At 33.2% G+C, this 72,089-nt stretch overlaps 1 pseudogene; it reads right to left on the minus strand.

Annotated features, from left to right (window-relative positions):
- Positions 1-43,094: 43,094 nt before the first annotated feature.
- On the minus strand, positions 43,095-46,116 carry LOC132273121 (1-aminocyclopropane-1-carboxylate oxidase homolog 1-like; annotated as a pseudogene).
- Between the last annotated feature and the right edge of the window lie 25,973 nt (positions 46,117-72,089).

A 72,089-nucleotide genomic window follows, 5' to 3' on the forward strand; every position in this document is an offset into this window, starting at 1 on the left:
AGACCTCAAACGTCCAATACCTGAAAAATGATAAGTGGGTCAGGCCCACTAGCAAGTTCTATACTACTACTACCCAAGCAGAGACCTGATACGCATGTAAATCCTAACCAATCCAATAATAACTAAATAGTCCGTAGCTACAGATATATATAATCACACTACAGGACTCTCACTGGATTACAGGCCCATCTTAACCTGACTAGTAGGCACCATGCAAAACGCACCTGAGGTGGGCATGACTACCTAAACCTAGTAGGGTACACATCCAACCATCATATCCAGCTATGCTTCCCAATGCATATATGCTCCCTAGCCAACGACTCTGAGACTCAAGCTCATATCGTGGCACCATAAAAATATATTTAAAATCCGTTCCAAACCAAAAGTGTCACTCAATTATTTAGTGATTTGACACAAAATACAGGTAGGACTTAACTTTTGTAGTTAATCCATCTCTTAATCCAGAGTAGGTAGGACTTAGCGTTTTTGAGCTAATCCCCTTGGTATGACACCGTCCCATACCGGTGCATACAAACCATCCATCCAGTGTTGATTATTTAGATAACAGTATAGTATATCAATATCAACATATCCATTACAAGTATAGCAAGAATGTGTAAATAACATGCTTATACGATACTACCAGTACTTGATTCTCTAACAAATATAAATTGTTGAGAATAAATGTAACCATCCTGTAACCCACAATAAGCATAATAATAATTATAACAGAATTAACATGCTTAAATATAACCACTCCATAACATCCCTTAAGTTGATATATATAATTTTTTGAAAAATATCAGCTAGTTTCTTATTAAGCATTAACTAAATTTATAATAGTTAACAAGCATAATCTTAAACCACTGTCATATGATTTAAAAAAATTTCTAATTCGATCGCTAATTTTAAAACAAGAAACTTGAATTATCCGCATCGCAGTAAAATTGATCTCTTTCTTAAGAGTTTCCGGCGGTTCCCTATTTTAGCTTCTTATGGAAAATTATGAACTACCAGGTCTTTTAAAAATTTAATACAGGTTTAGACCTTACTAAATACCTTTAGAAACACTCTATTTTCAGCCTAGAATGTAAAGAATTCAATCCCAATAGCCCAGGTCTCGCAGAAAATTAAAACTGGAAGCAAAATCAAAGGAGCCGGCTCCACACAAGGTGGAGCCGCCTCCACAACAAGGTAGAGCCGGCTCCACCTTGTGTGGAGCTGCCTCTAGACTTTAAAGAACCGGCTCTACCTAAGGTAGAGCTTGTTCCTCTTTTTGGTGAGCCTGCTCTTCTTGAAATAGAGCAGGCTCCTTCCCCTGTGTGTCTTTTTTTTTTCAATTCCGGCGGTGTCCGACAACTGTGTTCCTCCAACCAAGTTTATTACTGATTAAAAATAAGTTCTATAGAGTTCCAAAGTTGATTAAATTCATTACTTATTAATCAAAATCATATGGAACAAGAATTACGCAAAACAGTTTCTAAGTGGATTAAAAACCCATACAAGAACACATACTGTTTCAAGTATCTAACCCTGCGACCCAGATTAATTTTAAGATTTCCCAATATGTTTTAGAACTAATAAAATTCTTAATCCATCAATTGACATCATTTAAATCATGAATTAGGTAAAACAAAACTGTAAAATAAACAAAACTGTAAAACGAACAATTTAACAGTTCATGAACATATGTTTATTAAACAATGCAAGCATGCGAACTAGATTTATTTTAGACCTTTATCTATACCTGAAATTGAGTTAGAGATGCAAAGAACACATGCCAAAGAGATAGAGTTAGTATTAGAACTTGCCTGTGAGATTCGGTTCAAAAATCTCAACATCTTCTCCTAAGCTTTTCCGGTGATCCCTTGGTTTTTCCTCTCTGTTCTCTCCTAGACTCCTCTATACTGCTCTCTGTATATCGTAAATAGGGTTCTAAAACCCTAAACCGAACGTAATACATAGTTTTATAGGCTTACTCCAAAACCCTAATTTCAATCAAATCCTAAACTGAAAACTTGGCCCATGTTTAATTACGTCGGCTACTTACGTGACCTCTTAAAACCTAATTTAATAAAAATATTATTAACGTAATTCAAATAATATAACCATGAAATAAATAAAAATAATAATTAACCAAATAACAATTACAAAACCATTTAATTACACACAAAAATGAAATTCACAATTAAATAAGATAACTAAATAAAAACTTACAATTAAATAAAATAATCAAATAAAACCACCACATAACACAAGTAATTTAAATAATGCACAATTAATAAATTAAAACGCAATTCAACAATTAAATAAATTCCAGGACTATCCTTTTAAAATTAGGGGTATTACACATACTTCCACAAATCTCTCTCCTCTAAGAATAAAAAGAAGAAAATTGTTTCCCTCACTACAGACACTGGTCAAGTCATCACTGATATGGAATATATCAAGTTTGAAGTGGTGAACCATTTCCAGAAATTACTTGGCTACTCCCCTCCCTTAACACATACTATCTCTGACCTTCAGCACCTCATTACCAAAAAGATCCTTGACTTTCCATCAAGCATGGATATCCAAACTTGTATGTTTAAACTTAACAAAGAAAAAACTCCTGGTCCAGATGGTTACAGTGCTTTTTTCTTTCACAAGGCTTAGGGTATTGTAGGAAGGTATGTAACCAATGCAATATCTGAATTCTTTAGAAATGGGAAGATGTTTTCTGAGGCCAATAATACCTACATTATACTAGTTCTCAAATGTCCCAACCCTTCCACCATGCATGACTACAGATCTATTTCCTGATGTAACACTGTCTACAAGTGTATAGCCAAATTGCTTGCTACTAAGCTGCAGTCTACACTCCCACACTTCATGGACATGTCACAAGCATGCACAGAACATGACCAATTAATGACCAATTAAAACCCTAGAGACTATCTAAGGATGCACAGAACACAGGCCAACGGGAGAGAGAAAAGAAATAACTTGCCTCTGTGGTTTTGAATAAAAAACCTTGTTGCCGTCTTCCTAAAGTTTTCCGGCGACCATGACTGCCGTCAAGAACTCCTCTGCTCTGGTTCTCCTCCACAAATAGACCCTCTACATTCCTCCTTGGTCTAACCTAATCCACAGCCAAAACCTTCACCAAGGTTGCTCTGTTTTCTTCACAACCTCTCTCTGTTTTCTCTCAATATCTCTGAACGTGAATAGGGTCTGTGTTTTGTTTTTCAACCCTAAACAACCTTAATACCATATATTTATAGGTGTATAGAAAAACCTAATTCTAATTAACTGAGGAGATGTCACCGTGAAATAACAATTAAACCAACTATATGTATAAGTCGGCGCTTAATAAAAAGATAAAACCCTAGAATTATATTCCTCCATATATAATGAATAAAAAAAATATATAATTCAATTGTTAATAATTATTATTAATTCATATATATATATATACATATATATATATATATACCCTTATATACTTGTATACACATCCATGGGTATTAACCGTACCCATTTACTCCATACCATCCAATCCTATCCTTAATAAATTAAACACCTTAATTGAAACAATTCATTTAACCATTTAATTTAAGTCACCTATTTTATAATTTCAATTAAACAGACAATGCCAGTTAAACAAACAAATTAATTTACACAACAACGTAATTCAAATTTCACACAAAAACAGGAAACCATCAAAACACGTAGCCACGTAAGCACCTAAAAATAATAAAAGAAATAATGAAATCAATAAAATCAATAGTAAAATTCCAATTATATCCCTTTTAAAACTAGGGGTATTACAATGCCTTTGCCAGAACCAACCTCATCGCGGGTCAACTGTAAACGTTGCATTTTCCTAGGACTAGCTCTAAATAAAAATGATCAGCGACCATGGATTCCGATTCCGGCAAAATTTTTTATGTTTCTCTCTAATGCCATCTCTACACTCCTTTTTCTCTAGTAGTTTACTGCTTCACAGACATCCTCATTAGCAACCGTGGCGTCCATAGCAACCGGCTAGACTAATCTTTGTTTCTCTCCGACACCATCTCTGCACTCTTCTTTCTAGCAGTCTTCTCCTTCATCGATATCCTCATCGGCGACAATGGTGTTCATGGATTCCGTCGAGATCTTCTTTTTATCTAGTGTAATCCTTGTATTACTCTTTCTCCAGCAGCCATTTCCATAAAACAGTTACCCATCAGCGACCATGGGTTCCATGGATTCCAGCGAGTTCGTCTATGTCTTTCTCTAATGCCATTTCTGCACTTTTCCTTCTCTAGCAACCAACTATGTTTCTCCCATTACATCTACTCCAAAGGCACGATTTTTTGAGGAACGGCAAGTTCGGAGGTCTGGGTTCGGTATTCTGCTGTGAGAAATTATTGTAGAGAGAATTTCAGTTGACATGGTGTATGTGCAAAAATTCGTTCGACTTTGACAAGTTAACGAAATCTCTACAATTACTACACCCAAAATAATAATATAAAAAAGCAATGAACTAGAGAAATTGTATAGAGATGAGGGGATATTTTGATGATATGACCGAACCTAGGATTACCTAGATTGCCTAGGTATCCCGCGTCATAGAGTGTGGGAATCAGGTCGGAACGTAGTTCTGGCGATGAGAATTGGATCTCTCTTTGGGGGCTTTGCCCTTTTTTCTGTGTGTTCTCTATTGAAGGTCCTAAGCCCTTTTTAGATAGGAAAAACCCTAATCGATTCCTTTTAGGACCGCATTACTTGTCCCTTAAGATTTTGAATCATATCATACTATCCTTATAATAAGGATTTACATTATTTGGTTTCCATATATTACGATCCTTCTTCTAATAGGACTGTTACTAAAATGGGTTTAGTAATATATTCTTAATTAGGCTCGGGGTCTCATCATCTCAGGCCTTTTTAATGAGTTCAGCCCATTATGCTTAGTTAACCCGGCCCAAACTTCTTGTAAAGGCCTAATTTGAAGGTTGATAGTCTCAGTATTTGTGGTGGTCCCCTTATGTGCTGATGTGTCTTGTCTTAATTGGAAGGGGAGATTTTTGCCCCCACACTTTGCCCCCAATTCCCTTTAGTTTGACGTGGTAGCCATAATTAGAGGGAATTAATTGTAGCTAATGAATTGTAATGGTAACTGTAGTAAACCAAAAGTTATATTAGTTGAAAATTGGGATAGTATGCCTTGACGGCGGTGACTTATATTTGTCTTCTTGGAAATTACGAAAACCCAAAATTAAGGTTTCTGAGGAGGTTGTAGTTGAGGTGCCCCCATACTCAAAGGTGGCGTCTTATGTTAAGCCTTTTTCTGTTTAAGCTATTGGTGCTTTTATTTTCTCAGGTTGACGGTGATCACTCTTGGCGATTAGCTTAGGTGACTAACCTTAATGAATAATGATGGTGACCAACCTTAGTGATCATCTTTAGTGATCATCCTCGAGATCAACCTAGTGTTTTTCTTGAGCAATTAGCTTCAACTTTCATTATTAGCATTGGTGATCAACTTCGGATGATCAACCTTTTGCACTGTTTGCTACTATTTATTAATAATCGACTTTTCATGTGCATAGACTCTTTATACTAATGATCGAATTCTCATGCCTTCTACTACTTCAATGGTTTTTTTTTTTTTTTTTTTTCTTTGTGTAAAATCTTGGCCTTTGAAGTTTTTCCCGAGGCGATGTATTTTGCTTTGGCACTCTTCTGTGTCTTAGGCCATTTATAAAATTTATACTTTAGCTCTAGTGAGTCTGAGGTATTTTTTTGTGTAACTTTCGTTCTTCGGCATTCTCCTATGCCTTAGCGGATTTTGCATGAAAATTTAACCTTTGAATTCTTTGATTCCGAGGTAATTTATTTTTATCCTCGGCACTGCTCTGTGATTTAGAGGATTTTATATGAAAATTTTAACCATCGACTTCTTTGAGTTCGAGGTAATTTTCATGTCATTTTGTTCCGCGGCACTTTTGTGCCTTAGAAAAATTTTGAGGTCCTCGGACTCTTGAGGTCTAAAGGCGAATATTTATTCCTCGACAGTTCTTTGTGCCTTAGAAGAATTTTTTAATACCTTCAAACTCTTGAGGTCCGAAGATTATTGTTCCTCGGCAAATGTTTATGCCTTAGAAGAACTTTGAGGTCCTCAGACTTTTGAGATCCGAAGACGAATTTTATTCCTCGGCAGCTTTTTGTGCCTTAGAGGAATTTTTTGATACCTTCAAACCTTTCAGATCCGAGGATTTAAAAATGAGAGGAGGACACAAAAAAGAGTAACCGTGACTGGGTAATCCCCCATTCGTTTGTTTGGAAACCTATATTTTAGGGATATTCTTTTCGTGGCGTCTACCTGTGGTGATATATGGTTATATTAACCATATTTTATTCTTATTTGCATTCGATGTGGGATAAAATAGAATAGAGTTAACGTACTAGGCCAAGTATTTTGGACTTTTTGTTTGTAAAAAATGGGGGAAGGATAATTACAAAGAGTGTCATTTGGACACAGGGCTTGGAGATGGCTCGTAGGCCGCCTCTGTTACTAATGGGCCCTCTTTGCAATATGCTTGTATGTTTGAGTGTTTCCTTATCTAAAGGAGTTGATAAAGTTGTACTTTATAGATGTGGGATAACATATATATTTTTGTTTGTGTCAACCAAAGAAAGAAAAAGAGAGAATATATATTTTTCTCTTAATATCTCAGGCTACTTATCTTGCCCCCATTATGGAAGGTATTACCCCCGTTAAGGAAAGAAAAATATGTCTCATTTTTGTTTTGCCTTTATTTTGGCTTTGCTATATGTCACTTGAAAAGGTGGGGCAATATGCCTTGATGGCAACGATGTAGGCAATTTTCATAAAATTTTATTCCTTAACACTATTTTTTGCCTTGGAGGATTTTACATGAAAATTTAACCTTCGACTTCTTTGAGTTCGAGGTAATTTTCATGTAATTTTATTGATCGGCACTCTTTGTGCCTTAGAGGATTTTACATGAAAATTTAACCTTCGACTTCTTTGAGTTCAAGGTAGTTTTCATGTAATTTTATTCATGCCTTAGAGGATTTTACACAAAAATTTAACCTTCAACTTCTTTAAGTTCAGGGTAATTTTCATGTAATTTTATTCATCGGCACTCTTTTGTGCCTTAGAGGATTTTACATAAAATTTAACCTTCGACTTCTTTAAGTTCAAGGTAATTTTCATGTAAATTTATTCAGTGTCACTTTTTTGCACCCTAGAGAATTTTACATGAAAATTTATCCTTTGACTTCTTTGAGTTCGAGGTAATTTTCATGTAATTTTATTCATCGGCACTCTTTTGTGCCTTAGAGGATTTTTCATGAAAATTTAACATTCGACTTATTTGAGTTTGAGGTAATTTTCTTGTAATTTTGTTCCTTGGCACTATTTTTTGCCTTAGAGGATTTTTATGAAAATTTAATCGTTGGCTTCTTTGAGTCCTAGATAATTTTCATATAATTTTATTCTTCGACACTTTTTGGTGCCTTGAGGAGTTTTGTGAAAATTTAACCTTCGACTTTCTTGAATCCGAGGTAATTTTCATGTAATTTTATTCCTCGGCACTTTTTTGTGTCTTGAAGATTTTTATGAAAATTTAACCTTCGGCTTCTTTGAGTTCGAGGTAATTTTCATATAATTTTATTCTTCGGCACTCTTTGGTACCTAAGGATTTTTATGAAAATTTAACCTTCGGCTTCTTTGACTGTGATGTAATTTTCATATAATTTTATTCTTCGGCATTCTTTGGTGCTTGAGGATTTTTATGAAAATTTAACCTTCGACTTCTTTGAGTTCGAGGTAATTTCATATAATTTTATTCTTCGGCACTCTTTAATGCTTGAGGATTTTTTTGAAAATTTAACCTTCGGCTTCTTTTAGTCCGAGGTAATTTTCATATAATTTTATTTTTCAGCATTTTTTGTGCCTGAGGATTTTTATGAAAATTTAACTTTTGGTTTCTTTGAGTCTAAGGTAATTTTTATATAATTTTAATTTTTGGCACTTTTTGTGCTATAGACGATTTTACATGAAAATTTAACTTTCGACTTCTTTGAGTTCGAGATAATTTTCATGTAATTTTATTACTCGGCACTCTGTTGTGCCTTAAAGGATTTTACATGAAAATTTAACCTTTTGACTTCTTTGAGTTCGAGGTAATTTTCATGTAAATTTATTCCTCGGCACTCTTTTGTGCCTTAAAGGAATTTTAGGTTTTCGGACTCTTAAGATCCGAAGATGAATGTTTTTGTTACCTTCGGACTCTTGAGGTCCAAGGCTTTTTGTTTCTCGGCACTCTTTTGTGCCTCAGAGAAAATTTTACTTTTTGATGCCCTTTGGACTCTTGAGGTCCGAGGCTTTTTATGGTTAGGCTTGCCCCCACTTTTTTTCGTTCTAACACCACATATAGCATAGCTGCATAGTTGGGCTATTTGCCACTTCACTTAGGGATCGGTCTTTCTTGCAATGCAAATAAACCAAAACCCAAATATTAGTAAACAACATATGAATCATGGAGCAAATATAAATGATTGATAAATACAAAACTATTTATAATCGTTTATATGCACAAAATTATTAGAAATATGCAAAAAAAAATCTATACACAATATATACATATTGCATGAAGGTCTCTATGCATCGAGAAATAATGTAATAACATGCACTCCATTCAAAATCCCATAAGATATGATTTTTTGGGGAACTCATAACAGGATGCACAAATATTATTCAATAAATAAATAAACTTTCAGCCCGACACCAAGGTATTGAGGTACTACTACCTATTATCACTTAATTTATGTTCCAAATCCCACATTGGAAGTGTATTTGGGTGGTCCCAGATCTTAAGTGGGTGTGGCAAAGCCAAGTCATTTTGGACAATCCATCCTATGAAAGTGGTACGTATCAGCAAGCCCAAAGGTACATGATTCGGGGAATTGTTGCACAGGTTCCACGCACGAGATTTGTGTCACCATATATATATATATATATATATATATATATATATATATATATATATATAATTGGAAAGTAATCTAAACCTCTGAAAATTTTATTTTAAGTGGTAGATTGTAAGTTTATTTGGGGCATGCATACTGTCATGATTCAATGCCCATTCAACAATAATCTGCATTATACAAAATCTTCCGAGATAAGCGTGCTAATTAAATATCTCATATAATAGTTATTGTACATACATCTGAATGAAAATTAAATATTAATCAAATATTCAATTAAGCATTCAACTTAACATCTTATTTATATTTTTACACAATAGCGTATACTGAGTAAGCAATCAAACCAAAGATCCAATCTTATTCTATGTATTTGGTCCTGATAGGTTATACCAACCTGAGTCATAAATCTTTATATATAATGATCGCATACATGATTAACAAAATCTGATTGCATCATGTGTAAATGTGTGTGTGTGTGTGTGTATGTGTGTATATATATATATATATATATATAATATGTATTTTATTTTTAATAAAGATTTAACTGTATATGTTTATTAAATAAATAAATTATACACATTCCATTATTTATTAATGGATTATCCAATAATACTTAAGTTACCATAATATTATAAAGTAACTTAAAACATAACACGTATCAAATCTATGTATATTTTTATTATTTAAATATAAAACATATACATCAGATTAAATATTACTACCCAAGTTACCATAAAAATAATTAATAAATTACTTTCCTTTTTATATATGTATATAATATATATCTATATATATACATACATTATCCATGGGTAATAATTCATACACATCCAACCTCCTATCCAAGTAGTCCATGGGACCCAATTGGTTGGCCCATTACTACTAACCATAACCATAAAAGAAAAATAAAATAAAATAATAAAAGAAAAGAAAACATTTAATTTACAATTAATCAAAACACCATTTAAGCACATAATCTAATTAAACAATTAACACATAGACAAATGCAAATAATACATAGACACATAATCAAATAATCAAGTAATACCTAATTCAATTAAACCCATAAGCAATTAGTCAAATAATTAATTAAATAATTAAAAAATACAATTAAAACAAATAAATAAATACCGACACTATCATTTTAAAATTAAGGGTATTACATTCTTCCCCCCTAATAAAAGGAATTCCGTCCTCGGAATTCGCCCTTACTTTCTTCCATTATGCTTGGAAACTGTGAACGAAAAACATCCTCATATTCCCAAATAGACGCAACCTCACTATAAGGACTCCACTTAACTCCAATATACCAAGTGGTATACAGAGTTCCTATATTTTAAGAAACACAATAATCATACAATGCGTATGTTGTATCAAATAACAACGTAATCCTCCTATGTCGACAAGGGAATGATCTACATACCTCCAAGTGCCATAGAATATACGCACAAACTCCTATGCACCCGGCGCTAATAATTTGGTAACGCTAATTCAGAGGTGACTGCCTCAATTGCGAAACACAATCTTCTAAAAGTCAATGTAATAAGTAAATTGACCTTTCTCCAAAAATCGCCTTTCTTCCTACATAGAAAATAGAACGAGCAAACTACTCCCTGATAGAAAAACTCTAGTATACGAGTTCAACTATTTACAACATCCTACTATTGCCTCCCAACCGCGCGCGGTTCAATATAAAGGGAAGCATCTATTTTTGATATATTTTTAAATGAAGTCGAGGTCTGATTGTACAACCCTTACTTCCATTTCCAACCAACAAATGAGAGGTATGCATTGTGAAGATACAAAACCTCCAAAGTTGTTACACTAACCTCCTTATGCCAACAATATCACAGACAAAATTCTGACAAGTGAAGTAAACACTTCCAACAGTCCATGAAAATCTAGGATATACGCCTCAAACATATCCTTTATGGTCTAATTTAATCTTTCGATTAATTTCTTCGTCTATATATATGAAGTAGAGCTGCTGCTCCAAAATCTTCATAAAGCTCCTTCGAAATAGCACTTTGCATCCACTAATATGGACATCCACATGCTATAACACCACTATCACTGAACTATATAACTACTATGAAGTTCTAAAATAAGCATCACTTAAATTTATGTCTTCAAGCGATCTTTCTCAATCCACCACTCGGATTCCATATGGAAAATTGAAATTCCAAATCAATGTCGATCCTTCCACCAACTATCACTCCTGTTTAGTTCAACTTCCATATTTGTTATAGGAAGTGGCTAAAGATTCCTATGATATCTAATGATCAACTTTCCACCTTTGTAGCAAGTTTTACACTTAGGGCAATTATATACACGTCCCTATCCGTACCTGTGCACCAAAACTAACATTTGATGTCGTGATGTACCTTTTAACCGTCTGGGTGTACCAAGAAAAATTATAAATTTTCATCTCAGTCACCCGACAGTCATATCACTATTTATAGAAACTACTAACTCCTCCTCCAGTACCTTAAACTCCATCTGAGTAAGGTAACACCTTCTCTAGGGTCAACTCCGATATTCAAAATTGACCTCCTGAACTACCTTGGTAATAACAAGTGTTATTATTCACACTTTGCATCTATCTAAGCCGTCTCGTGATCCGTTATATTCGTATGAACGGATATCTTACCAGCTCGATCAAAATAGACAAAATGAAACTGATTTAATTTTATCAGTCAACCAATATCCCATCTAGAATCCTGACCCTTGCATCAAATCAGCAATCCCTCAACTAAATCTGTGAAAATGCTCTATCATTTCCACTTCAGTATAGAAAATAGCTGCATGAATCCAGTAATCTCTGATGGTCCATCTCTACTATTTATTAAATATTAGACTTAGAGAAAAAACACTATATTCCTCTTCCTACCTGATGAGCACTGAAAAGTGCGCATTTAAACCCGTTAAGCTTAAGCATTCTAGTACCTTTATCTATCTTACTTTGCCATTTTAGACTTATTACGTGTTATTTATATTTTCAGGCACTAATCCCAAAATTAAGCTAACTCAGCCAAATAAGAGCTTAATTGAAGTAATCCTGAGATAAACCAAAGGAAGGATCAAAGTGGAGAAAGAAAGGAGCAAAAAGGAATCAAAGTTGTGCAGCTGAAAAGTTCGATCGATCGAACATCTATGATCGATCACAGTACTTCTCGATAGATCCAACCTTGGCCTTTGCTGAAATTCCAAGTTCGATCGATCCAACATCACCTTCGATAGATCGAACCCTATTTTGTCCTATTCAAATGATTGATCTTATCCACAGCTGTACGCCTACCAACCACTTTTGTCCTTTTTCCCATAAATATCTTCAAAATATCTCAGTCTTGTCCTTATCCGGAGGAGTCAGACCACTTCGATCGATCCAAGATGCAGTTCGATCGATCGAACCCATCTTCGATCGATCCAAGTTAAGGTTTGATCGATCGAACTTCCTCCAGCGAGAAAAAGTTAAAGTCCAGCTCATTTATTCCGTCCTTCACCCAATCATTGGAGAATATGCCTTGCACGACCACAGCTCATCATAGGGTGTATTTGACCTACCTATATAAGGAATATAATACACTTTTTGGAAGGGGGGTCTAGAGTCTCTTGTCACACATTGAAAATCATCTTGGAGGCTACTCTTGGAGAGGAAGAAGGGAGGAAGCTAGAGCAACCATTGGAAGAGATCTTCACCAACAAGGAGCAGCCATGGAGTTAGCCCTTGAGGGTTGGATCATCACTACCATGAGTGGCTAGACATCTTCTTGGGGCTAGAGTTAGCCCCAAGCATGCTTTCTATACTCTAATCTTGTGTATTATTGAGGGATTAGTGTTGTATGATACATCTTGATATTCATGTATATATAAATCTTGATTATTTCGTGGTTTGTATGGTTTAATGTTTTCAATTGACTATTCTATTCTATCCATATGTCTATGTATGCTAGAGTAGGATATTCATGTGCTTATCTCTAGATTTAGTGTTTTTGATGCATGTCTATGTGTATTGATGCTATAGATCTAGAGATTATCAAGATGATATGCTTAATGAATGCTATTTTGGTTCATTTGATGGTTTATGCCTATTCTTGATGGTTTGTGCCTCTCCCCTAGTCTAGATAGCTTTATTTTCATGCTAGTAGTGTAGATTTAGTGTAGTGGTAGTATAATGTTAGATGGGAGGACAATCTACTCTTGATGTTTGATGTTCTATGCTTGTGAGTCCAAATGGCATATTCCTTTAATATTGTGTTGCATGTGCATTGTGAGCTTAATGAAGGATTAATGACTTGTTTTGATCTATTGTGCTATCCCCATGTTGTCTAGACAATATATGCTCTATTGTTTAGATATATTGTGCTCTTCACATGATGTTTAGACAATACTTGCTTGATTTGTCATCCTTGCCAATTGAATCAACCTAATGCACACACACCCTTATCATATTGCAACACATCCATTACCCTCAATTGATCACTTGTTAGTAGTATAGAAAAGTATTGCTTGGTGGTGATCTCTACACCCCAAGACCTCTCTCTCTCTTGTTTACCTCATATTATTTTATTTAGTTGAATTCAATTTAGCTTAATCAACCAACCAACCAATTGTGTGATCACTCGACCTACTAACCCTAATTACCATAGTTTCACAATTCAATACACCATCAAATCTCTTGGGACGATCCCTACTCGCCCTATCTATATTTTATATACACCCCCAAACTTAAATATTGCTAGTCCCTAGCAATGAACTAAGAAGTAAAGGAATGAAATGAACAACTAAACAAGTATAAACTGGAAAGCAAGTAAAATGATAATACCATTTCCGTAGGGAACACGATTGCATTTAGCATATGCAACAAGCCTTTTAAACCCCTAGGTTACCCCTAGTGGACGAGTGAAGTCTCATGAGGGTTTCCAGAAATGGTACCCACAAACATTAAGCTCATTTTTTCAAAAGAGGCACCAATATTGCAAACAAGCATTGGGAGAAAACTACCTCAAGTATGCAATTTTTCAACCGTTTCTAAGCAATCTCCCAAAATCTCAACATCAAACAAACAAGTATGGTCTTCCACACATCAAGAAAATGATCATGAAAATCGAAACAAGTCTAGAATCCTTTTTTGAGTGGTCTGGCATCAAGTGTGTTGCTATCTTAGCCAACTAGAGAAGTAATCACATCATTACCCTCAAACTAGTACACAAATCTAGTACCGATCATCAAGATAAGAGAGTGGACCTTTTATTAAAGCTTTATTATTCTAGGTGCGCTTATTCTTTTCACTCTATTTTTTTTTTTTTTTATATTATTGAGGATCAAAGATGGAAATATTGTGCAATGTGTTGATCTCTTAAGCTTTCTAGAAGATTCATGTAGCGAGCGTTAGGTCAATGACTCCCAAACCAGATGGCTTTAGGGCATTAGGTGTTAAGACACCCCTACAGACTTACAAACTAAAATCAACTAGGCTACAAATCAAGACAACAACCATCTAATCATTTCCTACTTCTCACCTTTTGGGAGAAGTCCTCACTTTTATTACTTTTGCAACTTTTTCTCTTTTTTTTTTTTCTTTTTTTTTTCTTTTTTTTTTTTAAATAAATTATTAACCTAGAGTTTGGGCCCTCCACCTTTCGGCGCGAGAAGTTCACTGCTTAATGAGGCAAGAATCCCGGCTACTCAATGAAAAGGGGTTGTTATCCACTTTTATCAAGAATGAAAGTTTTCAATGTACTACTAGCCCAATTAGGATATAACCAATTCAATAATCAACAAAGCATGTACCCCACAAATGAATGCTAGTGTGCACCGGTGCTAGTGTAGAATCCTAGAATGAATCTCAAAACAATCACAAATTCAGGATGATGTGGACCACAAATGCAAGCAAGATATCAGTCTTTTGAAAAATTTACTCCTAAATGGCATCCTCAAGGCATACAAGGAGTATTGGACTCTCAAGTCAAGCAATTTTTAAATTTTAAGCAATATAGTCCTCAAAAGATCAAAATCATAACTAGAAATGGACCAAGTATAGAAATATCCCTCAAATACACAAGACATGCTCAAAATTTGAATTTTAAAGTAACACTGAAACATACACCAATACCCCCAAACTTAAACTGCACATTGTCCTCAATGTGTGAAGAGAACAAAGGAAAGAGTATACCAATGCTTTAGACATGAATGATCGGGATAGAAGTATCCAAAGTGGGTGGCATGGCCCCCCCAAACTTGGGATAAACTGTGGTCCTGAAAAATTTGCACTCGGATAAACTCATTAGATAACGAGATAAGATAATCAGTGCACAGTGGACATGCAAGTATAAAATGGGATAAATAGAGAATAGAGAGAGAGGTGTAAGAGTGGTTCTGAAAAATTGGGCAGCACTCTCTCACTGAAGTCACTGTGGTGTACCTGATGGAGTCAAACATACAAATATGAGATACTAAGAGACATCCATAATAAAAAAGCAATATATAGAGAATATAAAGTGCAGGTACATCAATAAAATAATAAAGCCGACAGACTGGCCGCAAAGTATAATACAGTAATAGTGACAGTATAATACAGATCCAGAATAAAGAAATGAAAGCATAGAACAACTGGAAGTGGAGTCTCAGGAGGCCTGATCGTGAAGATCTGCAGTGGCTGGAGGTGCAAGTGCAGGTGCAGGGAGTCGGCTGGAGAGATCGGCAAAGCAAGCCATGACATCCGCCCTGAAAGAGGTGAACTCAGCTCAGTGGGCAGTGATGTTGGCTCGCATGGCTGCTACGTCCTCCTCCAGTGTCTGCAAGCGTGCTCCGAATCCGGGAGTGGGAACTGGAGACTCAGGCAGAGATGCCTCTGAAGAAGACTCCCGAACTCGCTCCTGAGCAGCGGCTCGATCACTAGTATCATCGGCATCAGCATCATCTGCAGCATCGGCATACTCCTCCGCAGGTTGCTCCAGGTCAATGTCCATGTGATCAGTAGCCGGACCGACTGGTGCGTCGTCCTTTGCGATATCTGCTACTGTTGGAGGTGCTGGCTGTGCCTGGGTTGCCTCCTCCTCCTCTAGTTCAGCTGCTGCCTCTACAGCTGGCTCCTGAAGACTCCGAATAAGAGCATTGTAGCTCTTATTCCAGTCGCTCCTCCTATAGAAGCTGGACCGTGCAAGGGGCTCCTCATCTGGGGGCACTCTGTAGTGCTGGTCAAGAAGGATCTGCGTGATGAGGTGTCCGAAGGGCAGGACCTTGGACCGCTTAGGATCCTTCCTGGAAATGAAAGAATCATACAGCAACCTCATCACGCTCCAGATGAGGACTGGGATAGATACCCAGCAGCCTGTGTAAAAAGTGTAAAGAGCTGTCAAGTAGTCATGACGCCTCTGGATCTTGTGGCCCACCATGTAAATGTTCTGGAAGAGAACTGTGTCGATGAACCAGAGGTCGTCAGGCAAGAAGGTCCTGGTGGCGAATGTCTGACCACCGGCATGATGGCCTGTCAAGGAGACAGCCATGTCAGAAAATGAAGGCCTATGCAGCCTCGGGTATGTCTCTGCAAGCTCAGGTGGACACCGGTGTGGGCACCGGCAAGCACGGGCCAGAGTGTCAACTGTGATGACAATCTCGTGGCCGTCCAGTGTAGTGATCATCTCCGCGGTAGATCGTGGCGAGGGCCGGAGATGCTGAAAGAATAGCCGCACCAGTCGCGAGTATACTAGGCCGGTGACTGGGGCAAGGATGGCTGAGAGGCCCCGCTGCATGATATCCTGATAGCCATACCGGGTCAGGATAGACTCGGAAAAGTACTCAGTATCGAAGTACGACTCCTGAGCCACGGTCATGGCTGCATATCTCGGCAGCAACTGGTCACGACGCTGAGCCGGTAGAGGTGGCTGCGGTGATGGCATGGCGGCTGCATCTGCCTGATGGTGCACAGGAGAAGGTGATGGTGTGAAGGCTGGAGGAGCCTGGGATGTAGATGGCATGTGGTCAGCTCCCTCCTCAGCCTCGTGGGATGGGGACTGAGGGGGAGTAGCCTGTGCGGGCTCCTCCTAAGCATGAGATGGCTCTGCAACCATCTCTATCCTAGGCCGTATATGTCTGCGGGGTCGCTGTGGCCCCGAAGATCTCCTGGCTGTACTCTTGTACCGCGGAGGCATGATCTGTAAAAAGACAAGAAAATTTTAATATAAGTCAGTGCCAGATATAAGAATTTAAGTGCATAATAAAAACATGTATGTCAAATAAGATAGACAAAATATGGATGACATGAATCTATGATAATAATGAAATGTGAGTCATGCTAAGCAGTGTAGGTATGAAATGCATTCAATGTGGAATATCACAGGCATTGTACATATAAAGATAGCATGAAGACAACATGAGATGAATAGAGTGTGTATGTGTGATCTGTGAAAGTTCGATCGATCGAACTTTAGTTCGATCGATCACAGAAAATTTTCGATTGATCGAAGTGAAAAAGTTCAAAAGTTGGATCGATCGAAGTGAATTGGATCGATCGAAGGTAGTGAAATGAAGTTCACTACTTTGATCGATCGAAGTACAAGTTCGATCGATCGAACTGCGCGAATGCTGAATCTGAAAAGTCGCAGATCTGTGAGATCTAGAGCACGGGGCCCACACAAACGTGTTTGTGGGCCCATCTACACACCAAACATCCAATCCTCAACACCCAAACACTCCCCAAATGCCACAAATCACATCACAATCCCCAATTTGGTTCGGCCGAATGGATATGTATATGTATATCATGTAACAGGAAATTCAAGCTTCAATAATGGACGATTTACACATTTATAACATGATTTGACATAGAAAATCAATAACATGCATCAATTTAAGCTTGGAATCAAGAAAATTGCATTCGGTTTACCTCTAAACCGAGAGAGATGAGATGAGAGAAAGGTGTGAAGCCGCGGGGAAAATGAGACTTGAGTTGGCCAGAATTTGCTCGCCGGAGATGGGGAAGATGATTGGGAATTGGGTTTTTGCCGGATTAGGATGAGATTGAGAGAAGAGGGAGACTAGGGTTCGGTTTCCTTTTGAAGTTGGATCGATCCAAAGTGATCGATCCAACTCGGTTATATTTTAAAAACACGATATACAGAGTTTGATCGATCGAAGATGGAGTTCGATCGATCGAACTTAGGTCTCCACTCTTAATGGCATTTTTTTTGAAATTTTGGATTTTTTTTTTTTTTAATGAATCTTGAAAAATCAAAGGAAATTAAATTAATGAGATGCAAATTTCGATCGATCGAAGAAAGATTTCGATCGATCGAAGAGGATAAAGAATGTACAGGGTTCAAGAGTTGATACGTGTTGGAACCTTGGATCGATCGAACATGAAAAATTTTGAAAAGTCCCGAGAGCATGCATTTTGGAATTTGGATGCAGGTCCAAAATTTTTCTAAGTGTTGGGACTCATGATCGATCGAACCACATGTTGGATCAATCGAAAGGTAGTTAGATCGATCGAAATGGTTTACGATCAATCGAACTTTTCAAAATTTGGAGATCCCGAGAGCATGCATTTTGGAATTTGGATACAGGTCTAAAATTTTTCTAAGTGTTGGGTGCAAAATGAGAGCTGGATCGATCGAGTCCATAGTTGGATCGATCGAACCAAAGTTCGATCGATCGAACCAAAACTTGGATCGATCAAAATTATGCCTAAATGCTCAAAATGACTTGAATGCTCATGCAATCCCTTACTCAGTTCCTTCCAATGTATGTGAACCACAAAAGCAGTATCTAGACTTCGCAAGAATCAAAATGCAAGATAGAAATGAGGGAGGAATAGGGTTTTGACATCTTACGAATTTCGGTGCTAGTCTTTAACGTCTCTAGCAAGACCTAGGGTTCTTTTAACCCGGATCAAAGATCTTGCAATGCATCCCCTCCTTTTTGGGATGAGAGATGTTTCGAGTCACTCCCAACAAATGGTTCTTAGAAGAACTTGTTGGGGTAAACTCAAAAGATGTCTTGAGTTCCTTGTCAAAACTTTCCTTGGGCTTCCACGCCCTTTCACAACAAGAGTTCGAAATCACTTTTCTGGCATGCAATGCTGAAGATGAAGATGAAGGCTTTGAAACATTGTTTATGCATAAAAGCTCATTCCTTTCACAAGCAAGATCATGATATTCCTCTACCACATTAACATCTTCCTCGTATTTGTCAAATGGATTGGGTATGGGGTTAAAGATGTTCAACTTCACTCTCATGTGCCCAAAAGAAATCTTCATTATCCCCGTCCTACAATTTACGTTGGCATTTGAGGTTGCCAAGAAAGGACGGCCAAGGATAACCGGAATTTGGTTCTTGGGATTGGGCACCGATTCCGTGTCAATGACGACAAAGTCAACCGGGAAGAAAAACTTATCAATCTTAATCAACACATCCTCAATTATCCCCCTAGGCTTCTTAATGGATCGGTCGGCAAGTTGTAAAACCACCGACGTTGGTTTCAATTCATTTAGGCCCAATTTGACATAAACCGAATAGGGAAGAAGGTTAACACTAGCCCCTAAGTCAAGAAATGCCCGGTTGATGACATGTTCACCAATGACACAAGATGTTGTAGGTGCACCGGGGTCCTTAAACTTTGGCAAAGTGTTGTGTTGTAGAATGGAACTCACTTGTTCGGTTAAGACCACTTTTTTTGATGTTTGGCTCTTGTTCTTTCGCTTTTGGGTGCATAAGTCCTTCAAGAATTTGGCATAAGCCAGAATTTGCTTAATTGCATCCAAAAGTGGAAGATTGACTATGACTTGCCTAAACATATCCATTATCTCATTGTTCTTGGTCTTTTGCCTTTCTTTTGAAATGGACCCTTTCAAGGCGTCCGGAAATGGAGCTTTTTCAAAAACTCTTTCAGCATTTTCTTTCAAAGAATTTTCAGCATTGGACTTGTTCGATTCATTGGATTTCAAATCACTTTTCAAAGAAGAATCATGAATAACATTTTTCAAAGAACTTTTCTCAAACACATTTTTCAACACTGTTTTCAATGAATCTCTTTGGAAATCATCTTTCAACTCACAATTTGAGGGCTTCTCATTCTCAAGATCATGCACATGCAATGAAGGAGGAATAGTGTATGGAACGGGACGGGTGACAACTTGAGGTTGTACCGGTTCACTCTCTTCATTAGGCATTCTAACTTGATTGTTTACTATCCTACCACTTCTCAAGGTTGTTACCGCATTGACATGCTCAACATTATGCCCTTCCAATGAGGATTTGGTTTCTACAACACATTGTTGTTTGATTGGGGCATTCATGTGCATCTTTCCCTTCTCTCTAGCATTAAGTGTTTCAGCTATTTGCCCTACTTGGGTTTCTAGCTTGACAATTGATTGAGAATGAGAATGCAACAATTGAGTATTTGCTTCTAGAGTGCCCAAAGCATTTAAAACCTTTTCCTCAAAAGCGGAACCTCTAGAATTTCCTTGAGAATATGATTGGTTAGGAAAATGAGAATTAGCAAATTGATTTCCTTGTGAGTTATATGGTCTTGAACCTTGGGATCCTTGGTTTTGAAGTGGAGGTGGAATGTATTTCCCTTGAAAACCGCCTTAGGAAGAGTTTGAGCCCTCCCCTTGGTTTTTCCAAGAAAAATTAGGATGATTCCTCCAACTGGGATCGTAATGGTTACCATAAGGATTGTTCCCTTGGTTCACAAATGTTGCATTAACTTGCTCAATGGGTTCATTTTGAATTTGTCCATGAGGACAATTAGAAGTAGAATGAAGAACACTAGAACAAGTCATACATGATTCATTTTGAGCTCTAGGAGAATGGTTAGGAAAGGAAGACACTTGATTCGCCAAGTTTTGATTGATCAATTGATCAAACTTTTGAGATAAAGACTTCATCTCGGCGGTTATATCATTTGAGTGGTCAACTTGATGCAAGCCAACACTCTTCCTACCTTGAGAATTTCTACCATTCCTAGATGACAATGTTCTATGCAAAGAGTTTTCACTCATGCTCTCATAAAGACGCCACACGTCTTCCTCTTACCGGTCTATATAAGAACCTCCCATTGAAGCATCAACCATGCCTTTATAATTGTCCGATAAGCTTTCAAAGAAGAATTGGACCAATTGCCATTTAGGCATGTCATGGTGAGGATACTTCCTAAGCAATTCATTGAAGCGTTCCCATGCCTCGTGGAAAGTTTCTCCCTCCCCATGTGTGAATTCCCTAATGGCGGTTCTCATAGCATTGGTCTTCGAAACCGGATAGTACTTTTTCAAAAATTCTTGTTGCATTTCTGCCCAAGAAGTTATAGAAAAAGGCCTAAGGTTGTTAAACCAATACTTCGCCTTATCTTTAAGGGTGAATGGAAAAAGTTTCAGTCTTAAAACTTCCTCCGGCATGTCCATGTATCGAACGGTAGAACAAACTTCAAGAAACTCATCCAAATGCTTGTAAGGTTCTTCACTAGGAAGTCCATGAAAGTTAGGTAGCATTTGGATAGTTTGTGCTTTAATCTCATAATGGTGTGCTCTAAATGGTGGCAATTGAATGCATGTGGGTGCATTATACTCATTAGGCACATAGTGATCTCTCAATGCGAGTGGTGGATTAGCAACTTAAGGTGCAACATGGACACCTTGGTTATATTGAGCTTGATTAATGATGGGGGGTTGTGGTGCATACATTGGCCTTGGAATTCCCATTGGAATTTGGCCTTGTTGTTGAGGAGGTTGATGAATGTATGGCCTAGGCATGCCTAATGGAACTTGCATATTATCATTTTGCACATTAGGGTGAAGGAGGCCTTGTTGGTCTATGCGACCAAGGTCTTCAACATGATCATCATTGAGAGCGTCCATTGGTAGATTGGTTCTATGTGAACTTCCTCTTCTCCTTGGATTCCTAATAGTGGATTCTAAATGCAAATCAAGAGGAACAAGATTAGGTCTCAATGAACGACGACCATGCATGCACAATGCAACACGAATAAGCAACTTTTTCAACAATGCAATTAAACTTCACAACCACAATTTTCAAATGCAATGTATGTCAAATAAATGCCTCCACGTGGGCCCCCGATTTAACTAAGGAGATTGAGTAAGAAGGTCTCACAATAGTCCTTTAGCACTTCAACTCCAAAATTAAAAGCCTAGCTTAGCAATTTTACTTAGCAATTTTTCATTTTAAGCATTTTTCCTTTGCTTTGCTTTGCTCCTTAGCTTGGAATTACTTTGCTAGCTCCTTGCTCAATGCACCTTGTTAATGAAGAACAAACTTAATAAGTAATCAAAAACAGAAAATAAAAAGAAAGTAAAGACACGATCAAAAGAGTACTAATCCTAATTGAATTTCACAATTCGACGTTGCCAATTTAAAATCCCCGGCAACGGCGCCAAAAACTGACCGGGTCCTCTTTTACAAGGGTCGCGATACCAAGTCAAGCTTGAAAGTTGTGTGTGAATTTAGGAGGTGGCCAAGTTTTACATTTATAAAAAGCCACTACTACCTTTCTCTATATAAAATATAGATAAGGCGAGTAGGGATCGTCCCAAGGGATTTGATGGTGTATTGAATTGTGAAACTATGGTAATTAGGGTTAGTAGGTCGAGTGATCACACAATTGGTTGGTTGGTTGATTAAGCTAAATTGAATTCAACTAAATAAAATAATATGAGGTAAACAAGAGAGAGAGAGGTCTTGGGGTGTAGAGATCACCACCAAGCAATACTTTTCTATACTACTAACAAGTGATCAATTGAGGGTAATGGATGTGTTGCAATATGATAAGGGTGTGTGTGCATTAGGTTGATTCAATTGGCAAGGATGACAAATCAAGCAAGTATTGTCTAAACATCATGTGAAGAGCACAATATATCTAAACAATAGAGCATATATTGTCTAGACAACATGGGGATAGCACAATAGATCAAAACAAGTCATTAATCCTTCATTAAGCTCACAATCCACATGCAACACAATATTAAAGGAATATGCCATTTGGATTCACAAGCATGGAACATCAAACATCAAGAGTAGATTGTCCTCCCATCTAACATTATACTACCACTACACTAAATCTACACTACTAGCATGAAAATAAAGCTATCTAGACTAGAAGAGAGGCACAAACCATCAAGAATAGGCATAAACCATCAAATGAACCAAAATAACATTCATTAAGCATATCATCTTGATAATCTCTAGATCTATAGCATCAATACACATAGACATGCATCAAAAACACTAAATCTAGATATAAGCACATGAATATCCTACTCTAGCATACATAGACATATGGATAGAATAGAATAGTCAATTGGAAGCATTAAACCATACAAACCATGAAATAATTAAGATTTATATATACATGAATATCAAGATGTATCATACAACACTAATCCCTCAATAATACACAAGATTAGAGTATAAAAAGCATGATTGGGGCTAACTCTAGCCCCAAGAAGATGTCTAGCCACTCATGGTAGTGATGATCCAACCCTCAAGGGCTAACTCCATGGCTGCTCCTTGTTGGTGAAGATCTCCTCCAATGGTTGCTCTAGCTTCCTCCCTTCTTCCTCTCTAAGAATAGCCTCCACTGCCTGTCCTCTAAACATCTGCTTCATACTGTGAAGCATCATGTTTCTACTAGGGTGAATAAAGAACTAAGAGTTGTGAAATTCAATCCTTGCATCCTCCATCAAATTTGTCTACAGAAAGTACCGTTAGTCCGGTACCACCAGCTTTCGTCTGTACCCATTGTTTAAATTGGAGCATCTTCAAAAGCGAATTCTGTAACTAAATCTATCCACCACTGATCCGTGATAAACTTGCCGATATTAAAAATCAATCGGTAATTCAATTTATCAATAGTAAATTATGACTTTAACTCAACAAAAGTCAACAAACTACGACCTTTCCGTACATACCATGCACCTCATCTTTATATAAGTATTTGGTCTCACCATCTTGTCTTTGACACGCCCTGCTTCTTTAAGACAAGTTAATGACAATCCGACTTCTTTCTCTAACTTCAAAAGAATATGAAATCTTCCCATCCTTTACTTAAGTCATCAATTTCCTTGTAACAACTAATTGTTGCAAATTGTGACTAAAAATAATAATTCCATATTATTTATGGAAATGAAGAGACTTAGTTTCCTCCTCCATGTGCAACACCGGCAAATTCCTCCCAATGACACACCCTCTTGAATAAATTCTTGATTAAGAATTTACTGATGAATATTTATTTAGTCTCCCCTCACTCGGTGTCATTCCAATAAGTACTTAATCCAGTACTAAATCCTCCTTCTGACTTGGTAACAACTTCTGAAATTTTCAAGAAGATGTTCAGCAAATCCAGCACCTCTGATATATCATCATGGCGTTTTAGTGATCTTTATTTACCACTACCTCACTCATACCGAAACATTAACAATCACCAATATCATGACGTTGTAATATGATACGAATCCATACCTAACGTAAAGTATATCAAATTAATCGTTCTAGATTGTTAGACTCGTAGTGATGATTTAATTATCCCATCCCAAAACACACCATAATGACACATGTCCAAGTCCAATAAATTGGTTAGATTTATGTGTATCTACCAAATCCTATGACCGTATGCTCACAAATTTAGCGTAAATAGCGCTATGACTACATGTTATTAAAACAATAATTGGTTGATCACACACTTATGTCCCCAACTAAACCACATACCAAATCCCGAGTAATTAACAAAAAAGTAAAATAAAACACGTATGATAAACACAATAGAACAAAATATACTCCTACTTAGGACATCGTTCTTTCTAGAAAAGAAAGTCTCATTTGAAATCAACCTTACTAGATTGTTTCAAAATTTCCTTTTATAGTTTCGTAAATAATCATTCAACCTCGAAACATATCCTTTAAAACATCACTTAAAAGCACAAATGTTTTCCTAAGCAAATACCAAGGGCTTAACCCTCATCCTCCTTATATGCGGAATGTAAACTGTCTTACTTGACTTTATAAATCGAATTAGAACGTCACAATATAATACCAATGCCTTTTTATATGTGATTTAAAAATTATGTATTTCGTTCTGATAAGAACACATCCGATCCCCAAACTCCTGAACAATACTTCTTATATACCTCTTTTAGAGATGATAAGAAAGATTTAATTATTTGTAGATTGATCAACCCTAATTCTACTAATAACATTCGCTATACTACTAGCAATTCAGATCACCTCGCGCAATCATCCCTCTTCAAGATTTAGTACCCTCTCTATTGGATACACATAAATCTCCTCTATTAGGATCCTCTTTGGCTCCTACTCATTGCTTGTCTTCTTTTTGAGATCAACTGAAGTCGTGTTGGTCCCGATATGTGGTGACCTATCACGTACACCTAAATCCTTCCTTGGCTTATACTTTTAAAGTAACGCTAAATGAACCTAAACCATCGATCCCTAACTTTGCCTTCTGGCAACGAAATCGATAACGTACTCCTTTACTCCTTTGGGTCTTTGTCGCTTTCGCCTTGAACCCATCATTTTCTTAGTGCCAACCATTCTGTAACTACAGAATATAATTGACATCAACTCCTCCTAACGAATCGTAAATAGAGTACAATGAATCATAATACAGACTCTAAGTTTTAAGAGACGCAACGCGGAAGTCACATAACAGAAGACACTCCTAAGGACACTTGAACCTGGAATGCTCTGATACCAATTGTAAGGCAAGTTCTTCTTTTATCTCTTTCCCTTTGATTCATGTTTCTGTACATGCCTAGGAAATTCTAGAATTTATTAAACACATAAAATTAAATAATTATGCATGCTTAATTGGGTTAGAACATAGGTTTTATGAAATTGGTTCATATCTGTTCTTGTGTTATGAATTAATAAAATGCATGATTTTGATTTGATTTCTTATGTGAATTTTTATATGTTTAAATTATGTATTTTTCATATCTGTGGAATGATGGAACGCAAAAACATGCCTAGGATTCCTGAACATTAAATAGGGACTAGGTTTGGGTTTTAATAAATTTAAATAGACTCAATCATAATGATGCTTGCTATTTGAATGTTTTAAACAAACGAATGGATTTAATCTTTTAAAATAGTTTAGCAATTGAGATTAAATGTGTAGGATGAATTGGATATAGAGAATCCTTATTTAACGGTATAATAAAATATTATCATGTATAAGATTCAGTTTGTGTAGGACATATGATATAGAAAGTTTAAAGATATAATAAGTCATTCCTATTATGTGATAACTTGATATCATATTTATCATAGTTATTTATGGAATGTTTGATATATTTCCTTAATTGTTACATCAATTGTTGGATTGTGTGGTTTAATACACCGGTATGGGATGGTGGCATTCTAGGGATGGATTAACTTATCAGTTAAGTCCTGCCTATTTTATGTAAGGGAATGGATTAACTAAAATGTTAAGTCCTACTTATATTTAAGTCAGGTCAGCTGAACAAGTTGAATGACTTATGGAGGATTAATTTATTATATAAGGGAATGGATTAACTAAAATGTTAAGTCCTACTTATATTTAAGTCAGGTCAGCTAAACAAGTTGAATGACTTATGAAGGATTAATTTATACTGGATAGGATGGTTACTAGATTATATATATATAAGTATGGTGCCATGATATGAGCTTGAGTCTCAGGATCAATGGTTAGGGCGCGTATATCGCCAGGGATGTGTAGCTAGATATAGTGTAGTTGTGTACCCTGGTAGGTCTAGGTACTCATGCCCACTATATGTGCATTTTGCATGTTGCCTACTATTCAGGTTGAGACAACCCTATAGTCTAGTGAGGTTCCTTTAGTGTGTGTATATATATATACGGACTACTAGTTACTGTTGGATTGACTAGGATGTATACGTGTATCGGATCTCTGCTTGGACTGTAGTAGAGTAGAACTTGTTTGTGGGCCTAACCCACCATTATTTTTCAGGTGTTCGTCACGAGTAGAGGTTGTTCGTGCTAAGCGGGGATCAATCTACTTCATTCTTCCGATGCTACATAGGAGTTCCTTTATGATTCAGTTTCCTGTTTTAGATTACTGTCATTTGTTTAGTTTGGATTTTCTAGGGGTCCACACAGTATGGATTCCCGAGTTGTATTTTGGAGGATCAGTTGTATCAGAAGAGTTTATTAATTAATGGAAATATATTATGAGGTTTATTATTAGATTATCATTTTAGTTTCTTGTCAGCATTTTATTTATTCTTCTTTATTCTTTTGTACTCTGTGTTCATTTATTATCAATTTGTTTTGATATTCTCGGGTATTCGGGCGTGGGCCTGGCCAACCCGCATTCGGAAATCCGGGGGGGGGGGGGGGGTATCACAGGTCCCATCATCTCGGGCCTTCTTAATGAGTTCAGCCTATTATGCTTAGTTAACCTAGCCCAGGCTTCTTGTAAAAGCCTAATCTGAAGGTTGAATAATCTCAGAATTTGTGGTGGTCCCCTTATGTGCTGATGTGTTTTGTCTTAATTGAAAGGGGAGATTTTTACCCCCACACATGGCTTAAACTTCAGCTTACAAGGGAGAGAGAATACTTGCCAATTTAGCCATTAAGCTCATCTTACAAAAGATGAAGAAGACCAAACATGTCCATAGATCAAAAACATAACAAAGATGGCTTTTAATATGGGAATTTCATAGTTATATAATTAATTAATAGTTTCTAAAGATAAGAAAGGCAGATTCGCCATTTTAAAATTACAGCTTGGACACGTGGTCATCACATGTGTGCTTATTTAACGGGAAGAACTTAACTGAGGCTTGCCGGTGGGTAAATTTTGCAAAATTTTTGATAGTTTAGGAAATTAACTGTAAAAATAAAAGTTCAGAAGAGTTTAAAGGAAGAGAGAGTATAGTTTGGGTATTATTTTGCACTTTACTCTTAAAGTTATATTATATGAGTTTGGTGATGATGGGTTGTAAATTTTACAATTAGATTTGCTTGGTAATAAGTGACAAAGATATTAACGGAGTTTTGCGATTGGGTTTTGATTAATGGGGTTTTTCAATTGGGTTGTAATTAGGTTTACTTGGTGATCAGTGACAAAAAATTTCATGGCTTTTGCAATTGGTTTACTTGATGATCAGTGACAAAATTTTTATGGGGTTTTGAAATTGGGTTCAATGACAAAAATGTTGATGGGGAACTCTAATAGGTGCTTAAATGTTGCACATTTCAGCACCTAAGCTAGCGTATTTCAGTCCTTACATCTATCTTACTTTTATGTTTTAGTCCTAATTTATATTTATGTGTATTTCAGGGCAATAAAGGTAAAATAGGTTTACAGCAGTCCATTATGACTATTTTGGAGTCAAGCCAAAACATCATGACAAGATTCAAGAAGCAGAAAAATGCAGCAGCATCACGTTCGGACACCAAGCTTCTGGCAGCAATTTTAGTTACGGGTTTGACCTGTTTTTATGGCTATGGGTTTTAACCTTTTGGGTTGATTTTTGTAACCTATAGGCTTTATTAGGTTTTGTATTAGAGGGAAAATAAGCCCATTATTTTGTCAGTTTTCATTATTTTAAGTTTTTATTATTATATTATTTTAATTATTAGGTTTTGTATTAAAGGGAAAATAAGCCCATTAGTTATGAACTTATGATTATTATGTATTATTTAATTTTTATTTTTTTGGGATATTGATATGCTGTCTGGAAAACACGCGAAAGAGGAGAAACTGAAGTACAGGCTAGGTTTTGGAAGAAGAAGCTCAGAGATGATAAAGCAGATGATGGAGATTATTTCTGTCTTCAACTCCATCAACCATGAGTAGCTGATTCTTCTACTTAGGGTTGGATAAACCCTAAGCATGTAATCTAACTTCTCTCTCTTTTACTATTTTAGGGATATAAATTGTGTAATTTTTGTATAGACTTTGAATGTTATTGAATAAATTCTTCCAATTGATTATCAATGTTAAATTTATGTTGTCTTATGTGTTTTTGCTTGTTAATCAACCTTTACACTGGATTTATCTGTGAATAAAACTTATGATGTCTATGCATGGTGATAATTAGTTGTAGTTGCACTTCAATTTGATGAAAATTGCTTTTACTTGATGGATGGTACTACACAATTAGGTTAATTCATTGTCTAATTAATTGTTTAAGTTCATGTTTATATAATTAGTTTAATTTAAGTTTAATTAGTTTAATTGTAATTTAATTATTAGGTAAGTAGACCATCCATACTTGTGTTTGAATTCCATACTCTTTGTCACAATTGTATTACCTTCTTGATTGATGTATGTTAAAATTGTAACTTGAATTGATGAGTCATGCTTTGGATTGATGAATTATATTATACTTAGTTTAATTGTCATTAAGTAGGTAATTCAAGCTTGAAATTGATGATTCATACTTTTCTTTGCAAATGTTAGCTACATTAGAATTACATTTAATTATTTCCCCAAGTAGTGAAAGTTAGTAAGTTAGGGAATGTGCTTAGTGGTGAATCCTACACCCTAAGTCTCTTTCCAATCTTTTAAACTCCATTATTTTATTACAGTCACTTAAGTTAAATTAGTTCTAATTACAAAACAAAACCCTTTTCAGCAATCACATGAGCACTAAAGTAGAATTCAATTCTAAAAACCTATAATTGTTTAGATCTCTTGGGACGATCCCTGCTCACTTCATACTCTATAGTATAAGTGTTTAGTGGTTTATAAATTATAAAATATGATGCTCACTTGACATTACTTCTAAACCTAAAGTGTTGTGCATTATTTTGTGCACACGCGCAGTCGCATCAAACTCTGTTCTAGATGAATCACTACGGCCGGGATAGAACAACAAACTCCAGAGTTTCAATTGTCAATGATTTAATTAAGGTCGGTTTCATGATTATTTGTGCATGTATATGTAAGATTTCATTAAGTTTTGCTTGGGCCGTCATCAAAATTGGTGAAAATTGTTGGTATTTGTATGCACTGGCATAGTGAATTTCTATTTGAATTAAGGTGACAAATGTTCCTAACAAATTTGAAATATTTATGCTTTATATAATTGGTGAATTCAATGTACTATGTTTCGAGTCATTATGAAATTGATAGTGTCCATTTGATTACAAGAGATATTTATATGTATGTGATGACAATTAATACATGAACATGAATAATAATCATAAATAGATTATAGTCGGTAATTATGGATGGACTCTTAATTAACTAAGACTTGAACCGGATCCGCGTTAGGTTGAGATATATTGCGAGAGTTGTCATATGTAATTGCTCCCTATCACTGTCATGGCATTTGACTCTTAAGTATGAGAGAAGTATAGACTATTTTATTAATTAGTAATTACTTTAATTTGTTCAGCGGATTATTCAGAATCCAAAGACCGGTACTTTGGGTAATTATGTAATTAATTGTTAGAGGGTATTTTCAATATTTGCATCATTACTACTTGTATTTATTTTGTCTTGATTATGGTAGATCACAAAATAAATTCGAAAGCCTTCGTGTGTTTTAGACAAAATAATTTTTTATATATTTATTTATTTAAATTATTATTTTTGTCAAATAAATTTTTATTGTTATCGAGCCGGAAATAATCAAATGTACCAAAATAAATATATTAATTTAGTAGTTGGATTGATGGCTTTATTTATCCGATAACTAATTATGTATAGAGAGGTCAAAATGCAACATTGACTTAAAGGTTATTTATTATTTAATTGGAGTTCAATTAATTTATTTTGATGGAGTAGAAATTAATTTATGAATTAATTAAATTGGGTCCATGGTTTAATGGACCAGGTCAATTCTTCTCACTTATAGTCCAACATGATATTGGAGGTCAATTATTCTCACTTATAGTCCAATATGATATTGGAGGTTTATTAAATTTGAAATATTACGTGAATTTTAGAGATTGAGAAAAATATATTATTTTTAATTTTTTTTTTTTTTTTTTACTTTCACAAACTTAGCTCTCCAAAATCATTGATGAGGGTTTATGAATGATATATTTCTAAAGGCAAAATCACATTCAGCCATCGTTATTGTCTGAACTTCAATCACTTGTGCTTATTATGGTCAGCAATTTCTTTCTCCGGGAAGATTACGTATAATATTATAACAGAAACATAAACACGAAACAAGGTCGGTGATCCATTAACAAAATGGTGGTAGGCCATGTTTTTCAATAAAAAATTGCTTCACTTCTGGTTCTTTGGAACCATGTACTGACTGCTGAGTCAAAGATCAGACAATTCCAAATAAGTTGAGTTAGTGATAGCATCAAAACAATATTAAATGACCATTGTGCTGGCCACCACAAAATAAAAAATAAAAAATGGGGATTTGATTTGGGAAATCAATTGATGATAATCCTCAAAATTTTTTGGAAAAAATATTTAATTGCCCCGAAAACTCGTGAGTATGGAGATTTGATTTGAGAAATCAGTTGATGATGATTCTCAAAATCTTTTGGAAAAAATATTTAATTGTCCTAAAAACTTGTGAGATTTTTAAATTTACTTTCACGTATAATGTCTAAATTTTTTTTTTCTCTAAAAGTATGTTAAGATACATAAATGTGTAAAATTATTGTATATTTTACACAATAATTTTACACAGTCACATCAATACATTTTTTTCTCCTCTCTCTTTCTCATTCAATCAACCCTATATTAAAAAGGTTTGTAAAAATTATGTGGGATATTTTAACACAAAGGTATAAAAGTATTGGGCCACAAAGATTTATATACTAAAATAATTTTTTTGTTTGTTTATCTTTTCTCTCCCATCCTCCTTCACCTTTTTAATTAAACTCTAACTAATACAAAAAATTTCACTTTTCTTTTTTGACAGCAACTCTAATTTTTTTTTCTCTTTCTTACTTTTTCAAATGCTTACAGAATTTTATTATCACTAATTTTTGCTTTAGTTATTTGGAATTAAGAATGATTACATCTGAGTCGCCCCTGACTACTATAGTAGCACTATAGCTGGTCAATCGAGGACGTTGAATGTCATGCACAATTTCAGTATCTTTGACTGAGATATAAATATTACATAATTTGCGCACAGGCCTGTGATAAGCGGAAAAAAAAAAAAAATGTGAGAGCTCTGTAGCAAGGACACCGTGTTATTATATTGCATTACCATTAATATTATTTCACTTTCTTAAATATTTGATCATATTCTATCATATTATTGCTAATAAAGGTGGTTGTTCGTTAATCTTTCTATATAAAAAGAATGCATGTTTAAAAATTGTGTAACTTCCTAAAATGAGTAGTTGATGTATAACTAAAATTGAAATTTTTTTTTTTTTTCCTCATTGGGTTGGGGCACTTAAAATCTGGCTGCTCTTTACAACTCGGACATTATAGTCACACTCAAGTTAAAATACTAACACAACCTCTTATGTTGCCTTTCGATATGATGTTTAAAGCACAGATGAAGATTTTACCGATTACCTTCTAAATGAGATTTTTTTGAGATTTTTTTTTTTACAAAATTTAGAAGTTTAATATTGTTGCTATGTTTTTGGCCTCTTGATTTACGGTATTGTGTGTAACGTAGCTATATTGATTTAATCCTACAAAAAGACATGGTGATCGATTATTCAATTTTTGGGAGAGGCAATAAAGTCCAGATTGTGATAAAGCAAACTTATGGCAAAATATTGTGGGAAGGTGGTAAAAAAAAAAAAAAAAAAAAAAAATGAGAGAGCAATATAGGATAACAAAATAATTGGAATGCATGAAGTATAGAAAGAAACAGAGACTTTTTGATGGTAATATATCCCATAGTTGAAAGAAAGAGACAGAGAAGACTTGGTAAAGACTTGTATAGTTCTAGTGCCATTGTTGATTGAAAGTAGGTGATCCCACGAAAAGAAGAACTCAAAAGTTAATAGTCATTGTTTGAGTCCCACCCAAAAACAAAGACTATGAATATAACCAGTATACAAAAAGATGGACAGATTGTATAGTTCTAGTGCCATTGCATGGTGATTGCAAGAAGGTGACGGCCTTGAAAATGAAAACACTAATTAGCGCACTACCTTCTTGTCCAATCTCACCCAAGCACAATAAAGAGTAAAGATATGGAATACTACCATCAAATTAAGTTGAATAGTGCCTTTTTAATTTCTGTCACATTCCATGACCCGCTAGAGTTTTTGATGATTGCAGTAAACATATCAGTTGGTTAGAATCATCATAGACGGAGTTGTTAAGGATAATAAATTGGATTGCAAAATGATATACGTACAACAAATAACCAACCAGCTGTGTAGCTCACAAGTTTAGTAAAATTCTGTTGCCAAGACCTTATTTATGATGTATATGGATATAATAGATTAAAGATAAGTAGTCTAAGGGTTCGATGTATTCTACTCTTTTATGTAAGTGTGAGTAATGTCATCATAAAGTTATTAAATATAATAACGTCATTCTTTACTTACATAAATTTAGTGATGTGGGCTTCTGTCATTACTCAGATGTAATATTTTGTAATTATTTTAAATTATCTATGTCCTAAATATTCACAATGTGAAATATACTCCTCCAAATAAATATTTTTCTTAAAAAGATTAACAATAGTGTGGTATGTTTGGCATCTCATAACATTTTACTACGATCTGATTGCTCTTTTAAGTCAGTTCCATCACTCAGATAAAAAATATATAGGTTATAGAATAAAGGCCCAAACTTCTCATAGTTCCTCCTACAAAATTTAGTACTCTAATATATATGATGCAGAGTTTGGAAATATTACTACATATTCGCACAATTTGACTGCCGCCTGATACGGGAAAATTGGGAATCAAAACAAAATAGGAAGGGAGAAAAAAATAAGTGTAAGAAAATAATAGAGTAAAAAAAGAAAATCAACCTTCCTTCAAGCCACTTCCTACTTAGTGCAATATTTGCAGGTAATAAACTTATACCAGTAGAAATTTATTACTAGGTCATTATGCAATTAAATCAGTACATGAAGTGCCTGCAGTGGTGGGGTGTGAGAAAGAGAGAGGAGAGAAAGAAGATGCATGAAAAAAAGAACAAGGAAGTGAATTGTGTGGGTTGGTTATAAAGGAGGAAATGACAATGATGGGGTCCATCGAATGCTAATTTCCGGCTACTGGAGTAGTGCCTACATGTAAGCACCAGTCTGAGAAGATTCCTATGAAAAAGTCTTGAAAATTTTCAAATACAAAATCTAGAATTATACCCTCCATATATTTAAAAGGTATATTTTCACTTTGAAGATGATTTTATTAGACGGCTATGTAAAAAGATAATTATATTTTTAATTTGAAGGTTGTATTCAAAATATAGGGGAGATAAGTATAATGAAGTCTAACTAGAGAGTAGGTGTGAAATTAACCCTTTGTAATTTATTATATAATATATATATATTCTATTGCTTTTCGATAGGGTGTTTAAAGCATGAGCGAAGGCTTTACCAATGGTCTTTTAGGTGGTTATTTTTTATTTTTTCTTTCAATTAAAAATTTCAGAAGTTTAATATTCTTGTTATGTTAATTTTCCCGCATGGTGCGTATAACCTGGAATGCTTTAATTACGTAAAACGACATGATATTCAATTTTATTTATTTATTTATTTATTTTTTTAAAAAAAGACAGGTTATTCAATTTTTGGGAGAGTCAAGAAATTCCATCCAGATTGTGGTCAATCAAATTTAGGGCATTACATTAGAGAAAATATATTGCGGGACAAACATCAATTAAAGAGAGAAAAAAAAAATCTAGGATAACAAAATAATTGGAGTTCACAAAATATACAAAGAGGGAAAATAAAGTGTTTATAAGAACAAAACACTTTGTGATAGCCATCCATTTGTTTAAAGAGAGGGAGAAGACTTGGGAAAGACTTATATTTGTATACTTCGGTTTCATGCATGGACTCTTGTGAATGAGTCGAATTCCAGTATCATTATTGCGGAGGTAGGTCCACCCACTTTCTTTAATACAATTATTGTCCATCCATCTTTTTTTAGTTCAAAGGGAAAAAGAAAGAGAGAATAAGTAATAGATGAATGAGATCGAGACGATGAAGTCATGCAGACTGTAGTGACTGAAGTAAATAAATATATAAATGGTGATAGTCGCCTGAGTCATACTTTACTGACTTTCTACATTGTTTGCAATATATATATATATATGCGCTCGCGAACAAGTGACGGTGATGACAAGGGTTGTGATGTTCCACACATGAATCTAAGAAAGAAGGTCGTAATAATTCAAAAAGTTAAAATAAATTTATAAAGAACAAACACTTTGTGATAGCCATTCATTTGTTGAAAGAGACACAGAAGACTTGGAGAAGACTTGTATAGTTCTATTTCATGCATGGACGCTTGTGGAGTACTATTTTATATATATATATATATATATATATATATATATATATATTTATAAAGAACAAACACTTTGTGATAGTCATTCATTTGTTGAAAGAGACAAAGAAGACTTGGGGAAGACTTGTATAGTTCTATTTCATGCATGGACTATTATATATATATATATATATATGATAATGATGAGTGGAATTCCAGTATCATTATTGGTAGGTCCACCACTTTCTTTAATTCAATGAAAGGTTCAATTCAATGCTGTTTTCCAGTGCAATTATTGTGGTGCTAAGCATAAAAAGAAAACAGATCGAAAAAGAAAAAGAATAAAAAAATAAGAAAAAGAAAAGGTGATAGATCATGACATACTTTCTACATTGACTATCGGTCAATGTATCTGAATTAATATTTTTCTCTTCATTATATATTACTCAAATTTTGCAATATATATATATATATATATGTGTGTGTGTTTTGTTTATATTTTGTTAGGAAAAAAATATTATTAAGACAAATAATTGTTCATTCAAGTTACGATTACACTATGAACAACTTTTTTAATTATTTTTCACATATAGCAGAGTTTAGCCTTTTTTTTTTTTTTTTTTTTTTTTTTTTTTTTTTTTTTTTTTTTTTACCTGGGGTGTCCGGGATGATACCAACTCTTAAGATCCCTCTAATCTCAGATGACCCGGAAAGGCACCTCCCCACTCGGGTTGGGTAAGTCATTATAGGAGCAACGGAGGTTAACCACAAAAAATACCTAACGGGACTCGAACTCTAGACCTTAGACTTGCTAAGCTTCAAAGTCCAGTGAATTTAGCGTGTTTATTGTTTGGTATATCTCTTGAATTATAAAAATTGGATATAGAGTGCGCTGGACTATGCCCAATTAATCTATATATTCTATTAAGTTTTTATTTTTTGTCTTCTGATAAACGGTTGCAACTATTCGCTTTTTGAACTTGTAGCTATTCTATTTAAGTTGTTTGGTCATACATAATCATAAAAATTACTCTCAATTAATTTGAATTGTACTTTTTAATTAATTGAATACATCAATGATTTGATATGCTCTAGCGGTGATGGCACAGTTGTTCAGTTACACGCATGTAACTAGAAAGAAGGTAATTGTAATAATTTAAAACTATGCAACCTTTAAAAAAAAAAATTAAAAAAAAAAAAAAAACAACTAATTAGAGGGTAGGAAGCGTAATTTATTGAAAAAAATATTTTAGTTCATTAGATATATATATATATATATATATATATATATATATATATATAAAATCTCTCAATAACAAGAATAATTTAAAAACACAATGCTACATATACCATCATGTATCCAGTTTTATTTTTTCTCCAAAATATTAACAATCACAAAACTCCATGAACGAATGAGCCGGGCCAGCCTGCGCTCGGCCTGCAACTTGGGAACCCTGGCCCAGTAGTCGAGCTTTCACTTGTTTAGGCCAAATCTATACAGATTTGATAAACCCAAGCCCATCCCATGGGCCTTTCAGACTGTCGGCTTTGGGCTTTAAATGGGTTTTAGAACTTAAATCTTTGGATTGAATTTGAAAAAAAAAAAAAAAAAAAAAAAAAAATGAATGAATGAATGTACATTTGGGGTGGCGGTTGTCCTTCAGAAGTAGTTAAACTACATACATTATACAGTAATACATAATATACTATACATTTATAAGTAACTAGTAAAAACCATTTGGGGTGGCGGTGCACATGATCAAAATTTATTTTATAATTTTAATTAAAAATAATCAAAATTATAAAGAATTATTAAATTTATTTTAATAATTCTAACTACTTTTTTTACTTTGGGTGTGAAGTTTTAATAAATTTTTTAATTTTTTGATTTGACAAGTTAGCTTTAGTAAATGTTGAGTCCTGAATAACTGAAAAAAAATGAAGGATGAGACAAATATTTTTAAAAAATCACAATATAATTGAATTTGTGACTTTGCGTGCTTTGATTCCTATATATAAAATATAATTAAGATAGTATGATTCCTTTCTTTGGTTAGGAGAGAATTCGATTTCAAATATAATTATTGATTAAAAATTTCATATAAATTATAAATACATCAAATTAAAAAAATAAAAATTCCGACACAAAAAATTTGAAAAATATTGAAAAGAAAATATATTGATTTTAATAAAGTATATTTTATTTAGTGAGAGATTAAACTTGTAATAGTCGAAAATAATATTACTTTTTGGATTAAATTAAGTAAAATCATATAGAAATAAATAAAAACTTGTGTCATTGTTTAAAAAACTATATTTCCTTTTGAGTAAAGTATATATAGGAAGAGTTTAACTTTAAGTAGAGTTTATCTTGATTGAATTTTAAATAAATAATTACCTATTTAATTTTAATTGGTAATTTATTTAATGATTTGAAACATCTTGATTGAATTTCAGTTAAACAATTATCTATTTAATTTTAATTAGTAATTTATTTTGTTATTTAGTAAATTATTTTATTAAAATACGTAACTTGTTTTAGTTGTTTAAATAATGATTTGAAACATCTTAATAGAATTTCAATTAAAAAATTACCTATTTAATTTTAATTGGTAATTTATTTTATTATTTGATAAATTATTTTATTCAATTGAATTTTAATTAAACAATTAATTATTTAATTTTAATTGGTAATTTAGTATAATAGGATTTATTTTAATTAATAACTTATAGGATTTATTTTATTCGGTAACTTATTTTATTATTTGGTAAATTATTTTAGGTTTCCTTTTATTAAAAAACTCCTTATAAATAGGTGATTTGAGTTTTATAGAAATTCTTATAAATACCTTATATTAATTAAAAAATAAATACTCATAATAAATAGGTCATTTGTGTTATAATTTTAAAGAGATAAAAACATTAATTATTAATTAAAATTTTTAATAGGAATTAAATTATTAAACTTTTTCATAGGAATTCATTATTAAAATTTTTATATATTTCCTTAACTAATTAAAGAAACTAAATTATTTATTTTCTGTATATATTTCCTTGTCTAATAGTTTATTTTTTATTAAAAAAAAAAACTCACAATAAAAATTGATTTAATTGTGAAAATTGAAATTTCTTTAACTTTGTGTCTCACTGTATATAATGTTTTAATACTTTCTTTCTTATGCTCATTATTATTTTTCTTTTTTGAAAAGTTAAAAACAAATTTATGAATATAAAAAATAAAAAAATTTGTATAAAGGCCGGCCTTAACACTATTTTTTTTTTATTAATTTTTTGAAGATGTAAATTTCTATATCACAACATAGCTGCGTCCATGCATTTATAGATTTTTTAATTTTTTGGTTGAAAAAATTATATGATTTTAAAAACAATAATTTGATATTTTAAAATAAAAATTTGTGAGTATTTTGGACATTAACAATGATTCTCTAAAAAAACTCATAATAAATAGATAAATGTTAATTATAAGTGATAAAGTCTTATTGAAAATAAAATAGGTAATTTGTGGTAAAGTTTTATAGAAATAGGTAATTTGTGGTAGAGTTTTATAGAAATTATTTTATTTTCTTTAAATATATCCTTGTCTAATTAGATTTTTTTTATTATTAAAAACTCATAATAAATAGATAATTAAGTAATTTGTATTTTTATAGAAACTCTTTTAAAAACACTTTTTATATCAATTAATAAATATTTTTCCATATTATAAATAGATAAATACAGATTATATGTGGTATGGTAGGATTTTATAGAAAATAAAATAGATAATTTGTGGTAGAGCTTTATAGCAATGGGTAATTTGTGGTACAATTTTATAAAATTTATTTTATTTTCTTTAAATATATCCTTGTCAAATTAGATTTCCTTTTTTAAAAAAATACTCATAAGTTATAGATAAATATAGGTTATATGTGTAAGAGTTTTATAGAAAAGAAAATTGGTAATTTGTCGTAGAATTTTATAGAAATAGGTATTTGTGGTAGAGTTTTTAGAAATATGTAATTTGTAGTAGAGTTTCATAGAAATTATTTTATTTTCTTTAAATATATCCTTATTTAATTAGATTTTCTTTTATTAAAAAACTCATAATTAATAGATAATTAGGTAATTTGTGTTAGATTTTTATAGAAACTCTTTTAAAAATTATTTTTATATTAATTAATAAATATTTTTTTATATTAAATATTAAAATCTTTGTCTAATTAGATTTTCTTTTAAAAAAAAACTCATAATAAATAAATAAATAAATACAAGTTATATGTGATGGATTTTTATAGAAAATAAAATAGTTAATTTGTGGTAGAATTTTATAGAAATTATTTTATTTTCTTTAAGCATATTCTTGTCTAATTAGATTTTCTTTTAATTAATTTATTAATAAATAAATAGTGAAATCCTTGTCTAATTAGATTTCTTTTTTTAAAAAACTCATAATAAATAAATAAATAGAGGTTATATGTGATAGAGTTTTATAGAAAATAAAATAGGTAATTTGTAGTAAAATTTTATAAAAATAGATAATTTGTGGTAGAGTTTTATAGAAATTATTTTATTTTATTTAAACATATCATTTTCTAATTTGATTTTCTTTTAATTAATATATAAATACTAAATCATTGTCTAATTAGATTTCCTTTTTTAAAAAAAAAAAAAATCTCATAATAAATAGATAAATACAGGTAATTTGTGTTAGAGTTTTATAGAAACTCTTTTAAAAATTATTTTTATATCAATTAATAAATTTTTTTAATAATAGTGTAGATATAAATATATATCACACTATTAATATAACTAAGTATATAATAATTTAGTAATATAAGTAAGTTACAAATGAGGCACTATGGTCTCCATCTCATGTATCTCAGACCAGCAGGTCCAGCACTAGTCATGATCGTTGTTTTTTCCTACTACTATCCAAGTACTCCTTCAAACAAGGGAAAAAGAATAAAAAAGAAAAAGTGATATATATATATATATAGAAAAAGAATAAGAAAGCAAAAGAAAAAGTGATATATATATATATATATATATATATATATATATATATATATATATATATGTTTGTGTTTGTATATATTTTGTTATAAAAAAAAAAAAAAAAAAACTATTAAGACAAATAATTGTTCATACAAGTTACAATGACACTATGATCAATTTTTTTATTTTCACATATAACATGGCTTAGCGTATTTATTGTTTACTATACCTTTTGAATTATAAAGATCGGATATAGAGTCCGTTGAAGTATGCCCAATTAATCTATGTATTCTATTTAAAGTTTTTATTTGTAATTTATTATTTTTATTATTTTAGTTATAAGTCCAAAGGGAGGATAATTGCTATGGTTCTTACGTTAAAATAATAATAATAATTATAATAATAAATTACTCCGTATAATTTATTATTATTATTTTTTCTTTCTAATTATACAATACTCAGCATATATGCATAAAAGGTGTGTGTAATATATATAGTTGCATGTTATCTTCAAATGATTAAAACTGTGATGATTATCTTCTAGTAGGTTTTATATTAAATCATTAATCTTTGTTGTGACCTGTGTTTGTTTGGATTTTATTACATACACTTTTTATTTTATTTTTTTTAAGTTAAAACAATTTTCAGTATAAGAAAATACAGAGAATTGCATAAAATAAAACTTTGTGCACGACCCTCTAATGATGACAACTTAAACTTAAACCTGGAACCAAAATCACTGTCTTATGCCTAACTCCCGTGGAATGGAATTTTGACTCAGAGCTATGAGCAGAACCTAATCAATTGATAATAGCTAAGATTGAAAAAATATATATATATATTAAATGACCATTGTGCTAGCGACCACAAAATAAAAAATAAAAAATGGGGATTTGATTTGGGAAATCAATTGATGATGATCCTCAAAATCTTTTCGAAAAAATATCAAATTGCCCCGAAAACTCGTGAGTATGGGATTTGATTTGGGAAATCAATTGATGATGATCCTCAAAATAAAAAATATTTAATTGCCCCGAAAACTTGTGAGTTTTCTAAGTTTTATTTTTCAATGTGGGAAATCAATTGATGATGATCCTCAAAATCTTTTCGAAAAAATATCAAATTGCCCCGAAAACTCGTGAGTATGGGATTTGATTTGGGAAATCAATTGATGATGATCATCCTCAAAATAAAAAATATTTAATTGCCCCGAAAACTTGTGAGTTTTCTAAATTTTATTTTTCAATGTCTCTAGTATTGTTTTGCTCTGGTAAATTTTGAATTTCCCACTACTAATGGATTAGTTGTGTTTTGAATTTTTGACAAAAATACCTCCACTAACCAAGTCAATGGGAGTTATGCAACTTGCCCAATTGAGTGAATTTAATTATTATCTTTTTTTTTTTTCCTTTCTTAAATAATAATATTTCAATTTATATTTTTGTTACATGTATCACTATACTTAAAATAGTTAAAAATATTTACTTGTATTATGTATTATATATTCCCTCCGTCTCAAAATAAGTGTCATGCTTTTCTTTTATTTGTCCCAAAATAAGTGTGTATTTTTCTTTTTCAAATAATATATTTCACATCTTTTCATATATGTACTTTAAGTTTAAAATTTAAAATTTGAATATTCAAAACTTAAAAGGGTAAGTTAGTAATTTTTTAAGAAGATAATACAAGTCCCATATACCTCTTAAAAATTACTACTTTCCGTGGGCAATACTTAAATTGAATGTGTATCTTTATTATATTATTATTTTTTAATTTATATATTGTGTAGAGAGGAAGTATATATTTGCTTAATCAAAAGCATTCAATCAATTTGTTCAAAAAAATTTATTTATTTATTTATTTTTCTGGGACAGAAACAATATATTTGTTTAATCAAAGGCATTCGATCAATGTTTGTCTTATTAAACCCTCAAAATCACTTAACTCTGAAATGTCAACACCGAAACACTTAACTCTGAAATGTCAACTAGTGATGGAACAATTGGCGGCACCTACAATAACACTACTACCACTTGCATATCTTCCATATTCTCATCTAGCAAAACGCAATTAAACCTCGGGATCTTCTCTCATTAAATTTTATCGTAAATCTTTATATTTTCAAGCATTTTTTTGTCCTAAAAAAAACCCAAATCTATCTCATCTTCTCCGATAAGGTAATTGATAACAAGTTCGATTTGGATAGGGTTTGATGGTCGTTGATCACTAGAGGTAGAGTTTGATTTGGATTTGATGGTGGTTGGTTAATGAAGGTTGGGTGAGAATCACTGATGGAGAGAAATATGAAAGAGAGCACTTACTGAAGAAAAGGAATCAAAACTATTTTTTTTTGGGTAAGTAAGAATCAAAACTATTTCTCTTGTTTCATGGTCTGGTAATTGAGTAATATCGAGAGAATCAAAACTTGATTAACGAAAATTTAATCCGTAAGTCATTTTTGGATTTTTGGCGTAAAATCATTTTAGGAATATTTTACCGGTTTTAAATGACAACAAAACATTACAAAATGATAATTATCCAATTATTATTAGTATTATTGTTATTATTCATTTTTTTTTTTTTTGCGAAAAAATGTTTTACATTGACGTAAAATATTTTTTGTGTAAAATTTTTCACATAAAAAAATTTGTTTTCTCAACAGGAAGGAATTTATTGCTATAAAACTACATATAAACCCCAAGTAACGAAATTAAGCGGGCCTCCTAATTCTACAAGGTCTACTTGCACAACCTGAAATGTGACACTGAAGAGGCGGTTCCACCGAGCCCTTTGTTGTAGAAGTGTGTGAGGAACTCTTTTATGGTAGTATCCCTATAGATTGGGGGTTTATCTTCTGAAACCAACTCCATGATTGGCCCATAAACTCTGTATGTAATCTCTTCTCTGAGATGTGTTCTGAAAAAACTCGCCACCCAGTTGGTCTTGTAGAAGTACAGTAATGAAGCAAGTATCAGTATGGCTGCTGGTGCCGAAAGTCCGTTCAGGTTCAGGGCATGCCGGGTAGTAATGGCCCATGAGGAAAAGTCCCTCGGCACAACTTATGTCTTTCAGGTGATTGGGATTAAGGCCAAGTGCCTCGGAGAGCAATTCGAACAGAGTAAGACCCAATCTCAGTACATACTTAGTACTCCACCATTATATCCCTGCAAGTTCAACAAGTACACATATTGACATATGGAACTTTTTGACTTTGGCAATACAAGTATATATGCCATGAGCAGAAATCAATAGAGGAGATGATATTAAATGTTTTGGCACAGGATTGTGTAATGTTTTAGACTACCATGTCAACATTACAAGCCATTTGATCAAATGATGTTAGGACTAAGTAAATCAGGCTCATGCATATACCAATATTGATCTAATCACACACACACATATGCCTGCACACTGCAGCCAATTCTCGAGGGTCAGGTGGATGAGGAGCCATAATGCAATTAATAGTGTCCTTCCAGCTAGCTGCTGGTGCATGATACAAATCATAATTGCTTTTGTACGTAAACCTTCTCGCGAGATCACGCGAATAGAACTGTTTCTTCACCTCCGTATCTTGCTCATGAAACCTGCGAACCCCATCAATCATTTCGTCCATGACACTGATCGGAATTCCATGATTGAGCACCTGAAAGAAACCCCACTTCTCCGAAGCATCTCTAACTTTTTCTATAATTTCACTGCGTAAAGATGCATCTTTGTTAATGTCCTCCAAGTCTATGGTTGGAATACTGAACTGGGAATTGTCAGAGTCGGACATGTTTTGAAGCTTGATTTGGTCATGAACAAATATACTAGGGATCTTGGTTACCCCAGCATCTACAAGTCCCTTAACGCCGGTTTTCGAATCGTCAAAAGCTTGTAACTCACTTTTCCGATCATATTCAGCCATCGTTATTACCTGAACTGCAATCACTTGTGCTTATTATGGTCACCAATTTCTTTCTCTGGGAAGGTTATGTATAATATTATAACAGAAACATAAAAATGAAACAAGATCCGTCGGTGATCCATTAACAAAATGGTGGTAGGCCATGTTTTTCAATTAAAATTTGCTTCACTTCTAGTTCTTTGGAACGATGTACTAACTGCTGAGTCAAAGATCAGACAATTCCAAATAAGTTTTATTTTTTACAAAAGATGTCTTTGATAGCATGACCATTGTGCTGGTCACCACAAAATAAAAAATAAAATATGGGGATCTGATTTGGTAAATCAATTGATAATGATCCTCAAAATCTTTTGGAAAAAATATTTAATTACCCCGAAAACTAGTTAGTATGGGGATTTGATTTGGGAAATCAATCGGGAATGGATCCTTTATAAGAAAAATTCTCTCTTAGTATTTACAGGTATTAATTCTACAACTATTAAACCGCTACGTCAATAACTCATTTGACTCACTCATATACTAAAAGTTACAACACTTCCTTAAAATATCTAACTATGTTAAATTACAAATTTACCCACATTAAAAAATATACATATAAAAAATATATATATACTCTTCCTTCTCTCCCCTATATATTTTTATAAACATGGCTATATATATATATATACGATTCAACTCTCTTTTTTACTGTTGAATCGATTTTTATTTTTTTTTATTTTTGTCAATTCCAATTAAAATTGATTATAATCCTTCAACTTGTATTTTATACCTGAAATTCAATTATAGTTCTCCAATAATATATATTTAAGAGTTTGAGCAGTTTTGTTGATTGGCATCACCAAGCATTGGAATTATTAATAAGCTTGAACAGTTTTGTTGATTGAAGGTTTGAAGCATTTGTTCGCTACTTTTCAACGGATTCTTGTGAACCTAATTAGATGAGACACACAACTCTCTGGAACGACATAGAAATAAAGGAAGATCAAGAAAAGGAGTAAACTGGGTCTGTTCTAGCCATGTGTGTGTGTGTGTATATATATATATATATATATATGTTATATATAGGAGAGAAAAGGAAGAGACAATAAAGAGAAAAAAAGTTTTTTTAATGTGAGTAAACCTGTAATTTAACATACTTAGATATTTTAAGAAAGTGCAATAACTTTTAATATATTAGGAAAACGCACGTGCGGTGATGAATGCTTTATAATGATAAGAATATATTTATAAACACAATTGTGAAATATGTATCACTAAACAAAAAAATATTTATTGTATATTATTGAAATCAAGTCCTTCAGTATATATCACTAAACAGGAAAACATTTATATATTATTGAAGATTATCCATGTAACATTTGTTTTGTTTTCCTTGTTCTATAAATGTAAACATTGTAATAGGAATATGTATTGCATTTGGGCTAGTAATAAGAAAAAGAAAAAACGATCAACATTTTATTCTCTTGGCTTCCTTCTGATCTTCAATTGTATTGTCTTCAAAAGAAACTTCTTTCCTTGCTTCTGCTATGAAACTATTTGAAATCACATCATCTTTGATGCTGTTTATCTTTATGAGGAACAAAAAAGCCTTGCCTTGGCAACTTGTTATCTTCTCCTCAAATTCGTTTGTCACGTCTTGCTACAAAAGTAAAATTTGAGTTTATGTTAGTTTGTTAAATTAATAATGGAAAAAACTTTTTAGTTTTTGTTAACCAATAATAATTATTTAAAAATTTTAACTCGGCTTTCAAACTTAGGAGTTCATTCATGTAGCAATTAGTCAATGATTGACAATCATACAAAATTGTTACAGTTGCTTCTCCAGTTGGATCCTTGACTCCAAAACGGATCATAAATCTACATTTGTGGTCAAATATCTTATTATCAAGTACAATGGAGATTTAACAAGTAAGATAATTTATCTTTTTTAGAGTTGAATAAAATGATTAAAAATATATTTTAAAAGTAGTTCATTCTTGAATAGCCATTCCAAATTTATTAACTAAACCAAATAAATCCAAGAGAAAGAAACAAATTCGAGCACTTCTTGAATAACCATCCTAAATTGATTAACTAAACCAAATAATGAAACAATATTCACAAATGTAAATATATAAATACAGAAGTGAAAAAACAATAATGAAGGAAAATAGGAAGAAAAATATATTCAAATTTTCTGTTTCCACCATTGCCATTCCAGACAAGAATAAATAATGAAGTGTACATAATTGAAAACAGCAGAAATAATTGTGTATGTACATCATGAATTGATAATTACTTGATTATGTGTAAAATATGATTTTTAACCGTAAAATAAAATCAAAATCAATGGTTATGATTTAGTTTTTCCCAAATAATGAAACAATATTCACAAATGTAAATATAAATACAAAAGTGAAAAAACAATAATGAAGGAAAATAGGAAGAAAAATATATTAATTTTTTTTGTTTTCACCATTGCCTTTCCAGAAAAGAATAAATAATGAAGTGTACATATCGAAAACAGCAGAAATAGTTGTGTATGTACATCATGAATTGTTAATTACCTATTATGTGTAAAATATGATTTTTATTTTTTATTATTAGTGGTACGGTACGTGTATTAAATTTATTGTTATGAATATATATATTTTTTCCAATAATATCATCTCACATATATATTTGTTATGAATATTTTTTTTTCCATTAATATCATCTCATATATATATTTATATATTCTTATTTATACTATTAATAGTACGTATATGTGTGCGGCGTTTGTTTTATTTTATTTTTTCTTTGGAAAGAATGGTAATGGTTAAAAAAAAATGTAGACTTCTTGAATTTTTGTTTATGAATTTGTAGAGTTATTGAATTTTTTGTTATGAATATATTTTTTTTCTATTAATATATAATCATATATACATTTTTATATTATTATATATACTATTAATAGCACACATACTTTATTTTTTGGTTATGAATTTGTAGAGTTATTGAATTTTTTGTTATGAATTTTTTTTTTCCATTAATATCATCTCATATATATTTGTTATGAATATTTTTTTTCCCATTAATATCATCTCATATATTAAAATGAAAAAATCACGTTTACCAGAATAAATTTTTATTTATATTCATTTCAATAAATATTGAAATTTGAAATTTGATATCAAAAATGAAAAATTCCTTAATAATAATATTACATAATTTTATAGATATATATTCTATTAGTACCCTCAATTGAATAAAATTAAACTCAAATTTTAAATTTTATTATATAAATTTTAAAAAATTTTATTATATAAATATAAAAATATATTAGCAAAGGTAAAAGAACTTAATTAGAAACCCTATATTAAAATAGAATTGAAGGAAAAAATTAAAAACAAAAGTGAAAAAAAAATTTAATTAAAAATCCTAAATTGGACAAAACCTTATTAAACCTTACTAACTTTATGAAAAATAATTAATAATAGCAAAATTAATAGACTACTTGTCGTTAATCATATTGATTAATTAGATCCCTTGAAAAAGGAAAAAGGTGTTAACTTATGCGCTCGATTTCATGCTTTTTTAAAATTAATAAATACCATATAGAAGGCAAAATACAAAATAATGACAAATAAAATCAATATAATACTCAAGTAGAATATAAGAGAGAATTTTTTATAAAAAAAACTTAATTAATAACTCTAAATTGGACAAAACCATAGTAATTTTATGAAACATAATTAATAATGTACAACAAAATCAATAGACAAATAACAACAATTGAATAAAATACAATGCTTTAAAAAACATAAAGAATAAAATAGACGGATAAAATTTCAGGGGCAGGGTGGACTTTGGGGGAATAACAGAACTCTGAGATTAAGCCCTAAGCTCTATTTTGATGTTTATGCTGTCAAAAGAAAAATATAATTGTGAAAAGTATGTAATCTTAGGATGGTAAAATTCCCGATAGAATTATAATTGAGGAAAAAGAAAGTAAGGTAAATTTATTTATTATATTATAAAGGTAAATTTAGAATTGAGGAAAAGGGACGTAAATAACTCAAAATAAATAATGTTTTGATTATTGTAGGATTCAACAGTGTCCAAATTTTATATATTTTAGAAAAAAATAATATATAAATATTTGAGTCCAAATAACTATTTATTTTTAACTAATAGAAGAATTTATAGAAACTCATTTAAGACGATAAAATACAAAATAGTTTTCATTAAATACTTTACATTATATCATAAACTCATATATATATTACATAGAATTTTAATAGCCACATATGATTAGATGAGTCATCTCTCTATATATAAAAGTTTTAAAAAATTCAATAGTCACGTTAGTTAAATAAGTCCTCTCTTTATATATAGAATTTTAAAAAAAATCCAATAGTCACATGTGATTAATGAGTTAAATGAGTCCTCTCTCTACATATAAAAGTAAAAAAAGAAATCTAATAGTCATATATGATTAATGAGTGCATATATTTTTCATTATTTCTATACATTTTTAACAATTTTGAATTCAAATATTTTTCTAAAGGTTAAACACACATACCCTAATCAATATTCCAAGAAAAAAAAAAAAAAAAAAAAAAAAACTATTTTTGTCTCCCCACTTCTTAAAAAACAGCCCATTTCCTTTCCCCAAAAATTCCATGCCCAATCCACAATATTCCAAATAAAAAAAAAAAAAAACTCCATTTTTTTGCGCAGGAGTTCTCAGTAAATAGAAAAAATCAGATATTTTTAATAGTTTCCAAATACAATTATTATTTTGTTGGAAACTTTACTCGATGTATGTCTAAATAACTATTTATTTACAATTAATAGAAAGTCAAAATATGATAAAAACAGTAATAAATAACTAAAGATTTCAAAATTAATACAAACTATTTTTAAAAAAATAATAAATAACTAAAGAGTCCCACAAAAAGAAAAAAAGGAAAAAAAAGAAGAGAATAGAAACAAATAATAAATTAGAAACCTAAATTTAATTTAATTTTTTTTTTAAAAAAAAAACATAGAGGCCAAAATTCATAAAAACTTATTTATAATTATTACTATTATGTTTTGATTGTTATAGGTTTCTAAAGAGTCCAAAATTGATAAAAACTCTTTGAAAAAAATCATAAATAATTAAAGAGTCTAGAATTTATAGAAAATCTTTTCAATAAATAGTAAATAACTAAAGAGTCCAAAATTTATAGAAACTCTTTTCAAATAATAAAATTAGAAAGGTCAATACAGAATTTTTGAAAAAGGAACGTAGATTCCAAATAGTTTTATAAAAACTCTTTTTAGAAAATAGTAAATAGTACTAAAGAGTCCAAAATTTATAAAAACTACAAATAATAAATTAGAAATATAAATTTAGTTTTTTTCAGACAGAAATGTAGAGGCTAAAAATCATAGAAACTTATTTATAATTATCATTTTTAGAGGTTTATAAAGAGTCCAAAATATATACAAACTCTTTTTGAAAAAGGTGAAAAATATATAAAAACAATAAATAAATAAAAAAAAAGTCTATACGTCGATTATATTTATAGATAATTTAATTCGGACCATAAAAACTCTTAATTAATGTCTTCCATGAAAAGGAAACGTTTAGGAATAGGTAATAATTACATTCTTTTATAAAAAAAAGGTGAAAAAGATGGAAGGATAAAAACAATAATAAATAACTAAATATCTCAAAATTTATACAAACTATTCTTTTAAAAATAATAAATAACTAAAGAGTCCCGAAAAAAAAAAAAAAAAAAGAAAGAAACAAATAATAAATTAGATACCTAAATTTAATTTTTTTTTTAAAAAGAAACATACAATCCAAAATTCATAAAAACTTATTTATAATTATTACTATTATGTGTTGCCCAAGAATTGACTCTAGAGAGGGGGGGGGGGAATAGAGTCAATTACAAACAATGGATAATTTTCGCAATATAGAAAAGTAATTTCAAGTAAAGTACTTAACACAATTATGCAACTATAAAGATATGAAATTAGCAATTAAATAGCACAATTATAAGAGAAATAAGAGAAGAGAAATTGCAAACATTGACTCGGAGATTTTAGCGAGGTTCGGAAACTCCTACTTCTCGGCTCAAGGCTCCTCTTGAGACTTCCTAATCCACTATGGCTTCTCCTTACTGGTGGAGAGCAAACCTTTACATGAAGCAAGACCTTACTTTTTTTCCTTGCTAAGAGAACAACCTTCTCTTAGTCTTCTTTTGGGTCACACCAACCCTTACAAGTTTGTAGAAAAGATTGTAATTGAAATGCAAGATTGAATCTCTCTCAAGATAAATATACAAGTGTAAGTTCACAAGAAATATCTCTCAAAGATTGATGTACAAACTTTAGCTCTCAACTAGAGTATATATGAATATAAGTGAAGCTCAAACTCTATAAATAATATGAATGAGAGAAGATGATATAAGTGAAGAACAAAAGCTCTAATGAACTCAATAAGATCTCTCAAGTGTAGAATATAACAAAAGCTCTATGAAGATTCGAATTAGAGCAAAAGCCCTTTGAATCCTTAGTTAAATCTCTCAAGATTTGTATATGAGTGAATGAGAGAGATGAAGAGAAGATTTGAGAACAAAAGCTCTCTTTAATGCAATATGAAGTCTTTTAAATGATGTCTCTTAATTATTAAGACTTTCCCCACTCTATTTATAGAGTTTGCAAGCTCAATATAGCTGTTAGGAGTTAAATGCACAAAGGTCGAGGAAAATAGAGCCGTTGCATTTTGAATTCTGCAGATCCGACAGGAACCGGTCGACGTATGGCATAAACCAGTCGACGTCTTTGCATGAACCGATTGATGTATGCTACAAACCGGTCGACGTAAAATCCAAACCGGTCTACGTGACAGTTATGTTCCTGAAATATCAGTACTGCCTAGATACCGGTCGACATGAAGCTAGAACCGATCGACGTGTGTATCTGGTGCATTGACAGTTTTGACAGATTACAGCTTATGCATAGGACTTTCAGTATAGGACATGTGTGTATCTGGTGCATTGACAGTTTTGACAGATTACAGCTTATGCATAGGACTTTTCAGTACAGGACATCTGCACACTTAAGTAAATGTCTTTACAGTATTTATATATCCATTTACTTTAAGTTTACAATGTAAATAAGGAAGTACCCCCCATTTGGATTCAATAAAAAATACTAAAAAATTGAAATCCAACAAAATCAAAATGTAGAAATTCAGTTTTAGTACAAATTTGGATTTCCGACAATTTTGGTAAAAATGAATCCTTATGTAAACCAATGTAGACTTGGTCAAAAATTCTGATAAAATCATTTTAGGCTAGTTGAAGTATAAAGAGTTATTACCGGGAAAAATTATTTTGAAATAATCATTATTTCAAAAATCCATTTTTCACACTTAGCCAAAAACACAGTTTTTCATGACGCGCATTCTGGGGTCCTAATGTCCGTTACCAACTCATGGTAATAAAGACTTCTCATGCCTTAATTGTTGACCAATATGAATTTTATGATTGATGTGCATGGTCTTAACATTTCTAGCACAAGTGATGATTCTTTCAAAGCTTATGCAAGCTTGAACTAACTCACTCTTTAGCAAAGACTCCATATGTCAATTGTATATGAATGAAGTACATAGTCAATTGCTAATGGATATAAAAGCATATGAATGATGATATAATATGCATGGTTCTATAGAGATGAGCTTCAAATGGATTCATAGATACTTTGACATTGAATCCTAAACACTCACCATCCTATCTACCCTTTTCTTCAAGCTTTGTCCATGATCTTTAGGCTTTGAGGTAGTCTCATTTTCTTCCTTCATTTGAGTTGCTTTCTTGCTTATTGTAGTCCAAGCTATATGTCTTTGGAACTTCAACTCTTCTTTGTATCCATTTCTTTCCTTGATGTGATCTTGAATAATAGAATACTTGGAATGGTCTTTATGATCTTCATTGAGGTTCTTCTTTGAATATAAGTCATCTATAACACTCAATGTGAACATTGGTCCTTAAACACCATTAATGGTTTGTTATCATCAAAACAACTAGATTGTCATTAGATGAAATCCTTAAGTTCAACAATCTCCCCCTTTTTGATGATGACAAAACATTGATGTGTTCATAAGCAAATGGAGTAGCATTTGAAAAATGCTCCCCCTATCAAAGTGCATTCAATGAACATAATGTTATAAAATTGCATGCTTGATATATCATAAATTATTTTATACATAAACATGCATTTAAGATCATTTAACATATCACATATCTCCCCCCCTTTGGCATCTCAAAAAGGTGGGAGGTCTAAACAACTTCATTAAGCATTTAGTATAGTGAAGCAATGAAAGCATGAGTTCAATACATCATTAAGGTTCATGACATATACAAAAGTATATATAAAGAATAAACTCAAGATGGAATATATACTCAATTAAGCAAAGGTATACAAAAGTGTTAGTCTCTAATTGACTCTAGAGGGGGAGGTGAATAGAGTCAAGAGCCAATTTTTGCAATTTAAAAATATTAAATCTAACAAACTATTAATCACAGAGAAACTGAAATATTCAAGCAGTGTATAGCACAAGTATAAGAGAGATATAGATGAGAGATTGCAAACTATGACTCGGCGATTTAGCGAGGTTCGGAAACTCCTACTCCTCGGCTCAAGGTCCCCATTGAGACTTCCCAAAATCACTGGAGCTTCTCCTTAATGGTGGAGAGCAAACCTTCAATTGAAGTAAGACCTTACTTCTCTTCCTTGCTAAGAGAACACCCTTCTCCTAGACTTTCTTTTGGGTCACACCAACCCTTTTACAATAACTTGGAATAGAAATGAATTGTACAATAAATCTCTCAAAGATAGAAGTACACAGTTCTGCTCATGATTATAGTAAAGATGAATATATATTTGAAGCCCAGAATTACTACAGTAGAATGAAATGTAAGAGAGGAAATGAAAGCAGAAGGAATGAAAGCTCAATAAATGCTTTTTTAATGCTTTTCAGGAATGGTAGAATGCTCTCTGTAATAGTGTTGCTTTTGATGCAGACCAACCTCTGTATTTATAGATAAACAATGGTCAATATAGCTGTTGCAGGTGGTTGGAAAACAATAAATGAAAAAGTTTCCGTTGAAGATCAAAACCCTAGAAGGAGCCGGCTCTTGAAAACAAGAGGAGGCGGCTCCCTAGCCTTGAGAGCCGGCTCTCCTTTTTGGGAGCCGGCTCTTTGGATGGAAGCTTCATTTTTCATTGAGAAAAGCTTTTAGAGCCGTCTCTAATTGAAATAGAGCCTGCTCTAATTTTCTGAGCCTTCTCTAGATTTTTAGAGCCTTCTTTACTTTCGTAGAGCCTTCTCTACTTTCCCCTGAGCCTTCTCTAATTTTTGTAGAGCCTTCTCTACTTTCAGTAGGAGGCTTAAAATGAATTCCAATATGATGTAAGGCTCATATGAATGTGTTCAAAATCCTAATGAACTAATTTTATGTTCTTTGGGAAATGAAATGAGAATGATATGCATGAATTGTAATTTTGAGCTTCAAAATATATTCAACCAAACTTTGACATTGAACCTTAAGCTCTCACCATCCTATTTACCATTTTCTTCATTTCTTGACCATGATTGTCTAGGCTTGATAAAGATTTGCTGAAAAGCTTGAATGATCTTTGAAGTCCGAGTTCTTCTTTAATTTCTTGCACTTTGATGCTTCTTTGAAATCATTGCTTGAGTGTCTGGAATGCTTGAGATGGAACTTTTAGCTCATCATTGAGGATTGAATGATTGAACAACTATACTTCACTCAATGAAAATATTAGTACATAAACATCATTAATGGATTGTAATCATCAAAACATATGATTGACCTTTAGATAAAATCCTTAGGCCAACAATCTCCCCCTTTTTGATGATGACAAAACATTGATGTGTTTATAGTCAACATGGAGTTGCATTAGAAAGAATGCTCCCCCTATCAAGAAGCATATTTTGAAAATTATATCAAACTTGATTCTATAGCAATAATTTTAGACAATTTGAAAGCATATAAATTTCATAGACATTTTTAGAAGACTCCCCCTATCAATATGCATCTATCAAGATACTTAAAAAGCAATAGAATAGCACATTAGCATGATAACACATCTTTCTCCCCCTTTGTCATCTCAAAAAAAATGGGAGACTAAATGAATAGATAAAGAAAAATAGCTTGCCATTTCAAAAAATATCAGAGAAGAATGAATTAAAGGGCAAAAGATAAGCAAATATGGTATTTTATAGATAACAGAAAGAGACTGTGAACACGAGTACCATATGACAGATAAAGGCATAGTTTATAAAACACGAAAAAATGCTTCTCTAAAGCAAATAAAGCTAATAAGTGCACACAAAAGAGGGTTTGAAATGGAGAAAAAATGTTCTAAGGAGAAGAAGGTCCATATTGGTTTCGAAATTCTGTAAAATCCTCATTAAGATGAGCGATTGCCATGTGCATTTCGTCAAGTTGAGTTTGTTGTTTTTCAAGAGTGGCTTGGTTTTGACGAGTACCTTTGAGAATTTCCAACAAGAGAGCACGATTGGTACGATTTTCAACTGGAACTTCCTCATTTTCATCATCGTCATCACTTTCATGTTCCTCTTCATCCATATCATCAACATCCTCAATCTCTTCTCTTCTAGCTCGAGCCTCTTCCAACCTTCGTTGCCTAGGATAAAACCACACTCCATTGGAATCCCTTTTTAGTCCTATTGATGCAAGATTTGAGGCAGTGAGAATGTGTCTTGGCCCTGGTTTGACTGCTTCACGACTATCAAGCGGAACCTTCTTAGCCATAAATATATGAGAGAGAACCATGGGATAATATAGAGAGACCTTTTTCTTTCTTTTGCATGTAAGAAGGTGATGAAATATTATGTATGCAAGATTAAAGTGCTTGCCATTTAAGACACACCAGATAAGAAAGACGTCCATGTGGGAAACTTTGGATCGACTGCCAGATTTGGGAAGAATAGAGTACATGATGATCTTGTGAATCAGCCGAGCTTCCATAGTTAATTGCTTGGTGTTGACTTCTCTGGTATTGGTTACATTTAAATCATAACTCATTTGCCGAATAGCCGCGAGTTTATCAAAGCCTTGTCCTTTAAACCAGTTGAAATGAGAATATAATTGAATTCCATCCACAAGGGGAAGATGAAGGATTCGAGCAATGCTGTTTGTATCAAGGTGAAAATATATTCCAGCCACATAGCAGTTAAGTTTTTCTTCTCCAGGCATTTCTTCAAGATGAGTGTAGAATAACTTTACTAATTTTGGATAGTAGCCTTCATTCATTCCAACAAATGATCCAAGGCCAATTGCATCAAACAATCTATAGGTGTTAAGATGAAGATCATTGCAAATTGTGTCAGACAACACCATTGCTGTGGCCACTTTTCTATGCTGAAAGAATTTGTCATATATGCTTTTGTATGTGGGGTTTTTATATAGCATGGTGGCAGAGATTTGAAGTGGAGGAGGATTTGGTTCACTAGGGCCTGATTCATCATTATGTTGAGTAGACCGTTTTTGTCCACGAGAAGGATTCTTTCTACATGAGGATAAAGCCGTGGACATTTCTAGAGATTAAACTGAAATGACAGAGGAATTCTCTGAATAAAAATCCAATTTAAAAGACAATGAAAAATTCAAATCTCAAATAAGTTTAGACAGAAGATTAACATTAAAAATAATAAAACATATTGAACCAATGAAAAGGCCCAATTAAAGTTGCACATTAGTTAGAATTTTGAGTGAAAAAAAAAAAAAAAAATTATCTAGACATGAAGAAACAAAATGGAATCATAATGGAGGATTTAAATTTAAACTTAAATGGAAGCATATGGAATTTTGACAAGACAGTGCATGGAACAATCCTAAAATGTGTGCTCGATAAACCCAAAAAAAATTTATATAACATGCTCTAGGAATTGAGATATATATAACTTCATCTTAAGAGTAGGAATTCAACAGATTTGTGAACCAAATTCATCATATTGAAATGAACTACTCAAATGAACCAAAGATATCACATTTATTTTTTTTTAAAAAAAATTCAGATAATAAAACAAAAACACAAAAAAATGGGTTTGATAACAAAATTTATGCAAGAACTTAAGATTTGATCTAAGTATGATGGATCAACAAAATGATTAAAGTATAAATGGAAGTTTGTGGAATAAATTTTGAAATTACAGATCATAAACAAGCAAATTTCATATGGAAGAGAAAAGTTATGGATATAGTTAAGGGATTCATAGAATGATGGATTCAAAGGATGAAAATACAAATTAATGACTGAAAATTCAATTAACAACCAATGAATTAATGAAATGTGGAAAGAATTAGATGCAAATTCACTTACTTGTGAAGAAATTGGAGGAGAAAGAACAATGCCCTAGCCGAGAAGCCCTCTAGAAGTGAATGAGATAATACCCAAAAGTGAGTGGAATAAAGAACCAACAGCTAGAATCATTTCGTGAGGTCTGTATTCAGCAAATGGAGCCGGCTCTTGGAGTTTAATGGAGCCGGCTCTTAGAATTTAATGGAGCCGGCTCTTAGGCCATTGGCAGCCGGCTCTAAAAAAAAGATAGAGCCGGCTCTTAGAAGTTTTAGAGCCGGCTCCTTGCCAAGCAAAATAAAATAAAATAAAATAAACTGAACAGCCGGCTCAAGAAGAAATGTAGAGACGGCTCAACCCAATTTTTGGAGACGGCCCAATAAATTTGTAAAGCCGGCTCTTTTGGGCTTTTTCAGAGATGCCAAGAGATAGATGTTTAAGGCATTTTAGGAGCCGGCTCTTCCTTTTTGTTGAGCAGGCTCAATTGTCTGCAGAGGAGATCCCGAGAGTTAGAAAAAATTTAGCATTGAAGGAGCCGGCTCTGCCTTTTTCTAGAGACGGCTCTTCCTATTCCAATTTGTATGCAGGTTTGAGAGCCAGCTCTTATTTTTATAGAACAGGCTTTTTCTTAAAATTTTTGAGATCCCGAGAGCAAGCAATTTGATATCATCTGTGGAGATTGCTCTGCCTTGTGTAGAGACGGCTCTTTTTCTTCAAAGAGACGACTCTTTTTCTGAATGGAGCTGGCTCTGCTGCTGCTTTGCTTTACTGCTGTATTTCTTCTTCTGAGCACATTCCAATTTCCCTTCTAAGCAAGCAAAACCTATCTTCTTGGAGTGGTTTTGTAAAAATATCAACTAATTGTTTCTCCGTATTGACAAACATAAGTTCAATGTCGCCCTTAGAGACATGATGCCTAAGAAAGTGGTACCTAATTTCTATATGCTTTGTCCTAGAATGTTGAATCGGATTTTTTGAAATACAAATTGCACTTGTATTATCACACATAATAGGAACATGATCAAAATGAAGTCCAAAGTCCTCAAGTTGTTGCTTAATGTAAAGCGTTCGAGCTCAACAACTACCGGCTGTAATATACTCGGCTTCCGCCGTTGATAGAGCGACAAAATTTTGTTTCTTACAGGACCAAGAAACCAATGATTGTCCAATGAAGTGGCAAGTCCCGCTAGTGCTTTTTCTATTAACTTTGCATCCTCCAAAATCAGCATCCGAGTAACCAACAAGTTCAAATGATGTATGTCTAGGATACCAAAGACCTAAGAATGAGGTATAACTTAAATAGCGAAAGATACGTTTAACAGCACATAGATGAGATTCTTTAAGGCAAGATTGAAAATGAGCACATAAGCATACACTAAACATGATGTCCGGTCTACTTGCGGTTAAATATAAGAGACTACCAATCATACCTCTATATTTTTTAATATCCACATTAATTCCCTTTTAATCTTTGTCAAGTTTCAAAGAAGAGCTCATTGGAGTAATGGCATGTTTGACTTCCTCCAAGCCAAATTTCTTTAGCAAATCCTTGACATACTTAGATTGGCAAACAAAAATACCATCAAGTGTTTGTTTGATTTGCAACCCTAAAAAGAAGGTTAGTTCACCCATCATGCTTATTTCAAATTCATTTTGCATACAAGAGGCAAACTTTTCACATAATACACTATTGGTTGATCCAAAGATAATATCATCAACGTAAATTTGAATGACCAACAAGTTCCAGTCAATGGTTTTAGTGAAAAAAGTATTGTCAATTTTTCCTCGAATGAACCCATTAGCAAGTAAAAAACCACTTAGTCTTTCATACCAAGCTCTTGGAGCTTGTTTCAAACCATACTATGTTTTGTCAATTTGAAAACATGGTTTGGACAATTATAACTTTCAAAATTAGGTGGTTGTTCAACATACACTTCTTCTTCAATGAAGCCATTTAAGAAAGCGCTTTTTACATCCATTTGATATAACTTAAAGTTTTTATGAGATGCAAATGTAAGGAGCATTCTTATAGCTTCAAGTCGAGCTACGGGGGCAAAATTTTCCTCATAATCAATGCCTTCTTCTTGATTATAACCTTGAGCAACAAGCCTTACCTTATTTCTCACAATTGTTCCCGATTCATCCTTTTTATTTCTAAACACCCACTTTGTGCCAATGACAGTTTTATCTTTAGGTCTTGGAACCAAATGCCAAACATAATTTCTTTTAAATTGATTAAGTTCTTCTTGTATGGCCAAGAGCCAAGATTCATCATTTTTGGCTTCAAGAATATTCTTTGGTTCAAATTGGGAAACAAAAGCTGCATAGTTGCAAACATTACTTATTTGAGATCTAGTGCTTACTCCTTTAGATGGATCGCCAATAATTTGATTTATTGGATGATTAGACACTTACTTCCAAGCCTTAGGAAGAGTATCTTCATGAGAGTGACAATATTTTGGAACATCTTTGGAGTGATCTTCAATAGACGAACCATTTAAATCAAGATTTTCAAGGTTCTTTTCAATCTCAATCACATCTTTATTATCATCCAATGAGCACCTAAGAGGGGGTAATGGTGATTCATCAAATACGACATGTATAGATTCCACCACCACTAGTGTTCTTTTGTTGAACACTCTAAATGCTTTGCTACGAGTTGAATAACCTAGAAAAATACCTTCATCCGATTTAGGATCAAATTTTCCTAGACTATCTTTGTCATTTAACACGAAGCATTTACACCCAAAAACTTTAAAGTATCCAATATTTGGCTTCCTTTTGTTCCAAAGTTCATAAGGAGTCTTATTAAGAAGTTTTCTAATGATTACTCTATTTATGACATAGCATGAGGTACTAATGGCTTCAGCCCATAGAGTTCCAGGAGATTTATGTTCATTTAACATAGTCCTAGCCATTTCTTGGAGAGACCTATTTTTCCTTTCAACAATTCCATTTTGTTGAGGAGTTCTAGGAGCCGAAAGATTATGATTGTATCCATTTTCATCACAAAATCTTTCTATATCTTGGTTATCGAACTCTCTTCCTCTATCACTTATAATGGACTTAATCTTACACTCTTTCTCATTCTCGACTCTCTTACAAAATTTAGCAAAGATTGCATAAGCCTCATTTTTGTGTGCAAGGAAAAATACCCAAGAGAATCTAGAGAAATCATCAACAATGACAAATGCATAGAGTTTTCTACCAAGACTAGCAATTCCCTCCGGACCGAAGAAGTCCATATGAATTAATTCAAGTGGCCTTGTAGTTGTTATGTCATTTTTCCTTTTAAATGATGTCTTAATTTGCTTGCCTATTTGGCATGCGCTACAAGTTTTATCTTTAGAAAAATTAGTCTTTGGGAGGCCTTTGACTAATTCATTTCTAGATAGCTTTGAAATCAAATCCATACTAGCATGACATAACCTTCTATGCCACAACCAACAATTTTCATTTGAGGATACAAAGCACTTGACATCTTGATCATGTAATTCACACAAAAGCAAAGTGTACACATTACCATTTCTTATAGCACGAAAAACTTCATTATTATCCTTTTTGATAATGCATTTATCCGATTTAAACAAAACATCATATCCTTTATCACATAATTGGCTAATACTAAATAAGTTGTGTTTTATGCCTTTAACAAGTAAAACGTCATCAATAGATAAGGAAGAGGAGATACCAATAGTTCCAATGCCAATGACCTTGCCTTTTGAATTGTCGCCAAATGTAACATTTCCTCCTTTGTGAGGTTTGATAGAGCGAAATTTTGATTGATCTCCCGTCATATGTCTTGAGCATCCACTATCAAGGAACCATTTGTCCTTGGATAAATATGAAGACTTCACGCAAACCTACAAAATGAATTTGAGTAATCTTCTTTTGGTACCCACATTCTTTTGGGTCCATAGGAAGAAGCACATAAGTCCCTTTAACAACCCAAACTTCTTTTGTCCTACATGGCCTAATAGGATAATGATTGATCTTATGTCCTATCTTTTTACAATAATTGTATGTTGGACTAAAGGAGGAATTTTTAACAAAGTAATTGTTCAAGGGCTTTCTCACAATAAACATGAATCTTTGTTATGAGGATCAAATCCAAGCCCATCCTTAGCATAAGCATTTCGTTGCTTTCCAAGAATGATGCTTAAATTCTCTCTGCCTTTTGTGAATTTGGCTAAGGTTTCAACTTGATCCTCAATAATGACTTTCAATGATTCACTTTCAGAAATTAACTCAACTGAGGCCGCTTCTTTAGCTAATTCTTTTTCCTTTTTCAAGGTTTCATTTTCAAGTTGAGATTTTTCAAGGTTTTGAGAGATGATAAGCTTTTCTCTTCTAAGGCTAGCACACTTTTGAACCATTTTGCCTAATTCATCATGTAAATCTTTAAAAGCATCTAGCAAATAATTGTGTGCATCTACTAATTCATCATATGAAGTTTCTAAATCAAATGAGTCATGATTAGAATTTACTTCATCTTCATCGGCCATGAGATAAAGATTGACCAATTCATTGAGTTCATCGTCACTTTCGGATCCATTTGAATCATCATCTTCCCATGTAGCTCACATGGCTTTGCCTTTCTTTTTCCTTTCCTTTTCATTTTTGTAGGCATAGCAATCGGATTTGAAATGTCCCGGTTTTCCACAATGAAAACATGTAGGTGCTTCTCTTTTTCCTTGCTCACTTGATGCACCATTTCTTTTGAAGTTGTTACTCTTTTGGAATTTTTTCATTTGAAGAACTCTTCTCAAGGTCTTGGTAATGAAAGCAACTTCTTCTTCTTCTTCATCATTAGGAGCTTTATCAATAGTGACTTCTTAGGCAGTAGATTGAAGAGCTATATCCTTCTTTTGAGCTTCTTTGTCTTCATCTCTATCATTCATCTCTAACTCATAGGCCATTAATGAGCCAATGAGTTCATCTATAGGGAGTGTATTGAGATCCTTGGCCTCTTGGATAGCGGTCTTCTTAGCTTCCCAATTTTTAGGCAAAGACCTAAGAATTTTTCTCACATTGTCGGATGATGTATATGATCTTCCAAGAGCCTTCAAAGGATTCACAATGTTAGTAAAACGAGAATACATTTCACTAATAGTTTCTCTGTTGTTCATGGTGAAAAGTTCATATTTATGGACAAGCATATTCATTTTGGATTCCTTTACATGACTGGTCCCTACATAGGTAACTTCAAGTTTATCCCAAATTTCTTTGGCTGTTTTGCAATCCGAAATTCTATTGAATTCGTCTTTGCTTAAAGCACAATAGAGATTAGTGATAGCCTTGACATTACATTGTACAAGCCTACAGTCATTTAGGGTCCATTCAATATCAAATGTTGGAACAGTTTCACCATTTACTATTTTGGTTGGAACATGGTCTCCTTTTTCTGTGGCTTTCCAGACATCTATATCAACACCTCTTAAGAATGCTCTCATTTTGATCTTCCAATAGTTATAGTCATTTCCGTCAAACCAAGGAGGTCTATTGTTAGATTGACCTTCTTGATGAAAATTTGTATTGGCCATGGTCGTTCTCTAAGATGGTTAGATCTTTTTCTAGAGATTAGGCTCAGATACCAATTGTTAGTCTCTAATTGACTCTAGAGGGGGGATGAATAAAGTCAAGGGCCAATTTTTACAATTTAAAAATATTAAATCTAATAAACTATTAATCACAGAGAAACTGAAATATTCAAGCAGTGTATAGCACAAGTATAAGAGAGATAGAGATGAGAGATTGCAAACTATGACTCGGCGATTTAGCGAGGTCCGGAAACTCCTACTCCTCGGCTCAAGGTCCCTCTTGAGACTTCCCAAAATCACTAGAACTTCTCCTTAATGGTGGAGAGCAAACCTTCAATTGAAGCAAGACCTTGCTTCTCTTCCTTGCTAAGAGAACACCCTTCTCCTAGACTTTCTTTTGGGTCACACCAACCCTTTTACAATAACTTGGAATAGAAATGAATTGTATAATACTCTCAAAGATAGAAGTACACAGTTCTGCTCACGACTATAGTAAAGATGAATATATATTTGAAGCCCAGAATTACTACAGTAGAATGAAATGTAAGAGAGGAAATGAAAGCAAAGGGAATGAAAGCTTAACAAATGCTTCTTTAATGCTTTTTAGGAATGGTAGAATGCTCTCTGTAATAGTGTTGCTTTTGATGCAGACCAACCTCTGTATTTATAGATAAACAATGGTCAATATAGCTGTTGCAGGTGGTTGGAAAACAATAAATGAAAAAGTTTTCGTTGAAGATCAAAACCCTAGAAGGAGCCAGTTCTTGAAAACAAGAAGAGGCGGCTCCCTAGCTGAGAGCCGGCTCTCCTTTTTGGGAGCCTGCTCTTTGGATGGAAACTTCATTTTTTGTTGAAAAAAGCTTTTAGAGCCGTCTCTAATTGAAATGGAGCCTACTCTAATTTTCTGAGCCTTCTCTAAATTTTTAGAGCCTTCTCTACTTTCGTAGAGCCTTCTCTACTTTCCGCTGAGCTTTCTCTAATTTTTGTAGAGCCTTCTCTACTTTCAGTAGGAGGCTTAAAATGAATTCCAGTATGATGTAAGGCTCATATGAATGTGTTCAAAATCCTAATGAACTAATTTTATGTTCTTTGAGAGATGAAATGAGAATGATATGCATGAATTGTAATTTTGAGCTTCAAAATATATTCAACTAAACTTTGACATTGAACCTTAAGCTCTCACCATCCTATCTACCATTTTCTTCATTTCTTGACCATGATTGTCTAGGCTTGATGAAGATTTGCTGAAAAGCTTGAATGATCTTTGAAGTCCGAGTTCTTCTTTAATTTCTTGCACTTTTATGCTTCTTTGAAATCATTGCTTGAGTGTCTGGAATGCTTGAGATGGAACTTCTAGCTCATCATTGAGGATTGAATGATTGAACAACTATACTTCACTCAATGAAAATATTAGTACATAAACATTATTAATGGATTGTAATCATCAAAACATAAGATTGACCTTTAGATAAAATCCTTAGGCCAACAAAAAGTATACATAATAGTTCGTAATAAAAATAAAAATTAAGCAAGGATTAGAGTAAGCCAAAAGGCAAAAACCTTTGTAGATGCAAATCTAAGAAGTTAAGTGTGCTTCAATCCTAATATATTTTTCCCATTTGATGTATTCAATAAGAAAGGAAATATCATCAAAATCATGAAAGTTCATAGGAATGAATATAATGACCAAAAAGTCATTTTAAAACATGTTTAACAAAATATGCAACATTCCTTCAGTAGAGATTACTAATAATCTCCCCCTATCAATATGCTTCCATTTACATCCTATATTATTCAATGATTATGCAACTAATTGAACAATGAAGCAATGATTGGTAAAGTATGCTTAAGATATATCATGAAATAAGTCATACTTAAAAACCCTTAATTCATTAATGGAAACGATAAGATGTATTATTTGAAGATCATAGGTTTTCCAAAAGTATATAAGCCAATAAAGAGATGTAATTATAACACATAGGAGCAAGTATGGCTAAAATCATCAAAAATGAAGTCTTGATACCAAAATAACTTCTTTAAGAGATGTAGTGAGAGATTGGCTACATGAATTTCCATGTGGATGAACTAACTATCTCTTCTAGATTCATTCTTTAAAAAGTGATCAAGAAATATCACATGAAATTCTATAGTGCTAGAAATGGATACGTCAAAGTAGAATAGCACTTGAGATATCACATTAGTCATCTAAGTTAGAATAACGTGTTCTTTGAATGACATATTCCCGAGATTAAAGTGTTATATAAATATATGAATTTTAATTTTTATGACACTAAAGGAGCTTTATTCCTTAGAAGAAGCTAAGTTCACTTATCATGCTAATATCAATTTATTTTGCATGCTTGAGGTAAGCTTCTTTGTACAAATCATAAATGTTGATCCAATGATAGTATATATGATCAATCAACATATTTTCATGAATGGTTTTAAAAACACATATATATCAATTTAGTCAAAAACCATCAATATTGAGAAAATCACTAAGCCTTTTAAAGAGAACTCTAGGAGCTTATTTTAATCATATAAGGCCAATGAAAATTTTAAACATCTAGTCCAAAATTTATGCATTTCAAGTCCGGGTAATTTTTCCTCAAAAGACTTTTTAGATTTGAAGACAACAAATTATGCATTTGAGAAAACTCATTTCATGCAAAAACATGTAGCATTTTTATTCCTTCAATCCAAAAACACATGTGCACAAAGACATAGAATTTATTTCTCCTTTTTGGTTTAACTTCTTGGGAATAGTCTAGCTAAGTTACCAATGACAACTCAAGATACTTATCATGATTTGATTGTAAAGGAACAAAGATGTATAACAACTTTAAGAAAGAAGTAGTTTCTTTAATTAGCACAATAGAGTATTCACCAATGAATGCTTAAATGGATGGTGGTGAACACTTCTTCAATGCTTAGGAAGACATTATAAATTCTCATTTTTCATTTTCATGAGATGGCTCTTCCAAGAAGATTCACTTCTTGAGGTTTTCAAGTGAGGACTTATTTGATTATCTAAAATCCAACAAAACATTTTCAAGATTAATAACCTCATTTTCTATATGCATAGAAGTGATACAATAAAATAGATAAAGCATTTAAGATCACACAAGCATATAGATGATGTTTTAGACATTGCTACTTTGATAGATTTGATAAGGTTCAAATGAAATAGCATTAATAGTCTACATGCGAAAATGTATGCTTTCCTTTGATGGCATATCTTCCAAAAAGTAAATCTTTCACAAGGTTGACATAATTAATCTAAAGATTATTTGAAAGATAGAATAATATTTCATATTAGCATGTTCATAACTCATATGCCAAAACAAACTACTTTCATGCAAAATTATCAAAATTTATAACATAGACATTTTTACATCTATTAGCAACAAGTAGCATATTAAAAATGTCATGCTTAGAATTTCACGATTGAATTCTTCATATAAGAGCACATTAATGAGAAATGAATTCTTTACCCATGGTGCTAACTTCATTAGCTTGGGAGTTGTTTCTCAATATGATGCATCCTTTCTATTTTGTGAGTGAGATGAATTCTTGGCATGATATTTCTTTTGTGCTCTAGGCACCAACTTGAGAATCCACTTGTCCTTGAGTAAAAAGGATTTTAAACCTATAAAACATACTCAAGTGACATTCTTGGTACCCCTTTCTTTTAGGGTCCTCACTAGTTAGCACACATGATATGGTTCCTTTTGGAACTTAATTCAATAAAGCACAAATGTGGTACTCTCATTAATTAACATGCTTCAAGCAAAATTAGAATTTTAAATGTCTCTAGCATGCTAGTATATTTGTCAATTCAATAAGTATGTATGCTTATAGCAAAATAAAACCTAATGAACCAATATGAAAAAAAATAATTGAGTGGAAAACATAATTTCATATATGGATCATAATAGAATTCCATGAGCATTATCCATGATCAAATTCAAGAAATAACAATGAGATTTTTCAAGTGGGCAAAAATGAATTAGGTGCCCCACTTTTGAACTCCTTAAAGGATTCAACAATTAAGGAAGATCTTTCCTTTTCAAAAATAAATTTCATTTACAAAGAATGTTTAGCTCATTGGAAAGTAAGTTCCTTCTCAAGACTTACACTTTTTAGAACGATTTTCTTCTAATTCAAGAGAAAATCTTCAAATGCAATTTCAAGTAATGTAATACATGAAGAATTATTGTACAATCAATGAAGGACATTATACGAGAGTTTCACACTTTGTGATACCCCTCGGATCCGAGAAGCAGGTTGATCAGGCCCAGGCCCAAACCCGAGGGATATCGAATAATTAAAGTATTTTAAATCTAACACTGAATACAAAATAATGAATTAAAGAAATAAATAATAACATTGAACGAATACTAAATAAAAACAACCTCAGTCATTAAATCATTAAAACCAAACTTCCTAAAACCTCCAATTCATACAACTCGGGAATCCATCCAGTGGACCCCTAATAAAAGCCCAAACTGAAACTGAAACAACTGAAATAAAAACTAAAGCTAAACATATAGAGTAGTCCTATGTAGTCGGAGGAATGATTATCTGTATCTGCTCTGCACGTCCAAGCTCTAACCCTGGAACTGACGAACACCTGAAAAATAAAGGAGTGGGTCAAGCCCACATGCAAGTCCTGATCTACTACAATCCAACAGTAATCCAATACACAGATAAATCTTAGGAAGACTCAACAATAGCTAGAGTAGTCCATATATATATTAGTACACACTATAGGACGCTCGCTAGTCAAGTAGGTCTGTCTCAGTCTGAATAGAAGGCAACATGCAAATATGCGCCCTAAGGTGGGCATGAGTACCTAGACCTACCAGGAACAACACCTATGTCCAGTTATCCATCCTAGGCAATATACGCGCCCTAACCATGGTCATGAGACTCAAGCTCATACCATGGCACCATATAATATATATATAAAGTCCGTACTCCTCCTAATACAAAATACCATCCATCTGTGTAGTGGTTTGATATATATATAACAAATCCATCCTGAAACCATAGTAGGTCATTCAATTCTCAATTGATATGACACAAGTATGAGATGGACTTAACCTTTATGGTTAATCCATACCTCAATCCAGATTAGGTAGGACTTAGTGTTTGAACTAATCCGTCCCTAGAATAGGTAGGTCTTAGTGTTTTGAACTAAGCCGTCCCTAATATGCCATCGTCCCATACCGGTACTTATATACATACATAAGTAGGACTTAACTTTTATTGTTAATCCAACTTATTTTCAAATAGGTAGGACTTAGTATTTTTAACTAATCCGTCCCTAGTATGCCACCGTCCCATACCGGTGCATACAATCCTCCAGATAGCATAGTTAATAAAACGACATTATATATATCTAACAACCATCCTTCATAACATGCATCAATATAAATTAACACATATCCAACAATATTAGGCAGTCATTATAGAGCCTAAAATCCAATTCCAATAATGTATACAGCTAAAACAAGTATAAGCGTTCACATCCTCTAAAATATCCATACACAAATGCAGTTGAATAACAAAGTGAATATTAATTTGATCCAACACAAGCATGATTAAGTTCAAGTAATCCATGTTACTTACAATCCTATCCAAATATGATTAATTAAAATTAAATCACATATAAACAATCCTCCAAGTTCCAAAGTGTAAGCTGATTAACATTCAAAGTTCAACATGAAGGATCTTCCCCTGACTGTACACTGTCCATACCTTAATCCATTTATGAATCATTGTTTACCTATATTCTTGCAGGTCTAAAACAATAATATACATCATTTAAGACAATTTAAACGAAGTGCTAACACTCTGTGTAGTCCAAACAGTGCACAAAACCCAAACTGGGCGTTTAAAACCAAAAATCTCAACTGAGCAAGCTAAGTTACAACTGAGCAGCCTCAGTTGCTAACTTAGGGGACTGAATTGCTAACTTAGGGGGCTGAATTGCTAACTTAGGGGCCTCAGTTGCTAACTTAGGCGCCTCAGTTAGTGTTGAGGTCTTCTTCTTCGCCCATTCAGTCTTTGTAAACCCTAAAACTTCATTGTTAAGTCCCCTAAGCTTCAACCTAAGTCCCATACGTCCATACTAAATTATTTTAAGTGTTTTAGTAGGCAAAGATTCAAGTTAAACCACAAATCATACATAAAGATCTAAGAAAATAATGAAATCACGCACAAGTATATATAACCATAAAACTCTCAATTTTAGTCCGTTAAGCATACATGATTACTTCATTTTGTCATTAGTTAAACCCCTGGAGTCTAGCTAGGCATGCACAGAACACAGATTAAAGGGAAAGAATAGAACAAAGACTTGCCTTAGATTTCAGTTCAGAAATCTTAAACCTCCGTCTCTGAGTTTTCGTTAAAGTCCTAGGCTGCCGTTAAACACCTCCAGTGCTCTTGGTTCAACCCAGAAGCACTCCACCCTATCCTCCTTGAACCGCTCTGTAAACCTCTCAAGGTTCACTAACTATTTCTCTCCAATTCTTTCTCTGTTGCTCACTATGTTTTCTCTCTGTTACGTGAATAGGGTTAACAAAATCCTTGGCAGACGAATACTATGTATTTATAGGCTTTATTTGAAACCCTAAATTAAATCTTAAACCAACTACAAGTCGGCTCAAACCCAGACATGATATATAACATAAAACCCTAATGATTAAACAGCTAATTTACTTTTAAATCACAAAGGCACATAACTAATTAAAAACGTTAGAATATAATTAAGTTAAATGGAAAACAAAATACAATTTAAATAACCAATTAAAATAACTAATATTATTCAATTAATTAAATAAATGAATCCACAAGTAATTTAAATAAAACAAATAAGCAAATAATCCAATAAAATGACACATAATCAAATAAAATGCAATTAAATACAATAATTAAATTCCAGAACTGTCCTTTTAAAATTAGGGGTATTACATTTTTCCCCCATAACAAAAGGAATTCCGTCCTCGGAATTCGCTCTTACCATCTTCCAATATTTCAGGAAACTGCGAGCGAATAACATCCTCCCGTTCCCAAGTGGACTTAGCCTCATTGTGATGACTCCATTGAACACGAACTAATGGAATAACCTTATTACGAAGGATTTGATCCTGAAGGTCGACAATACGATACGGTGGCTCCAAATATGTTGCATCTGGCTGCAACGCAATCGCCCCTACATCGATATGTTGATACCGATCCTCATCTCGCAGAAATTTCCGCAACATGGAAACATAGAACACATTGTGAACACGATCCAAAGTATCCGGAAGTGCAAACCGATAAGCAATAGCTCCAACACGATCCGTGATCATGAATGGACCGACAAACCGCGGTGACAACTTCCCTTTCTTCCCAAAGTGCATAACACCTTTCATAGGTGATACTTTGAGGATAACCTGATCTTCAACCCTAAACTCCAAAGCATGAGTGTGATGATCAGCATAACTTTTCTGCCTACTATGGGCAGTGCGCATGCAATCCCTAATAAGAGCAATCTTCTCAGAAGTATCGTTGATGAACTCAGGACCCAAAAATCTGCTCTCGCCAACCTCCATCCAACAAACAGGTGATTGACCCCGTCGGCCGTACAACGCCTCAAACGGTGCCATCCCAATAGTCTTCTGAAAAATATTGTTATAGGCAAACTCCATAAGCGGTAAGTAATCCTCCCAGTGGTCCTTAAAATCAATAACACACGATCGAAGCATGTCCTCCATAATTTGATTTACCCTCTCAGTCTGTCCATTAGTCTGAGGATGATACGCAGTGCTAAGATGCAACTCTGTACCCAAAGCCTGCTAAAAACTCTTCCAGAATCCTGACACAAAGCTCGAATCCTTGTCTGAGATGATAGACAACGGAATGCCATGCAGCTTCATAATCTCGGTAATGTAAAGCCTCGCCAACTGTTCCGAAGTAAAGTCAGTGCAAATAGGCAAGAAGTGAGCTGATTTCGTCAATCTGTCCACGATGACCCAAATGGAATTGTGATCCTTGAAAGAATTAGGCAATCCCTCCACAAAATCTATAGAAATACTCTCCCATTTCCACTCTGGTATCGGTAGTGGCTGTAGAGTGGATGTAGAGCTCTTGGCGGCCTCCGATGATCAATCTTAACCATCTGACAAGTACTGCACTGAGAAACAAAAAGAGCAATGTCTCTCTTCATACCTGCCCACCAAAACTGCCGCTTCATATCCTGATACATTTTATCCCCTCCTGAATGAACAGAAAACTCAGAGTGATGAGTTTTCGTCATCACATCCTTCCTCAAATCGTCAGCAGAAGGTACCACTAATTGTCCCTTGTACCTCAAGCCTCCGTCAATCCCAACATGATAAAATGGAACTCCCCCAGAAGCTATCTCTGCAACTTTGTCAATGCACTGTTGATCCGTGAGTTGTGTCTTTAAAACCTTATGAATGATAGAAGGTGTAACTACAATGCAAGCCATGAAAGCATCCGACAACTCATCCACTGTCTTCAAAGCATTCGACTCAGTAGTGAATAGAGCAGAAAGATTAATAACAGGTCGGCGACTGAGTGCATCCGCCACCATATTCGCTTTCCCTGGATGATACTGTATAGAAAAGTGATAGTATTTTACAAACGCCAACCATCTGCGCTGTCTCATATTTAGCTCCCGCTGAGTGAACAAATACTGTAGACTTTTATGATCGCTAAATAATCTGAAGGACTCACGAACAGATAATGCCTCCAAATACATAAGACAAAGACCACAGCTGCCAACTCCAGATCATGTGTTGGGTAATTAAGCTCATGAGGCTTAAGCATACGAGATCCATACAAAATCGGTCGCTCCTCCTACATCAAAACACATCCAAGACCTTGCAAAGAAGCATCTGTGTAGACAAGATACTTTATCCCGCTCTGTGGGGTAGACAAAACCGGTGCAGAAGTCAACCTAGTCTTCAGCTCATCAAAAGCTTTCTGACAATGTTCATCCCACATGAATTGTACACCCTTTTTAGTCAAATGAGTGAGTGGTCCCGCTATCTTTGGAGAACCCCTGGATGAACCTACGATAATATCCTGCCAAGCCAAGGAAACTCCGAATCTTGGTAGGTGAAGTAAGCTGTCCCCACTCAACTACTTCTGAAAACTTGGCTGGATCTACCGCTATTCCCCTTTCTGACACCACGTGACCCAGAAACTTCACTTCCCTCTGCCAAAATTCACACTTCTCAAACTTGGCATATAATTGGTGCTCACGAAGTGTTTGCAACACTATCCGAAGATGTCTCGCATGATCGTCCTCAGACCTAGAATAGATCAAGATATCATCAATGAAAACAATGACAAACTGATCCAAATAAGCCCTGAAGACTCTGTTCATTAAATCCATGAAAACTGCTGGTGCGTCAGTCGTCCCAAACGGCATGACACGGAACTCATAAGATCCATATCTCGTAAAAAACGCTGTCTTAGGAACATCCTGCTCCCTAACCCTCAACTGATGATACCTAGAACGCAGATCAATCTTGGAGAAGTATGTGGCTCCCCTTAATTGATCAACCGTAGACCTCTATCTGCATGAAAGGTCCAATCCTTCACTGTCTCACCACTGGAGATAGTGAAGGATGCTGACTCAATGCCATTGTCATCATAGCAACACAATCCCATCTCTGCTAAGTCTTCAAGCATCTTCTATTTCTGAATAGCCAAATTGGCCAGAGTCACTTGAGATTTCCAACTTAAGGCATCTGCTACCACATTTGTCTTGCCTGGATGATACTGCAAGTCAAAATTGTAATCTTCCAAGAACTCAACCGATCGCCTCTGTTTGTTGTTCAAGTCCTTTTGAGAAAAAATGTACTTAAGACTCTTGTGATCCGAGAACACCT

This window comes from Cornus florida, unplaced genomic scaffold, assembly GCF_030987335.1.
Source record: "Cornus florida cultivar Cherokee Brave unplaced genomic scaffold, ASM3098733v1 CherokeeBrave_3.0.0_Hap2_Chr09, whole genome shotgun sequence".
Taxonomy (NCBI): domain Eukaryota; kingdom Viridiplantae; phylum Streptophyta; class Magnoliopsida; order Cornales; family Cornaceae; genus Cornus; species Cornus florida.